This window comes from Solanum stenotomum, chromosome 6 (genome assembly GCF_019186545.1).
Source record: "Solanum stenotomum isolate F172 chromosome 6, ASM1918654v1, whole genome shotgun sequence".
Classification (NCBI taxonomy): Eukaryota; Viridiplantae; Streptophyta; class Magnoliopsida; order Solanales; family Solanaceae; genus Solanum; species Solanum stenotomum.
In genome coordinates, this window is record NC_064287.1 from 5098155 (window position 1) to 5169344 (window position 71190).

General features: G+C 32.2%; 6 protein-coding genes across 7 annotated transcripts in view; 4 read left to right on the forward strand and 2 right to left on the reverse strand.

The window, feature by feature from the left end:
- The window catches only part of LOC125867314 (dolichyl-diphosphooligosaccharide--protein glycosyltransferase subunit 2-like), an 11808-nt gene extending 1853 nt beyond the window's left edge, over positions 1-9955 (forward strand). The window contains exons 3-20 of the mRNA XM_049547768.1: positions 32-224; positions 316-405; positions 670-732; positions 833-902; positions 1294-1358; positions 4233-4287; positions 4419-4546; positions 4629-4744; positions 4919-4988; positions 5807-5908; positions 6035-6124; positions 6221-6369; positions 7321-7432; positions 7510-7593; positions 7775-7855; positions 8009-8233; positions 8671-8793; positions 9772-9955. Of these exons, the coding sequence (XP_049403725.1) occupies positions 32-224; positions 316-405; positions 670-732; positions 833-902; positions 1294-1358; positions 4233-4287; positions 4419-4546; positions 4629-4744; positions 4919-4988; positions 5807-5908; positions 6035-6124; positions 6221-6369; positions 7321-7432; positions 7510-7593; positions 7775-7855; positions 8009-8233; positions 8671-8793; positions 9772-9888 (1933 nt within the window). The 3' untranslated portion in view covers positions 9889-9955. The remainder of the gene's footprint in view (positions 1-31; positions 225-315; positions 406-669; positions 733-832; positions 903-1293; positions 1359-4232; positions 4288-4418; positions 4547-4628; positions 4745-4918; positions 4989-5806; positions 5909-6034; positions 6125-6220; positions 6370-7320; positions 7433-7509; positions 7594-7774; positions 7856-8008; positions 8234-8670; positions 8794-9771) is intronic.
- Positions 9956-19388: 9433 nt separating this feature from the next.
- Positions 19389-20360, forward strand: LOC125867697 (auxin-responsive protein SAUR50-like). The gene has a single exon (XM_049548264.1). The coding sequence runs from the start codon at positions 19537-19539 to the stop codon at positions 20038-20040; it is 504 nt and encodes a 167-aa protein (XP_049404221.1). The 5' UTR covers positions 19389-19536; the 3' UTR covers positions 20041-20360.
- A 19486-nt stretch (positions 20361-39846) lies between these two features.
- On the forward strand, positions 39847-42583 carry LOC125869335 (uncharacterized). The gene is made up of 3 exons (XM_049549908.1): positions 39847-40188; positions 40924-41176; positions 41997-42583. The coding sequence occupies exons 1-3, from the start codon at positions 40081-40083 to the stop codon at positions 42362-42364; spliced, it is 729 nt and encodes a 242-aa protein (XP_049405865.1). The 5' UTR covers positions 39847-40080; the 3' UTR covers positions 42365-42583.
- A 499-nt stretch (positions 42584-43082) lies between these two features.
- Positions 43083-51839, reverse strand: LOC125867687 (ethanolamine-phosphate cytidylyltransferase-like). Of its 2 annotated transcripts, none has more exons than XM_049548252.1 (10): positions 51761-51839; positions 50327-50761; positions 48806-49041; positions 48023-48195; positions 46691-46762; positions 46127-46194; positions 45663-45783; positions 44749-44814; positions 44539-44661; positions 43083-43458 (listed from the first exon to the last, which is right to left on the reverse strand). In XM_049548252.1, exons 2-10 carry the CDS (start codon positions 50677-50679, stop codon positions 43387-43389), a joined length of 1284 nt encoding a protein of 427 aa, XP_049404209.1. In that variant the 5' UTR covers positions 50680-50761; positions 51761-51839; the 3' UTR covers positions 43083-43386. The 2 variants fall into 2 exon arrangements, with proteins under 2 accessions (XP_049404209.1, XP_049404207.1); XM_049548250.1 differs by having other exon boundaries at positions 51614-51773.
- Positions 51840-57378: 5539 nt separating this feature from the next.
- LOC125868416 (putative F-box protein At5g50220) lies at positions 57379-58542 on the reverse strand. Its single transcript, XM_049549073.1, has one exon. It carries the CDS (start codon positions 58471-58473, stop codon positions 57379-57381), a length of 1095 nt encoding a protein of 364 aa, XP_049405030.1. The 5' UTR covers positions 58474-58542.
- A 7807-nt stretch (positions 58543-66349) lies between these two features.
- LOC125869198 (pentatricopeptide repeat-containing protein At3g49740) lies at positions 66350-69522 on the forward strand. Its single transcript, XM_049549761.1, has one exon. The coding sequence runs from the start codon at positions 66350-66352 to the stop codon at positions 68510-68512; it is 2163 nt and encodes a 720-aa protein (XP_049405718.1). The 3' UTR covers positions 68513-69522.
- Positions 69523-71190: the final 1668 nt, after the last annotated feature.

Here is a 71190-nt window from a genome sequence, read left to right on the forward strand (position 1 = left end):
TGTCATTATGTTTCTTATGTCACCTCTCCAGTTTGGAAGAAACATATGAGGCTTTAAGGACATTTGAGGTTCTTGGAATTAAAAAACAGCCTGACCAAAGGGCTGCTACATGTGCGACGGTGGTGGACACTCTGTCATCTCCTACTTCAGCATTGAAAGATCTGTTCCAGGCATTAAGAGTCAATGGGTTATTGAACTGCGAGCTTAACAAGAAGACATTCGCAGTATGTTTGAGCTGGATGAACTGTTTCGATATACTGATTGAAAACCAATTTAAATGCATTATATTAACTTTTCTCTCTTTTTTTCCGCAAGGGCATAGCCCCAAGACTTAAGGATGCTGTGAAAAGTGCCAGCTCACTTCTTGACTACTACTATTCAGTTGGAAGTTTAGTTCTTATCAAGGTAATGCATGGGAAAATGCCTTTGTTTTCTTTTCTACTGTAATTATTAGAACTGATATCCTGATTCATTAATGGTTCTATCACCTCAAATCCTTTGAAAGAAAAAAGAAAAGCAGAAGCGTCTAATATAGCCATTCTTTCTGCTTGAAATTGATAACATCTGTGGATCTCGTGATCTGCTTATGTATACTGTGTACTTCACAAGGACATTGTATTTAGTCAGGAGTGATTTCTCTGTTCCTCACATATCATGTTCACTTTGTAGGGCCTAAATTCTGACGTGAATGTACATCTTGAAAGTGCTGATTCAGTTGTCCGCGCCATAAAGGTTTCATCTTATGTTTCACATTTGCACTACTACTGGAGTTTTGACTCTTTTTCGTCTTTATGAGGTTTTTTGACATGACATTTGGTATTCTTGCTGACAGGCTCTTAGCCAAAGTGATGGAAGGTGGCGTTATAGCTCCAACAATCCCGAGTCTAGCACTTATGCTGCAGGTAATTATTCTCTATTTCTATTTCAGAGAAAGCCAAGTCTCTGTAGGACAACTTCCCTAAGGTTCTTAAGTACATAGGCAATATTTCTGGAAATATTTTTTGATAAAGCAATATTTCTGGAAATATTTGGTTAATGCTTGTGGTAAATAGAATGCCTGATTTGGTTAGTCTTGTTTTAAGATCTACAAAGTTTATATTTTCTGGAAACAAAAAAAATAGCTATTGGTTATTCAAAAGCCACTCGAGAAAGCATCCCGGAAAGAAAAGCTATCTTTTCTAAAACCACACAAAATTGTTTTCAGGGTTTGGAGAGCTTTTTGAAGAGAAACCTAACTTGAAATAATCATTACAGTGTTTTCTTTGCATTTTCCTGATAAAACACTTTTTACAGGAATTGCACTTGAGAGCCTGGCTGGTGTCATTTCATTAGCTTCTTCTGAGATTGATCAATCTTTGGTGAGTAAAATTTGTCCTCTTTATCATCCTTGAGGAGTTTAATTCATACTTCCTCATCATAACTCATAAGATGGTCTTGTTTTGCTACCTACAAGCTTGCTATAAATGTGGTCTAGCTTGCATTTTATGAAGAGCCCATGAGATTAATGTAATCACCTCTTTGTGGTGTTTCCTTCAAAATGTGGCTCTATGGTATTCTTTTTATTGAGATTTTCTATGTCACAAGTACATTGGCCATCTTTTTGACACTTCTAATGTCGGTCTCGTTCTTATGAAATGTCATCCTATTTCTTTCGTTCCAAATATGTCAAAAATGATTTAGTGGTGTTGTCCTCCAAGTGGCCCCCATTTTCTTTTTGGGCCAATCTTTAGGACTTCCCAAAAAACAAAGAGAACCAGTCTGTAGTTGTGATACAAAATTGCAATGTAATAAAAGGTGATCTATGTCCTTACTGGACTCGTTAGACTAGTAGGACTAACCTAAAATTATGTATCTCTTTCTTCGAAGAGTATCTGTCTATAATATTACATCACGCATTGCCCATGTTTCTTTCCAATATACATGCAAGTAGACACCAACATAACAAGAAATATTAAGGGAGTAGAGTATCGTTTCCGTGAAGAATTGGCACCAAAGGTTGCTATATACCAAGATTGATGCAATTGTATTGTGTAGACTACACTTGGTGATGAGATTATTAGTGTAACTACCAATTAATTGACGTCTCATTAATGATGATTATAATGCTTCCATAAATGAGTGGATCAAGGCTTTAGGACTTTGAATTTTCTAAACATTTCATTTAATTGATTGCACCTCTCTACACTTTTATTTCAATGGATTTGGTTATTGACCTGGGGCAAGTATCTTCCTACTTGCATATAATCCATCTCTCTTGACCTATTATTATATTCTTACGCGAGTAAAAGGGCTATTCGGTTCATGAAGCATCCCTCATTCACACAGGGTCTAGAGAAGGGCCGCAACCTAAGGGTGGTGGGATGTAGGCAGCCTAACCTGATGTGATTCCACGATTTTCTTACGGAAATAACATTAATTAAAATGCGCTAGTAGTGTCATGTTCAATAACGGACTACATAATGTTCTTTGGTACTTGGTATATCCTATTGTCAACATAAATCGAGCCAACTTATCTAGTTGTCTTTATCCTACCCTACTTGGATTTTAAGTAAAATTATTCAAGTCTCTTTTCTGTTCGCTGTAGGATTCCATAGACAATTCTAATTGATGGCCAATCTAATAGATACATAAGCAGAAGTTGGATAAATAACTTTGTAACCCACTTTCATTTTGATATATAGCAAGAAAAGTGTGTTGTAAAATTAAAATACATGTTGACTTCCATCATATTCCTTGAATAATGAAGTTCACCAAACTTGAAAGTAAGAGGGTCCAATATCATAATCATATTGAGGAAAAACTCTTTTACAGAGGTTTTCTTCATGAATCCTCTCTCTTCAAATTCTTGCCTAAAATTAATCCTTGAAATAGGGAAGAATTCTTTAAATATGCGGATGGTGGAGATTCTGTAGGTAATGGGACTCAGGTTGATCGTAAGCGCTACATGACCACATGCGACAGTGTCTAGGAACTAGGCGTCTCAAGTATCTCTGGGACCTAGGTGCTATACTTATCTGAACTTAGTCCCTTCTTTCAGCTCTTTCATGCGTCCATCTTGTTTGCTCCCATACTGATTTCTTTGGTTTCTGTATGGTCCTTCTCCAGCTGAGTATCTTTCAAAAAACAATAGAACTTTGTTATTTAATCACACCAGCAAGTCACATTTGAAGCATCAAGCAAGTGTAGATTCCAAATTATCACAAACAATACGAAACAACATCAAGAACAATTGCAACTTACTTCAAATTGGACATGAGATACGCGCTTTTATCCATAGTTTAAGCCAGCATGCTGCGAGAAAAGCTACATTCAGTGCATTGTGTTCCAAATGTAATTTGACTTCACCTTTTTCCTTCCTAATAATCCAAGTAACACATTTCACCACAAATTTTACCCACGTATTCCTAACAGCTCCAAGTAAATCCATCCTTTTTTTTTATAATGACGCCAACGAGGTGTGATATCAATGACATCATTTTGAGTTGTCAAGATAAAATTGGTATTGAAGGTCAGGTGGACAGCAGCTATTACTGAAGTGGGCTACATTGGGATGTATTTTATGTGACCATTTGGTCACTTGCAAAAAAAAAGGTATTTCATATACAGTTATATGGTTGACACTAAATGTGAGTTTAAGTTTTACACATTCAATATTTAACTATAGAAACAACAACATACATACCCAGTGAAATCCCACAAAATGGAGTCTGGGGAGGGTAGCGTGTAATTTAACTATAGAGAATGATTAACAAAACCATCTTTGATTGCCTTCCTTTTCCTGTGGGTTAACTATCCATGGGTGTAAAGAGGTGCCAAATGGGATTAAGAAACTTTAATAATGCATCTCATGTGGTAGTGACCTCTGTAGCTTTTTTTCTTATTTCAATATTTTTGTTTTCTTTTTAGTTAAAAAGGTACGAGGATACATAGTTATTTCTTTGAGTTAACATGCATTCAGGAGTTAAAGCAGACATCAAAATCATTCTCTTGACATTGAGTGTCACTTATCAAAATTAAAGATCCAACATTTCGTCTTACTTGATTTGAAGTTTTTTTATGTCGGTGTCTCAGCTTGACCGTTATGTCAGGTTACATGCTTAAGTTATTGCATGCTTTACTTGGTTGTACATAATGCCATTAATCTTCTGATTTTTGTTTATTACCGCTCACATAATTCTGTGTAATATCTTTTGTATTTTGTATTCAACCCCATATTTACTGTGCATTGGCAGATTAGCATGGTGAAAAATGATATATCGAAGCTTCTTGATGGTCTAGAGAAATACGGTATATACCTCTTTTTTTCCTCTCTTTCTGTGAGCTGGTGGAGGTGACAATTTATAACAGAAATTTCAGAAGTTCCCTTTGTTCTAATAAAAGAATGTCTATGATAATATTGTTGTCATATCATATTACAGATGATGGAGCCTATTACTTTGATGAAAAACTTGCTGATGCTCATGGACATCAGGGTCCCCTCTCAGCTTCATCAGCTGTAGTGCGTGGGATTACAGCTTTTGCCGCTGTGTCTGCCGAAAATTTAAATGTATGTTGTGTAGCACATGCCATTTTCTTTCTCTAATTTGATGACAGTCATTCTTGATAATACTTTCCTTTATGATGTGCAGCTTCCAGGTGACAAAATTCTAGGTTTGGCAAGGTTTCTCCTTGATGCTGGAGTTCCTGGAAATGCGAAGGACTTGTATTATCAAATTGAAGCATTGGCTTCCTTGGAAAACAATAGGTTCATAGCAATATACTTTGTTTTCACCCTTTCTGATTTTTTATACATTTGCTTTGTTTCTGTAAAATGTTGTGTTTTTGGCTTTTTGCTGGTAGAGTTTAGATGTAGCATCGTTGCTGCAAGCAGGCCAGCACCATTTCTATACTTACATATCAAGCATTTTTTGAAATGCAGGGTCTCCATTCCATTGATATTATCACTCCCGACCAGCGTTCTTTCGTTGACTAGAAAGGACCAGCTTAAGGTGTGACGTTTTTGATATAATTCTCTTGAATTCTGAATACATCACTCTATGTTTCTTTCATAATTGCTTTCCTTGTATTCCTCAATTTTCGGATTTAGACTATAAAGTCTTTGAGACTATATTTTCCAGTTTTGGGTGCTTCTTTAGTGATAACTTGAGAGTTGAGACATAGAGATCTACAAAAATAAGATTCGGAGAGGATATGCTCTAGACGAAAATTAGTGGCTTCAATAAAAAGCATCAAAATCTGATGCTGTTTTAAGCTAAAAAGTCACTTAACATAAAAGAAAGGCACATAGTGAAAACATAAAATAACTAAAAGAAAAGCCAATATAAGGGTGGAGGAATTGGAATGCTGCAACCAGTATGTCAAGTAAAAACTATGTATCACGTCGCAGACCATATTGATTTCTTTATAAAAGATATTACTAAATTTCTTGAGATGGCAAAATGCATTTCAAGTTTCTAATTCAAACATATTAACTAATTGTTTTTCTGTGTAGTGCCACCTTTTTCAAGCAGAGCGCTCATCAATCTTTTAAATATCTTAATCTTATTATGAAAAAAAACAGTTGGTTGAATTTGCTAAGACACCTCCCTCTGTGCGATCGCCCAATCTCTGTATAAGCTAGACAAAGCCACAACCTGCTTTGTGTCTAGTTGCAATGTTTTAGTTCATGTGTGCCTTTTTTAAACAGTTATTCCTCTGAGGAAAAATGTGATGCATTCTTTCTTGTATCATGTGTCCTGTTATCTTAGTGCTCTAATAAGTTTCGCCAGCATATCTGAAATTGATGGACTGTTATTGATACAATTAGGTAAGCGTAAACACTGTTTTGGGGGCTACTGCACCTTCTCTGACAGTCAAACTCAAGCAGATTTTCAGCTCTGGTTCAAAGGATGCCTCTGTTATTGATCAGGTGCTAAGGGGCTTTTGTTTGTGATCTCGTGCATAAGATATAGCTGTTAATAATTTCTTTGAAAGTAGTTTTAGCATCTCTGCTTGCTATTAACTTTGAGAATATTTGTCTGCCGCCATGATAAAGGATCTCAATTTTGACCATAAAAATGCCGTGCATTACTTGGATGCTTTGCCCAAAGACATTGATGTTGGCAATTACATTTTCACTTTCGAGGTATGGCATCTTCTTTTCCTTCCTTGTTAAAATTTTCTTCCTGTGTCGATCTTAATTTGACCAATTTATGTTCCTTTCCTCTTGATGATCTTGTAGATTGTTCTTCATGATTCAGAGCACAAAATGATCTATGCCACTGGAGGAAGAACAAAAGCACTCATATACGTTACAGGAGTTATTAAAGTTGATAATGCAGAGATTTCTGTTCTTGACAGTGATCTTGGGAATATTGAAACTCGTAAAAAGTAAGTTCTTTTCCTTTCTTATCCTTCTCATCTCCTTCGTGATATCCATTTTGAGTTCCCTCTTTTAATCATTGGCTGCTCTTTTTACCATTTCTGGCACATATTAGTTATTTATTGTCAATGTAATTAGTGGAACTTATTTCTGTTTCAGGTAGGTGATACTGTCAATTCAATATATAAGGAACATAGATACATATTTTTATCTCTCTTTTCCTCTTGTTCTTAAAAGCTATTTTGTTATAGTATTTATTTTGTATTTTTTTAATTACAACTGGCTTTTTATTCACTTCTACTTCCTGCATATAGTTGCTTTCAATAGTTTAATTTACTTCGGACAACTGGTAGAGGTTCAAGGCTCATGAAAGTAGAGTCTCTACGGGAGCTGTGAAACCAATTTACTGAACTGTTATTTAAGGACTCCTTCTAAAAGTTTTAATAGTCAGAGTTTCTTTATCATTGATAAACTTGACATTGTCTGCCTAATGATTGATTGCAGAACTTTTTAAGTTTTTCAGTTCAAAAAAGTTATATAGCTAGTTTGCAAGAATGCTCATAAAGTTGTAATACTTGCTGATTTGACTTGAGATTTTACTTGTTCGTAGTTTAACCTTTCCATACTTTGTTATGACTTCCTTGCTGAGATTTTTTTTTTGGAAATTGGCGCTGGAGTACATGTAATGGTATGCCAGTAAATTTGGTGAAGTTTGATGCTAGATTGGCACTACCTATCTTCTCTTTCCATTGAACTTGTTTTAGCTTGAAAACCTGGAGAGTGCATCTCATCTTTATTATCCAACTTTACAAGGCACAAGTAAAGCACTGAAATTAGTGTTCTAACTTCTTTGACTAGCCATATGGAATCGTCTTCTATTATTTACACAAAAATTGTATGCATTAATTTTTTATAAGCCATCATTAGTTTTTCTTTTTTCTTGGGGGTGTTTCATACAGGCTTGATTTGGCTGGAAAGAACTCCATCTCTTTATCAGCAAACCATCTTCAAAAGCTCCGGTTGTCATTTCAATTAACTTCTCCTCTTGGGCATGCTTTGAAGCCACACCAGGTTGGGATCCTGATTTATGTGTTCAATAAGTTGCACTCTTTATTATCCAGTTGGTGGACTTATGAGATGTTCTGCAGGCTTTCCTCAAGTTGAGTCATGAGAGCAAGGTGGAGCATATCTTTGTGGTCGGGAATTCTGGAAAACAATTCGAAATAATACTAGTAAGTTCTGAAATTTTTTTCTGCACTCTGTTGCTACTGCTTAACATAATGTGGACGTGTTTTGCGAGTTCAGCTCAAACTCCAATTCCAAGAAGAAACGTGTGCAACTGCCTCTAACTCCAATGATGATCTTTAAAAAGGAGCTAACCGCTGAATTCTTAATTGGCATTCTGTCTTGTAGGATTTCCTTGGACTTGTTGAACAGTTTTTCTATCTATCGGGTAGATATGATATTCAACTTACTGTTGGAGATGCTGTAATGGTATGTATGGATTCCAACTTCATTAAAGCTGCATATAGCGCCATATTTTTGGTCAATTTTTGGGGAAAAACATGAACGAAAGAAATTTGGATATTGGATATTGGATCTAAAACATTTTGTTGTATCTTGAGCTGACCATTTTGTTTCCTCCAGGAGAACTCGTTCTTGCAACCTTTGGGATCTGTTGCATTAGATTTGCCAGAGGCTCCAGAGAAGGCAGCACGTCCACCTCCTCAGGCTGTTGACCCTTCCTCTAGATTTGGGCCCAAGGCAGAAATAGCTCACATTTTCAGGGCTCCAGAGAAAAGACCTCCGAGCAACCTTTCTTATGCATTTCTGGCCCTTGTTCTTTTGCCATTCTTTGGATTTTTGGTTGGGGTAGGTTTTTTCTCTGAACCATGCTTGATTTTCTTTTTTTAAATAAGTTAAATGTAATGAATAGCAGTGTCCCCTCTCAACACTTGAAAAAGACGAAATATATAAAAATAAGAGATAATAGCTGTGGGATCAAATTCCAATAGAACCAAAGAAAAGTGATTTCCTCCCATCTATCTAAGCCTTGGTAGGTGGAGTTACCCGGTACTTGTACTGATGGGGGTAATATGTACCTGGTTGATTAGTTTTGGTGTACACGATCTTCCCTTGACACAATTGTTAAAGAGAAGAAAACATAAAGAGATAATAGCTGTATGATTGGTTGGTTCTATTTCAGTTTGTTGTTATGCGTTGGCTTGGATGTGGAGCTTAACATCTTCTCCCTTGCCTGAAATGCCTTTGTTGTGGTTAAATTATCGTGCTTTCATGTCTTTTTGAAGCTTTTGAGACTACGTGTGAACCTGAAGAACTTCCCAACAGCATCAGCACCTGCAGCATTTGCCATTCTTTTCCATCTTGCCATTGCTGCTGTTCTATCACTTTATTCTCTGTTCTGGTTGAAGGTTTGTCCTTTGATTTCTTTTTTGCTTCCTGTATATCATTATTATGCTCTTTTCTTCAGAAGCGGCTTCACTTTTGGTCGCAAAGACCCATTTTTAGTGGGTTAATGGCTTATGAGATTGAAAACCTCTGTTATGTATAGTTTTTTATTTTATTTTTTACTCTCTTTCTAGTTTTTATAAAACATTGGGTGGGGGTTTGTTTTTTTGGTGGGAAGGGGGAGGGGGGGCGGGGGGCATAGGCTCTCTGTCCCTTTCTTTCTCTCCCATTGCTTGAACAAATTACTGCTAGCTGAGGAATATTGGTCAATCAGTTCTGCAGAGGATACCCTTACAAGTTACAAATCTTCATAATTAGTTATAGGAATTCTGCAAGGTCTTAGAAAATGTCCTTTTTAATAGCTAATAGGATTAACTGAATCTCGGGATTTCTCTTAAACTTTAGTCTACTGCAAATGTTTTAATACATGATTCATGGCATTTATCAAAGGAGAAATACAAAATACATGTGGTTCTTTTGCTCCCACTGACATTGGTAACAGCCATTCCTTTGTCACAACTGTCACGTTAGTTGTTGAAAAATTGTAGCTATAGCAGAAGCGTCAAACTCTTCACTGTAGCTATCATTTGCAACACTATTACCAGGCAGTTTGTTTGACCCTTTTTTAAATGGTGATTTAGTCCTGATTCTGCTTATTATCTAATGCTTCTTGATAAAACATTAACTGGTAGATCATTACTTGTAAGCACCGGCAGAGATAGAAAAATAGAATAAGGATCCATTGCCTACACTTCAGCTTAACTTTTTTCAATTGACAATGAAATCCTAAATGACCTGCCATGGGAAAAAAAACGGAAGGGTGTTCAGCTGCCCTATAAATCTGTGGAAGGCTCTAATTCCGCAAGTAGATTTACTTGTTAGACAAAATACTTTTGCTTGCTGACTACATTTTTTTTTTTTTTTTGTTTTTCTGCGTGCAGTTGAATCTGTTCACTACACTGAAAGCGCTTGGATTCTTAGGGATCTTCTTACTATTTGTTGGACACAGAACCCTTTCACATCTGGCGTCCACATCTGCCAAGTTGAAATCTGCCTGATATAGATAGATTGATTTAGCTTAACACCTATAAATGTGAGGAAGCAGGGTTCTTCAAGAGAAAAGAGGGTCAGATATATCCATATCTTTTTTGTAGGACATTATTTATGACACAAGTGTATCGGATATTTAGTCCACAGTAATTGTGAAAAATTCGATTTTGATGCTGCCTGCTTGCTTTTGCAAGAAGTGGCATCTTGAGGTGCCTATTGTTCTCTTTGGTATAGTGAAGAGTGCTTTGCCTTGCCTTCGGGAAATTCTCATTTGCTAAAACACGTGTCAAGAGAATGAAATGATAGTGAATGTTGGGCTGCTAAAATTCAACGTGTCCACTAGATGATGTGAATGCTAAAATGAATGTGTGATCATTACATGACTAAATTATAGATTAGAAATGACTACATTTACTAGAAGCGGATAGCACACATTGAGGATAAAATGTGAGAACGTCAGATACTAGTTGAGGATAGATTTTAGACTTGTATGAAATTTTTACTATTATGTAATGTATTTTTCACTTTTAATTTTATTAATCATGATGATAATGATATAATATAAGTCTAAATGGCAAAAAGAGGATTCGTAAAGCAACCTCAACTTATATGAGACTGAGGTGTAGTTGTACCCTAAAAACAGCTTCAACACGAAGCTTTGACAAGTATAATAATTGTAACACAATGCATTGACATTTGATATAACTTCATGAACAATATGTGAAGTATCAACGTGATAGTTCAAACTTTATTAACAAGTGAATTTCAGTAGAATGTGTTTGGAGCTTCGAATGCATTTCAAATTTTTAAGCACAATTCGTAGACTTTTCAACTGCAGTAGTTCAAACTTCTGTATTCCCAAACAACCTTCCAATATTAAAAAACTATCATGTCCTTTTAATTTCTCCACCCAATCTACCAAAACCAGTGTATATTAACTATGATACATTAATAAATAATGAGAATACACCATAAGCAAAACTTGCAAACAAGCTGTTAAACCGAAGCTACTACTAGCACAAATTAAAAGAGGGGAAATTGTGCATGCAAGTTTATGACATGTAATATGAATTCATATTATTACGTTCAATCTAATTATTATTTTTATATATAATGGATTACTCATAAAACATGTTGAATTATCATGTAGCCATTAAGTCATCTGCGGCCCCTTAAAGTTGTCTGCATAATTTACTTAGACATTTTAATTAGGACTAGTACCTATTGAATACCTCTACCCTCTCCAATTTGAACCATTTAGACACTTTTGCAGATGTGACACAAAAAGTGTAATTCACATCTTGGTAAGCGCGTGAAATCAATATTTTAACACTTTTCCTTTTCCTTTTTGATATTTTCTTTTTATTTCTCATTATTTTTTTAAAAAAATAACAATCTTTTTCTTCTTCCTCTCTTTTAAAACCACACACCTATTGCAACCACTTCTTCAATACAATCCATCACCATTTTTTTCCCCACAAATTTCCTTCTTTCTTTTTTTAAATCATCTTACTGTCACTTCCATAGAAAAAAGATGGAGATCACTAGTTCTTTATCAAATAAAATGGAGATTATTATCTATGTCTTCTTTGCTGGAAAAAATGGAGATCAGCCATATCTTCTTTTCCGGGAAAAATGGAAATTATTATTTAAATATTTTCTCTCTCCCTCTTCACCTCTTCACCTCTCCCCCACAAACCCTTCTCCCTCACAAATCGAACAGAAAAAATAAAAATTGAAATTAAAAAAAAAACAAATCTTTTAAGGAAACAATATCAATTTAAATGGAAATAAGAAAGAAGGCATAAAGAGAAATAAAAATAATAAATTCATACATAATATATGTTAAAACCTCTAATTTTCTAAATGGAGGTTAACAATTGTGGACAAGGTAGTTATGTTAGGGAAATAGAAGAAATGGAGAGGTTTGAGGTGGGTGGAGTGGGGGTGGGGTGTGGTTAGGGGTGTATAATTTTTATTTTTTTAGTTTAAAGTATTTTCTTTTAGGATTTTATTATATTCAAAATTCATTTATTTTAAATTAAAATGCCACGTGTCTTCATTTGATTTGTCATTTTGCCACCTCATATGTATGTGTATTACACGCACTTTCTCTTTAGACTAAGTGTCAGAAAAATGTTCAATAGATATTTAATTTTTAAGATTGGAGTGTCTAATAGGAAACAAGGTCTGTTAAGGTGTCTAAGTGAATTATACAGACAACTTTAAGGGCTCACAAATGACTTAAGCCTAGAATAAATGATATTGTGAGTGACCAAAATTAATGAGCAAAGTTGAGATATAACTAATTGGCCAAACTCATCTTTTATCTTGGTAATTTAGTGTCTAGACCTAGTTAGCTCTACACTTATATTAATTTGCATTAAAGGTAGTGAATATCTTTAAAGAGTGATAGCCCACCCTCAAAGTCTAGTACTGGACCATTCTATAAATGGTAAACCTTTTTCATATGATGGAAAAATTAACAACGTCTACCATTTTCAAAAGTTTGCCTCTCATTTATTACTATTGTTTTGCTTTAAAGGAAATATATTGCATTCATATAAAATGTGATGTGATGAGTCAACCGCGGATTTCTACATTACTGTAGTAAGATTTTGAAGAAGAGAAGTATGTTACACACATGGGCGGATTTATATACATGTCATGTCATGTGACACTAATTCGTCGAATTTTTTTACGGAATATACCTATTAAAATAACAAATTTAAAGGTAATATAATTAAAAGGAAATTGCTTGCAACAGAAAGCTCCTAGCTCAAGTGACAAAGGCACCGCAAGCACTGTGTAACGTCTCGAGTTCAATTCCGGGGTGTTTTTATTCACGTTTTTTTTTTCCCTTTTTATTTGCGTTTTTTTTGTGGTTTTTTTCACTTTTTTTTTACCTCTTAAATTTTTGTTTTAAATTCAAACTGTAGATCCCTTCATTAAAAACCTACCGATCCACTCTAATTTAACTACTCTTTTTTATTTTTAGAATTAAAATAAAACTCAAAATCTTTGAGTCCTTTATCAATTAGAATTATAGTTAAATAAAAATAGTATTGACCCGTTAAATCCTTGTATTTGTATATTTGTGACTTGTGAGTTTCTTTAATTTTCTTTCCGTTCTTGTTCATCAATCATCGTTATTCGGCATCTCGAATCTCCATATCATGTTAGTATTTTTTTGCTATTCTATTTTTTTATTATGTGTTTGAATTTTTATTTTTATTTGTTCATAATAATATTTTATTTTTTTCTATTTGCTTGTTACAATTAATTTAAGATTCATTAAATTGATTACAATTGTCCGCAATCCTCTATTACTCTATTATTTGAGTGGTTTAATTTAAAATTTTAAATTATTTTCTAATTTAAAGAGTTGACAATTTTTTTAATTTAATCAAAAATTATATTTTCAAGAAAAATATTTTTTCATAAAGTTCACTATTAATGGGGCCTCAAATTTTTGGAGGCCTAAACAAAATCTTCATTGATTTTATTCTTGAGTCATTCTTGTTCATTTAAGGGTGACATCGCTGAGAAAAAATTATGCGTACGCCATTGGTTACACAATTACACTTTTAGACAAATCTCAAACATATATAAGTATAAAACTTTTTAAGACATAGTATAAATTCAAATGGTATGTTGCTTTTTAGGCTTGATAACAGTATAAATTGTATATTTAAGTTTTATACTTAAAAAATATTCCTAAGGTTTATTGGGTTAAGACAAACAATACTTGTCATGGACTTGCGTCATGACATGTGATTCTTAGAATATGATTATCATTTATCAATATAAGAGTGCGACTATCACAATATACTTCTCTACGAATGGCAAATGAGTTGTTTGAGTAGATTAAGATGGGCAATGAGCTGAAGTAATAAATAGTTCATTGTCCAACCCTATACAAAATTGAGATGGGCTAAACTATGAGTCATAATCCACAATTAGACGAGTCATATAGATTTAGGCTAATTTTGTCACCCCTTTTTACTTATACATCTTATACATATCAACATGCTGAACATTGTTAATCATGTTATGGAAACATGTTTATAGGTTAAAATTGTTATTCTGAACCTATATTATCACAAACCTAAATTAATTCTCAAAGATATAATATGGTTGATTAGTATCCCTTTTTGGTGCTTGTGGTCCAATATATTTGCCCTAACTTGAAACCAATACTTTTAATAAACAAAAAAAAAAAGAAAAAAGTATCCACATTAACTTCTTCATACAAAGGTTTGGAAAAAAAAAACCACCACCAGCAGTAAATGCAACGTAAAATTTATTAGTATTTATTATTGTTAATCAAATCTTTAACGTAATTTGAAATATATAAATTTTCTATTAAAATATATAGTTAAAATAAAAAGAGCTCAACCCTTAAAATTCAAACGCATATCAGATATGGTGCAATAGATGAAGTTGATTGTGTCTTAATTAAAGATATCAAGTTTGAGTCTTGAGTATAAGAAATTCTTTGTAGAGAAGACTTTTCTTCCGAATAGAGCCCTACGCAACGTGAGGATTGAGCTGCCAAAAGAGATTATCCTCCTTTGGGCTGGAAGATAAGATTTATGCAGTCCATAGAAAAAGAAAAAGAAGAAAATACTTATATTCAAATTAATTGAGCTTCAATATTAATACTAAAAATCGAATAAAAATTAAAAAATAAATAAGGGAAAAAAGGATAAATATACCTCCGAACTATCGTAAATGGTATGCAGATACCCTCCGTCATACTTTTGAGACATTGGTGCCCCTGCCATTCAAAAACTAGAGCATATATGCCCTTCACTCTAACGGAAGACTAAATAGGGACATGTGGCGCAATCTTATCCGTCGATCCGATATTTAATAAATGTCGGATCGGTAGATAAGATTATGACATGTGTATGTCCGTTAATATAAAGGGTATATATGCTCTAGTGTTTGAACGACAGGGACATCATTGTCCCAAAAATATGACGAAGAATATCTGCATACCATTTACGATAATTCGAAGTATATTTATCCTTTTCCCAATAAATAATTCAAAACACATAAATTGAATAATATTTTAGCTATATTGGAGCTATCAGCCCTCTTGATATTGTGACCCATCACTTTCTTGTCTTTTCATAAAAATGGTGTTTTGACATAGACTACTTTAGTGGAAATCTATTCGTACTGTAAATACAACTTTAGGTGTACGATAAAGGACAAATGTAAATATCAAACTGCATATGCTCATGCACAACCTCAATTATTTCTTCCGTTTTAATGTGTATATGTCTGAATTCAATTTTATAATAAAATTTAAATAAACATATATAAAAGTATAGTACTAAAATAAAAATATGTGAAATATATTAAATATATCTTTAATTTTTAAATATATAATGTGAAAAGTTAGAATTTTTAAAAAAAATATTAGTAATATAAAAAATAATAATTAAAACAAGCGAATAACAAATTAATTATACACATATTTACAAGAGGAGGAAAAAAACTATTAATCCACTAATGAGAGAAACAGCTCTTGATTTGTTGTCATTTCTTTTTTTAATTAGATAAATAATCTGCTGTTAATCTCATTTTTAATCATGTGGCATGTGGACAAATTATTGTTATCTTCTATTTTTATAAATTTAAATTTATTTGGTCAACTCTGTATATACTACACTACTTTTAATGGAAGCATCTCCACGTTCATGGACCGTACATTACTGCAAATCATTTCCTAATTTGATTTTTAAAAATGTTTGTTCAAAAATATTTATTATTTTATCAGATTATACATTTTTTATTTTATTTTTAAAAATAAATAATACTCTATATTAATTACATTGAAAAAAGCTAAATATAAATTAATAAAAAAGTAAAAAAAATTTATAACTTTTTATGAGTATATAAAAAAGAACTTTGACAATTAATATGAAACAGAGTATTATTAGGGGTGTCCAAGAATTGAACCGAAAAAAATCTTATTGGGTTAACAAGATTTTAATGATTTTATAAAAATTATTGGGTTATCGAATCGACCAATAAATCGAACTGAATTTTTTTTATTGGGTTAACGAAATTTTAATGATTTTATATAAAAAATAAATTGGGTTACCGATTCGGTATCGGTGTTTAGTGTTGGGTCATTGGTAAACCGATAACTCATTAAGACGATAGTAATTTACTACTTTACTTTTCACTACAGTCTACACACTTTACACTACTTCTACTTCACATAAGAAATTCCATTTTATGTTTAGGTTGTAATATCTTATTGTAGCTTTCATACTACATCTACTCTTATTGATGCAATTTCTCATTATATTTCTTGTTTCACTATATCAAAGCATTTACAGCTAATTTGCTTGTTTCACGCCAAATTTTTAAAGAAGTGAGAAGTCATATATTTATTTTTTGAGAATTTTCTTAGTGAGTAAATCGAAAATCGAACCGTTAATAACCAAAAACAATAAACTGAAAATCAATAAAAAATATCTTATTGATTTAACGTATATAAAAATAAAAAATCAATAAATCAAATTGATAATGAATAATCGAATCCAACTATCCGATGCACACCTAACTATTACTCTTACTTAATCAACTTGACTTACTTCCACCAATTGAGTTAAATGCATTCACACTCTTCTTAAAAAACATTTTAAAAATGTTTTCTGTATCATAAATTACTATTCTAATATTAATAAAAGTAATATTAATTAAATACAAACTACTCCTCTACTCTACAAAGATAGAGTATATCTTGGGTACTTCGTAAATAAAATTGATTAATTAATTATAAACAATTTAAAGTACTAATTAAAAGATTAATTTTTAAAAAAACATGAGATCTGTTGTATGATTGTATACACGTGACGGGTTTTTCTAGGTAAAAAAGTTGGGAGGCGTGGAGGATGGGAACATGGAACCTGATTTTCAGTTTGGCTTTGACTAACCACTATTAACTGAATATCTCCCTCTTAAATACTTATTTCCGCAAGGAAGGATAGAATATACGTAAATTTTATCGATATGTACAGAGGTTGTTTTTGATAAATTCATAGCTTAAATTAAAAATATTTTAGAAAAAGACGTAATGAAAATATAAGAAACAATCGATAATGATAGAACACTACTAAAACAAAATAATACTACTATAAGTGAATTACACGAAATAACAAATATAAACAGAAAAGAAGAAACTACAAACGTAGTACTACGACTACTAGTAAGGACAAGAAGACAATGCACTAATATGGATGAACTTCTATCTACTAACCTTCTACCCTAGTTTGTATTCTTCATACTTTTCTATCTAAGGTCATATCTCGGTAAGCTATATTGAAGAGATGTGCATATCCGCATCCCATGTCTGGACTATCTCAATTTAAAATTAATTTTAAACTTTGATTGAAATTGCTATAATAATCTCAAACTTTGGGCAGAACCTATTACCCCATGTACTATTTGATAGTGTATTTTAAAGATATATATGTATCCACGTGGACATCATAAAAATTGCATCATTATAAATAGTAACTTGTCCAACTGGACACTTATATATCTTTAAAATACACTACTATTAAATAGTGTAGGGAGTAATATGTCATATCCAAAGTTTGAGATTATTACATCAATTTCGATCAAAGTTCGGATATATTTCAGATCTTTTTCCCTAATATTTATAACACATTGTATAAAATATATGTCAATACAAATACTTTATTTGAACAAACATTACTATATCTGATTAATCCATATATGATCTTCTAACTCCACCTTTATCATTAAGTAGTCAAAATTTTACTTTACTTTATGAGTCAATTTGATTAGTGTTTAAAGTAACCATTTATCAAGTTTTAATGTGCATTGAATCTGAAAATGTAGAGTAATTATAAAACTCAAAATGGCTCAATAATTTAGAGTCCAAAAACATCAAGCCAAAGTGTTTAAAGTCATCGAGTCAATGCGTGCTATATAATTAATTTACAACAAAGCAGTATTTGATAAATCTTCAAATAATTAATTCGTTGCCAATAGTAATAACTTGACGGGCTAACAATTCAGATTCAAAAATTAATAGAGCTCAATCTTTTATTATTAATTACCTTCGATCTATTTTTTTTAATCATGATTATAAAAATAATTAATTAAAATATATAGTACAATATACTATAACGATATATATGTCCGAGTCCCAAATATAGTATAGTGTCATTTAAAAGAAGAAGAAGATGAAATTAATTTTTTTTTTCTATTTTAACCGTTACTCGGATAAATATGAAGAAAATTAATATGGTGGAAAAAAATAGTAGTATTAAATTGCGATAATAAATTTATTCATGTAATTAAGATTGTTATAGCTCATGGATTTTTGTGGCCAATTTTCAAATGATTTTCTTTTTAAAATGTGTATAAATCAATTAAAAATGAAATTTAGTCGGAAGACCTTTTTACATTAATGATGAATGTAGAGTAAATCTATCTAACATATTATTTTAAAATTAATTAGTATCCTCTCTGATTTCCTAATAAAGGTACCGACTTATATTGAGTGAATCGTTGAGACTTTTTCATAATTTAAAATAAGTGAATTATTTATGGTTTTAAAAAAAATTAGGATTTTTTTTTCCATATTTACCATTCATTTAATGAGGTTATTAGTTTACATTACATAGAATGAGTTGGTATTAATAGAAAGAATAGCAACTAAAATAACCTTTAATTTTTGTCTTTGAATATTTTGAAATAAGTCAATCCAAATAGCATCTAAAAACATTTAACTTGAAATATTTTAACATTCTACAAAAAATTAACAAAATTCAAATTTCTAACACGGTAAAAAATTCTAATATTATCCAATTGTGTGTTCTAGTTTAACAAAAAAATTGAAAAAATTATATAAGAAGACAAATATGTATGTATTATTTTTTGTTTAGACGCACATATATCTGAAAATTTCAATCTGTTTTACATGCATTTCAATCCTGTATATCTGAGGTGCAAAATACATAAAGGATTTATATATACACAATTGAAAGTTTAACCAATTTTAACATGCATCTCACTCAAAATATCTAAACTTTTACCTTTACAAATCATACTAAACATCATGCCGATTTTTAACCTTCATAAAACCACACTTTCATATGTGAATATCTAACCTATTGCCCAAAGTAGTGTAAACTTGCCAACATATATATATATATATATATACACATACATTTTAGGCCCTTAATTTTTTCGAAACATAACTTTATATTTGACATCATAATATTACATAAATTAAAGATCAGTTCATTTGAAAGACAGATCATACCATAAAATAATTAAGTAATGCGAACTTTATTTAAGAGTAAGAGTAACTTTTACTAGTTGAACTGATAAATAATTAAAATAATTTATATTTTTTTCTTTTGCCAAAAAAAAAGGGATAATAATACTTAGATGAGGAATCACGAAATTATCTGTACATATTATTTTTTTCAGATATGAGATACCATACCCACTACCACTCCACGCCCGCTCTTCAAGTCTTTCTAACTGCCATTTTTCTCCTATAAAATCTCTTTAACAAATAACAATAAACCTCTCTCTTCACTTTCTCTCTCACATCACACATCCCGAGAAAAAGCTTAGAAGCAGCATCAACAATGGCCTCTATCAAAAAAGTTCACATGATTACCAAAATTGTTCGCCTTAAACAAGTCGTTAAGCGATGGAAGGACAACTCTCTTCGTCCTCGTTCCGTTCTCTCTTACTCCTCTTCCGATTCCGACGAACCAGCGCAACCTGATTTGAACTGCAACCGCCGCCGTACGCCGTCCGGTTCATTGGCGGTTTACGTAGGGGTTGATGAAAATGAGCGGCGCCGGTTTGTGATTCCGACTCGATTTCTGAATCTGCCTGTGTTCATTTCGTTACTTGATAAGGCGGAGGAGGAGTTCGGGTTTCAACCTACCGGAGGATTGGTTTTGCCCTGTGAGGTTGAGTTGTTCTTGGAGATTCTGAGTCTGCTTGAAATTGATGAACAGAGATTCGGTGTTTTAGGGTTAGATGAGATTTTGATGGTGATTTCTGATTCGGGTTTAGATCAGTCTTGTAAAGAAGCTGCTTCACATGGATTTACTCCTCTGCTTCAGAAGGCTAGGGTTTAACCCGACCCGACCCGACCCGGTATTCGAGGAGGAAGATTTAGGTTTTAGGGTTTTATTTTTTACCTTTGGCCTAACCAACCTTGTGGAGATTTGTAGGATTTTTTTTTGTTTGTTATTTTTCAACCATTTGTGAACCCAGAAATTTGGTTTTATGAAGGTTTGCTGGGTTACAAATAGATGTTGGTGAATTTTTCTTTCCTTTTTTACCCCTTACACTATTAGGGGTGACAAGCTGATGATGATTATTGTTTTTGTTCTTATTATTACTATGATGATGATGGAAAATAGCTTGAAAATTTATGAAATATTCTAGTAATTGACTTTGCAAATTCGAAAATTGTTAATACTTGTTATTTGTTGGCTTTATTTTGTTTCAATTATTGTACTATTTTATGTTCTTGTTTGTTATGTTATTTTTTTATTATCATACTATTTTGTAATCTTATTTGCGTTCTTTCGAAAATAGTGTCTTATGGTGAGATTGAGATTTCACTCGCGGGTTGATAATCAATTGTTATGAAAATAACATATTACTGAGTTATTTTAATCACAAATGAAATGATGCTCAAAGTAGTTACATAATTATGTTAAATCAGTTAATGAAATTTTCCTAGGATAAAATAATCACTTTTATGAATTATTTATTTATGTAGTATAGTACTTATTTATTATAACTAATCATTTTTGCTCTTGGTTTTTCTTTTATCTTTAATTATATTATGCATTAAAGAATTAAAAAGGGAAAAGAGTACCAAATAAAAAAGTTTATCAAACTTTCATTATGATTTTAAATGATGCTCCTTTCAAAAAAGTAAATTAATGAAAAAGTTAATAGAAAGAATATAAAGGTAGAGTTTGATCTGTACTACAGTACTTCATACTTGATACCTCTTGTTTGCTTGATAAAAATATAAAGTGCTCATAAATTGCTCATTAGAAGGAAAAAATTATAACGATTATGGATTATAGTAGAATTTCCAAAAAGCTAATATTTTCTTTCCTAAAAATGCTCCTAATATATCAAAAAAATTCATAATTACCAAAAAATATTCACATTTCATTCAATTGTTTTAAGTTTAATTCTAGTTTTGAACAATCCAATTAGTTATTATCCCCTCCGTCCATATTGACTTGTTTATATTTGACTTGACACATTTTATAAACAAGTAATTTTACTAGTATTTTTAAAAAAAATACAATAATTAATTTAAAACTACAAGAGTAAAATACTTAACAATAAGAATAAAAAAAAATTATCTTTCAATTTTTTAAACTAAACACGAAATATCTATTTTGAATATAATAGAAAAATAAAAATAGACAAGAAAAGAATAGTAGTAAATTACTCTAAGAAAAGGATCAATGTTTACTTAAAGTCACCTGTTCTATCTAACCGCCCCTATTTAAGACGATAAGTACATGCAAAGTTATATTTAGAATAACATTAGCATAATTAATATACCTCCGTCCATTTTTAATTGTTATGGTTTTCTTTCGTAGAGTTAAACGATAATAATTTTGATTAATATTTTACGATATATTTTTTCACCATATTGATATGCAAAAAAATTAGAATTTATAGTACTTTTCGTATAGTTATTGAATATCTGAATTTTTTGTTTAAAATATCAAATTAATGTAATTCAATTTAACTTTAAAAATTAGTCAAATTGATTTTCAAAAAAAGCTTAAAAGTGGAGTACTTATCAATATTACTTCCTTGTCCTTTTAAGAGTACTTTGCAATTTTCTTGGCAAAATAGAGTAAAAGTTATATATAGACAAAACTGACAGGTGATGCCAAACAGCACTTGAAAGTAAAAAGTAAAAATAAAAAAAGTAGATATTTATGTTTTCTTGTACCAAAAAGTCACCACATGCATTGCTTTTTTTCAGTTGAAATTTCTAATATAGGCTCAACTATTTTATTTTATCAGATTCCATGAGGTTTTGTCTGGTAATAAATATCCATTTCTTGGAAATACTTTTCTGTACTTTACTTTTGCTTTATTTCTGCCATGGATTTAGAATGTACCAATTTGTAAAACAACTTCACGCCTAATTATCTTCCCTTCTTTTGTTCAAGACAACTTTATGATACAAATCAGAACAGTACAAACCAAATTTGTAAAATGGTGCTGTTGATGAGATTCTTTTTAATTTGGGAGCATAAAATCGGTGAGATGGATTATGTTTTAATACCATATAAATATATGACATTTGTGCCTAATGCAACACCAAAAGAAAGAGGAGGATTGTTCAAGCCTTATAAGAAAATCACTCATCTCATCAACCACTGATATGAAGCTTATTCATTTTTAATATCGACTTTAATAATTGAAAAGAATCTTAATAGAAAACACTTCCTTCTTAAATAAAACTTCATGTGACATGAACTCAAATTAATTGGAGCCTCTATACAGATACCAAACATCTGACCAAAAAAAAAAATAAAAAAAAATACTCAGCATAGTAAGCAAGCTTCTTTATAAAGAAGAGAAATATGAAGTGATCAGTATTCAATTTTATGTTTGAGGTTCCATTTTACTTTGATAATATTGGCATAAGCTCTATGTATAATTTATGATTCTCAGATTCTATTTATGAGATTATTTCGTATGTTTGTTGTTGTTATTAGTTGTTACTAAAAGAAGGTTGTTAGCTGTTCAATTTTTGTTGTTCCATTTAATTTAATTAATTAATGATATCATGATTTTGCTTTAATCTATTTTGTTTGTTTAAAATAGCTGTAAATCCACAAAGCATGATGAGGCATGCTTGTTGGAGGAATCTTACATGTAATTATGCTAGTAGGGAAGTAGTGCTCCTCAAATATATACTAGTATATATTTAGTTTTTTAAAAAAATTATGTTGTTAATAGAAACAAATTTATAATTTAAAGTTTATTGATTTTTATAATAATTTTAAATTATTTTATAACGATAATTAAATTCACAATTTAGTATTTCTGTGAAATTGAATACAATGTTATATGTAAATAATTTGATTCAAAAATACTCATATGCGTTAATATCTTAGCTCAAAAATACTTCTATTATTACTTTTGAGTTAACAAAATTCTCTTTTCCTAATAAATATATATTTTTTATTTTTTTAAAACACAATCTTCTTCTAATAAGATATAAATTTATCTATCATGATATAATCAGAGCATTATAATTTTATTTTAAATCAAACAACTCCAAATAGGCGATAGCACAATATTAAATATGATAGCAACAAAAATACATAAAAAGAAGTTACGAGTAATATTTAATCGAAATTCGTGGATTTGAAAATATAAAATTTGGATTCATTAATTTATGAAATGATAACAAAAAATAATTACACAATAATCTGTATATGATCATAATTTTCTACTCTTAACATTTCTTTTAAACTTTAGTCTTGTTATAGAAAATTCTTTTCTCAAACATCTACTGAAAACAATTCTTTACCACTATATAAATAGAAATAAAATCACTCCATACACTATGTTGTGAAAATATATTAAACATGTTATTTTTATGTTATAATTATATGTCCTAACTTATATGACACGTTTTCTTAGTCAGTTTAAAAAATATGACATATTTTTTTATATTTAATAATATTTTAATTTTAAAATATTTATTTTATTATTATTGGGATGGTTTATAATTACACAAATACTTATGACGTATTTTAGGTATCAAATTTTTAAATGATTTTTTTTTCTAATGACATCGGGAAATTAAGGCTAGGGGTGTACATACGTGGATCCGGCTCCTTTCCATTTCCCTTCTTTCCATTTTCTCCAAGTTCTTACTTAGATATGAGACACATGACATTGGTAAAAAATAATGGCAGAGATTTAATTGATTAAAATAAAATTCTAATTATTATTTAGATAATTAATATTTCATAAGAAAAATAACAATACCATAATCATAAGTCATAACAATACCATAATCATAAGTCATAACAATATAATATTTTGTCCATAAATATATTATAAAAAAAAATTCTCTTTTCTAGTTCTTTTTCCCATGAGTATTTATATTCTGTTTTGTCTTTTTTAAAAATTGAGTAAGTCTTAGATAACAATTTTGAACTTTCTCTTTAAAATTAGTTTATCATATATTAATAGCAAAAATACTCGCAGGGGGGAATTTAGAAAAAGCGAATTATTTTATAATATATTTATGGAAAAAAACAGAAGACAATACTAGTAAGAAAAAAGATTAGGAAAAGAGATTTTTTTAACAATATATTTATAGACAAGATAATATATTGTTATGATTGTGGTATTGTTATTTTTCTTATGAAATATATATTAATTATTTATATCATAATTAAAATCTTGACCATTAATTTTTACCTATGCCGTGTGTCTCACATCAAAGCAAAAACTTGGGAAAATTGAGAGAAGAGAAATAGAGAAGAGCCAGATCCTACATAGGTCGGTTTAGTTTGATTTTCACTAAAGAAAATACCTAAATCAAACATGTCAATTTATTAAATCTAAAAATCAAATCAAACCATATAAAGTCGAATTTTTTCTTTTATTTTGGCTTTAGTCTGTTCTTTTGATTTTTTTTTGGTTTATTTACAACTATATGGTGATTAAAAAAGAGATCAAATATATTTTCACTTACCTTTGTGATAAGCTAAACTTTGAAAACGTTAAATGAATAGAAATCTTTAAAAAAAATGATAAAATTCACATGAGTACAAAATATTTTTATTGAAATATCAACATTCATGTAAAATTTATAGGATTAAAGACTACAATCAAACTGAATACAAAACAAAATATTTACAAAGTTGATTGTTAACTTTGAATCTAAAAACCTATAACAGTATAATTGTAACTTTCGATCTGAATACAAAATAATATATGGACAAATTACTTAACTACACTCATTTACTTACCTTAACATCCATTTATTCCTACTTATTTCAAAAATTTCAAAAATCCCTTATTTACCTATGTATCCCGCATGTATATCGTGCACAACGTTATGTATCCCGCTATGTGGAATGTATCAAACGCTATGTATCCCGCTATGTGGAATGTATCAAACCTAATGTATCCCGTGCACAATGCTATGTATCCCGCTATGTGGAATGTATCAAACCTAATGTATCCCGTGCACAATGCTATGTATTCCGCAAACATCATTTTTAAGGGATTTTTGGTAAATAGAAAACTAGAAGGGATAGGATGTTATTTAGTACTTATAACATGTGGTTCCTATAATTTATACATAATATATTTACACAAGTTTACAAGCTCAAATTTGAAATAATATAGCTTAACATTGAAAACTATAAACTAACTAAAAATATATTAACAAAGTAGATTATACTTAATGTTTTTTTATCTATATTATATATATACATATATATTTATTCGATTAGACTTTTTTCTTTTAATACCAAATCAAATTAAGAATGATTGATTTTTTTTCAACGTCAAACCAAACCAGTGAACGACAGCTCATTTTTTTTCCAATTTAATTTAATTCATCAATTTTATTTGACTTGCACACCCAATCTATATAGCGCACACAAATTACGTATTCTAGCTTTTCTATTCTCTTTAGCCTTAAAAAGTCTTTAATAGCTTAGTACAATTTGCCAGACTTCCTGTCCTTCGATTTTATTGTTTTTTTGCTCAGTTCGATTGGCGATCTTAATTTTTATTTTATTATTAAAAATTTGAATTATCATGTAATATTTTCTCTGGTCACCCATCGGCCAGCAAAACCCCTAACGTTTAAAGAAATATACGAAATATAAAACTTATATTTATAATAATAATAATAATTCACATTTTTATTCTACTTTCAACACATAACAACAAGATTAGGGATATTATAGATTTTCTCTTTCTTCTTAACTTATTTCTTTATTTTTTTCAAGTGTCCTAAACACTCTCTCTCTCTCTCTCTCTCTCTCTCCTTTTTTTTTTTTTTTTTGTAACTTTAGAAACATCTTCGCCTAACCAACTTATTTCTTTAATTTTTGAAGAACCATTTTGAAGCTTCATTTTAAATATGAGTTTTTCTTCAATTATTAAATTTTAGGTGGGCATAATTCATTAGTAGAAGCACATAAACGAGACTATATACAAAATTTGAGTAGCATTTAAGGTTTTTAGATTGATTTGCATTTAAAGTTTAGAGCCAAAAAATATAATTATGACATTATATGTCACGTGCACATCATATGTTTGTCCCTCACACACACACACACATATATATATATCGCATATGTACATCATGTATATAATGTTGTTTTACAAGACATACATGAGATCTATGCAACATATACGTATGACATATAATGATATACATGTGACATACATATTATATACATAAAACGATAACACCCTTTACGCCACGAAAAATATTTTTTTCTTAGTTTTCACACCTCCTCTATCATAACACCACCATAACCAATAGAACCACCCGTCATTCCAGCATAACAATACAAACACTATTTTAATACAAAAAACAAAAATCAAATGTTGTAGTGGTTGGCTTAAATTGCCACAAAAATAAAATGTATTGTTAAATTGGGTAATTATTTATAAGTGTCCATAAATAAAAAAAATTAGTACTCCTAAATTGGCATGTAATGTAAAATTCTCAATATCCTCTCTCTTACACGTTAGAATATCACTTATATTCTTCTCTCTTTTTTTTAATTTGATATTTTTACATTTACATTAGATAATAATTGAACAAAGCCAACAACAACAACAAAAATAATAGAATCTTTATAATTTACAAGTAGTGAAATTCACTAAGCGATTCTTTGTGAATAGGGGAGTGTGTAGCAATAGTGTAATATAGTGTATACACATTATTCAATGTATATAAGATGTATAAATAATGTATAATCTTTACAAATAATATATATTCACATTATAGTGTGTATATCAATATTCCTCATCCTTGTTCTAATTATTATCTTCTTCACTTGTTCTTGAGCTTGGTTATTGTTTGCTGATTTTTGTTTTTAATTTGGTAAAAATCTTAGCAAAATTGGTTGTAGGAATGAAAACTTTTGAGAAAAAAACATTGATAGCAATTTTCTGTGAGTGGAAGAGTCTGTGGTGGAAATGTAATATCTAAACGGGCCGTTCCCCACTCCTGATACATAAATATAATATATTAAGAAAATATTTACCATATATAGCAATAACATTTTCTTTTCACTTGATCACTTTTAATACATTTATAATACAATTTTAATACATATTACAGATTTATCATATTGTTGCTATATATTGTTATAAATGTAATAAATAAAAAGTATTGCTAAAATAAGTAATTATTTATTAAAAGGTACCTATTTAAGTAATTTTCATTTTTTCACTGGGCTTGGACTATGTCTCCCAAACAATCTCAGTACATATGGCACAAGACAATTCCACATATCGAGATCGAAATGAGATCATGTGTTTTCACGTCTTACCGTTGTATCGTTATTATTACCATTCCCTCCCATGATATAATAAATTTTAGTATCTTCAAAGAATTATAGTGACAAAAACAAAGAATCCTTCTTCTTCTTGTCCTCCCTTCCCTCATCTTTCCTTCTCTCCTTCTTCTTCATTTTTGTTGCTTGAGTTTTATTGAATTGGTAGTGAAGCTAGTAGATGGTGAAAATTATCGAGAATGATTCTCTGTGAGGAGTGTGTGGTAAAGGTAAAATATACACACTTTCATATTATTAGTGTCTATACATAATGTATATAAGGTGTACAACATGTATAATGCGTATAAATAGTATATATCCGCATTATAATATGTATGTCAATGTTTTTTTTAATTAACAATGTCTGTGAGCAGTGTAAATATTTTATAGAATAATTATATACTATAAATACACATTTTTCAAATACATGCAAATATTATATATAAGGTGAATGTGTGTATTACATTATACATAGTGATGGCAAATGGACGGGTTGGATCAAATTTGAACGGGTTGAAAATGGGTCAACATAAAATGGGTTATAATTCAATTCGCCCATATTTGATATGGGTAAAAATGGATTGGGTAACAAATGGATTGGGTAAAATACTAGTTTACCCATATTTTCATGAGTAAATATTACTCTACTTAAGAATTCAACATGGAGGTTAAGTATTTTAGTCTTTCTTTTTAGATGAAAAATGTTGAAAATGCTTCATTTAGTTTTATTGTATCATAAAAGTAAAAAAAAATAAAAAATCCTATAACTTTTCAATATAAAATAAATTTATGTAATAAAAAGGGGAAAACATTTTTAATTTCAAAGTAAATGAATATTTGCATTTTAGGACTAAAACATGCTTAATGCACTTTAAGCAATGTCAATACTAATACATGATTTGCTTATTTTACACTATTATTTATTATCCAACATAAATTAAACAAATAAAAAGATATATAATTATAATTAACAAAAAAAATGTATATTTAAAATATATTTTTTTGGAGGGCTAAAAACTTCACCTTGTCAATTATACAGAAAAATAATTAATTCTATAGAAGAACATAAAAAGGAAGAGAAGTTACAATATTTTTAGTGATATCATAAATTTTGAGTGAATAAAAGTTAGAAACTTAACCCATTTGGCTAATCCATATTTTTACCCATATTTTTATGGATTGAATATGAGTATCAACCTATATTTTACCCATGTAAAAAATCACTCACTCAACCCATTAAAATATGGACGAATTGGGCGGGTTTACCAAAATATGAGCTCATTATGACGACACTAATTATTAGGGCTGGGCATAAATACTGAAAAACCGAACCGAACCGAATTATTTCGGTATTTCAGTTTTTGGTTTTCGGTTTGATATATGTTTTTGTATTTTTTGGTATTTCGGTTCGATTTTCGGTATGTAATTTTTGTGTTATTCGGTATTTTGGTTTTATCAAAATATATTATATTAATTGTTAATATTAAATAATATATTATAATTTAAAATTAAAAACAAAATAGTTCAATTAGTCCTTCCAACTTTTCTTACTTTTTCACTGACCGTGACATTCCGTCGTTCCCACTTACCAAAGGTCAAAAGTGATCGTTCCTAGTTCTCACGTCTACAGCAGCAGCGATCGTTCCCACTTTCGAGTTCTGACGATCGGCATCGACCAGCAACAGCACGCAGCAGTCGCTAGTCGACCAGCAGGCAGCCGCAACACAACAGCGACCGACATCGATCAGCAGGCAGCAGCACTATAACACCCCATATCCGAAAATAGAGATTTCAGATTTCTGGTGTTACAGGTGGCACTCACGGACACCATCCACGGACCGTAGATGGACTCACGGTCCGTCCTGCAGGTCCGTGGTTCGTGACAGAAAACTTCCCCAGAACTCAGTCAGAAAAATTGGCTAAGTCTCGACTCACGGACAGACCCACGGTCCGTAGATTAGATCACGGTCCGTGGATCAAGACCTTCTTTACCCAGCCTCTGACACGAACTACGATCGACCAACACGGACCGTCATTCGATCCACGGTTCGTAGGTCTGACCGTAGATAAGGGTCAGCAACCAGTTAGCTGAAAATTCTGATGGGTCAACTTCAGATGGTCATAACTTTTAGTACAAAATGAATTAGGTGCCCCATGACCTATTATATGATAGATAATTGAATTATCTTTCCAACGCCACCGAGTTTGCTAAAATCCGACATCCGAGTAAAAAGTTATGCTTATTTTAGTGAAGCCCTGTCGGGCAGGATCAACGGACCGTCGATTGAATGGCGGCCCGTCAGTCCAATCCGTCGATCACTTCGACAACAGTTAAGTCAAGGGTCTTTTGGTCTTTTCTTATTTCGTTTAACCCCTAAGATATGTCGTTTAGACCCTAAATCATGAGATTTTAGTCAGTTTAAGCATAGAAACATAACTAGAACTTACCTTAGTCAAAATCATTAATCAAATCTTAGAAAATTAGAACGCTAAAAGGAGAAGAGAAGTCAAGAACCCTAGTTCAAGAACGCAGCAAGGTTCCATCAGTTCCAGCCCCGAAATCGAAAGATTTCTCCGTGGAATTCGTCACCAGGTGTGTGGGATTTCACTAGTGGGTTCCTTTCGCCCATTAGGTCCCTAGAATTCAGTCAGATTCTTGATTCCCTTATTATGAATAGACCTAGGGTTTCTAGAATTACAGCAGATCATCATGAATTAGTTATTTAAATGTTCCAAATCAGATTATCATGTTATTGCTCAGTTTATCGCATGAATTTCAGAACCCTAGCTATGTATTTCTTTAGTTCTTGAATTACACATGCTAGGTCAGATATTTCAGTATTCAGTTTTACATGCCTCAGTTTATGAATGCATCATTATCAGATTAATTGTTGCATTCTCAGTTTGCATGTTCAGTTTCGAGCTATCCAGTATTTACAGAAATTCAGTCATAACCAGTTAACTACTTAATTCATTGGGAGTAGCATAATACCGAGTTGGACTAGGGTTCAGCGTACCCATATAGTCCCAGAACTACGAGCCACATAGGTGTAAGTCCCCTCTGTGGGCAACATCAGTTTAGTGATCACGCCAGCATGCCTCTATACCTCTGGCAGGGTATATTGGGTCCTCTCGATGAGGCGTATACATCGGACTCCACATTTAGCTCATGTGGTTTTATGTCGGTTATTAGTAGCTCCCACAGTTCAGTCAGACTCTTTTGCATTGACCATATTTCAGTACAGTCAGCATTCAGTCTCAGCATGTTTTAAATTTGGTCATTGCATCAGTTAGCTCATTATTCAGTATTTTCAGTATTTATATCATGTCCAGATTATTTCATTGCTTTATTGCTTTGTTCAGTTATATGTTATTTCAGCTTTACTCTACCCTGCATTCTCAGTACCTTTCAAGTACTGACGCATACGTGCGCTACATCTTCTCGTGATGTAGGTTCAGGTTCTCAGCATCTAGATCACGCTTAGATCGATTCTCGATCTTCAGTTTAGTAGCATCAGTGATGAGTCCCCATTCTTCGAGGACTATTGACATGTTTATCCTTACTGCTTTTAGTCTTTAGTTTCAGTTTTGCTAGATCTCGTTGGGGCATGTCCCAACATTTCTAGTCAGTTTAGAGGCTTATTTCAGACATAGTTAGATTCAACATAGTATTGAGTTAATAACTTCTTTGTATTAAACTCATCAGTTTTCATATATCTCAGTTATAGTATATGGGCTTTCCCCATCTTTTCATCTTATTTATGATTTAGCTTCCGCACAGTTTCTATTATTCAGATTATATTTAGTATGCTCATGATCATGCCAGCAGGGTTAGCTTGGGATCACTTGTGGTCCTAGGTCTCATGTCCGCGTCTAGGGCGTAGCTCGGGGCGTGACAAACACGCAGCAGCCGCTAGTTGACCTGCCATCAGCCGACCTTTCCAGTTTCCACACAGCCTGGCGTCGACCACCGACCTCTTTCCACATCCGGTGACCACCATCAAGTATAAATAAAATAAACAAACAAAAAAATTACAAAATTTTAAAAAACCCATAACAAAAACCGAACTAATAAAATCCGAACCGAAATAACATAAACCTAACCGAAATAATAAAAATTGAACCGAACCGAATTATTTCGATTCGGTGTTCAGTACACGTTGTACAAGAATCGAAAACTAAAAAAACCAAAATCGAACCGAAATATGGAATGCCCACCCCTACTAATTATACATGATGTGCACACTTTATTTTAGTTTATCTTTCATGAAACTTAGCTTTCTTCTTTGCTTCCAATTACATCAAATGCGGTCGCATATTCTTTGTGCTAATTAACGATTAGTGCATGGGGGATTTTTTATTATCATAGCTCCAAATCTTTCTCTTTTCAAAATTATATCTTACGTAATATATTTGATCTCGATTATATGGATTATACTGCGATGCGTGATTTGATTAAATTTTTGATTTTTTAAATTCAAAAGAGAAACTGTCATTTCAATCAACTCAATTAAGATTTTTTGAGCCTGACATGCCACTTGAAAAGAGTAACATGAAGCTCATAATTTGGGTATAATCAATACTCCCAAATAAAAAGGGAATTAAGCCTGACCCTGGAATGTGGAGCATTTAAGACATTTTTTTTTTCTTTCTAAAGTTTTCAAGTAAAGATTCCTCTATCAACACATTTAACTTCATTTGTTAGAGCTAGAAAGAGGCACCTCTAGTGTACCAATTAGCATACCCACGATGAATGTTGGGTAGCCAAGTGCATAACAGATAACTATTGAAAGCAACTAATTAGTAAGCCCACCACGAAAGGAGTGTTTTCCTATTTTGATTTTTTTCAGAGCTTTCAGTAGCACATTCCAGCGAATTCTCTGTTCCTACAGGAGATGAAGGGACATAATTTTTTTTAAAAAAAAATTAAGAGAAGATCACAGTGAGATGAATCATTTATCATTACAATAAGTATCAAGTGAAAGTGCATTGATATATACAACTGAGGCATTCTAATAAACCGATGGACTCAAACCATCTTCCCACATTGATCACCTACTCCCCTTCATATATTATCAAGTGGTCATTTATTTGGTATTGACCAATGACGAAAATTACCATTTTAACGCTTCTTAATGGAACCCTATAAAGGAAAAAAATAAGAGAAAATAGGGAGAGATCAAAATCAATTTCTAGATTCGTGAATTTATTGATATCAAATTTATAAGAGGAATCAAATTATTATTGACGCGTTTACTGTTGTTGGTAATTATTTGAGGTCAAACATATATTAGTCAAAAATTTGTGTGATTACTTTGCTACCTTCATTGCAAATAAATGCTAATGCTTATTATTTATGTTCTTTTTCTACATGAAATCTGCCTCGAGTTCATTATGGACTTCATCTTTCTTCCCCTTGCATTTCGAGAGGGCCATGAAGGCCCAAATTCTTCTTCTTCTTCTTCTCGAGTCAGTCTTTATTGCCAAGATAGAGAAACTGATGGACATTTTGAGGACAAGTCACAAGTGTCCGAAAGTCCAAAAATGGATTGTATACATTGATATATAGGTTTCGGAAGTCTCCAAAAGGGGTTGTATACAACAGAATATAGGATATACGGAAAATATACAGTGATATACAAAATTCGTACACACCGTATACAACAGTGGAAATGGGGCCAAACGCCTCTAAACACTCCAACACAGATATTGAGATAAATGGGCCAAAAGCCCATATATTTTGGCAGCCCTATTGCTAGTTTTAGGACAGGAAAATTGGGCCAAAGTCCAAAATCAAGAATTAGACCCAAGTACTGATCCATATAGACAGAAACTAGACTTGGGCCCAATACTTCTCTCTCTTTATTATTTATTAATTTATTTAGTTATTACTTGCTTATTTGATAACAAATCTTAAAGTTTAACTTAATTCAAATCCCCCAAGGACGACTTATTCTCATATTAGTTAATTATAAACCCTTTATTTGAAAAACTTTGAAACTTTCTTTACTTGGTCATATTTTAGACAAAAATATTTTCCTTTTACTGCAAAAATATTTTAACTGTAAAAAATTCATTTATTTCCTTAAGTGATTAAGCATGCCTACTTTTTTTTAAGTCCTATCCAAATAGTTTAAATTGTCGAATAATCGCATGTCAGTGGACACTTCAAATGCTTTAAAATTCTTTATAAAGTGTAAATGTGAACCCCGAACCCCCCTTTGGTATTTCAATTGATTTTTTTGTTTTAAATCTTTTGAAATTCTAAGTTGTCTTAATTTCTCTCAAAAATTAAGTGACGATTCTATTCCCAAATAAAAATAAATAAAACACTCCCCAAACTTAGAAGATATTATTGAATGTTTTAATCGAAAGAAGATGTGTTTTGTTCTTATATTTATATATATATGATTTAGCTCAAGCTGAATGTTTCTTTGAGTAATTGAGCGATTCTGGAACAATTTTTCTTAGATTATTAATTGGTGATATTTGATTTTGAGTGTACTTATATATTCAATGTCGTATTTTACCCATGATTAACTTATGTTACAAAATAATTTCACATAGATTCATGTGTTTTGAGCAAAATTAATGTGAGTAAGCTAATATATGTGATAGACATATTTCAGGTCAAAATGCAGCAGGAATAGAACAAAAATAATAAAAGAAACAAAATCCAAGCACTATGAACAAAAGATACATGATTTGACGTTGAAAGAAAGGAGTTTGCCGTGCAAAGAAGGCACTCATCGATGAACACCCACGTTAGGATTGTGCTTGAGCTTCAGTGCAATGAAAATTCAGCTTTATTGCGTGATGGAGGGCGCATTGACGAGCTAAAAGACTGCAATGAAGGGCACCCCACGGAGCCTAAGCCATACGTTGGAGTAAAGTCACAAACTAATATTTCACTGAGGGATCATTTTACAAGTCAAGATCACATCCAACTAGAAATAGTTGTTATTTTCCACCAATATTAATAAAACCTTGGACGAATTGTTTGGGGGGTTGGGGGTCACTTTTTGCTAGCCACAAGTTGAAGAGAAGCCTATTGTTCATGAGTAGCTAAACACTTTTATCCTGTGTAACGGCTAAAAACATGATTATTTAATAGACAATTGATTCGACAAATTTGATCATCATATTAGTTGTTTTTACGTTCTTAAACTCATTATTTTAATGCTTAACTACTCTTAGAATATATGTATGCTCTCATTGTAAACTCATAAACAAAATCATGATATAGAACACTGAAATAAGAAGTAAGATTCTTACTTTTCTTTTTATTAAAACAGAGAACTGATTTGCGTCTATGATCAATATGAATAAACCTAGATTGCCTTACTTGGTTACAAAATGTGAAGTTATATTCGTTTAGATTAATTTATCACATTTTTGCTCAATGATGTAGGTGTGAATCCAATGATAGATGATTAAAGGCTCGGAAGAATATAATAATATCATTAAATTTGATGGGTTAGCATAGTATGTTTGTGTACACGGGGTTCAAAACAAATACCGTGCCCCCATCGAAACATTTCGCCAAATCCTACTGGAGCTGTTGTAGTCTTTGCTCGTGCACCAAGTTTTTGTTCTTTGGGTTTGCGGAGACCAAGGGAATTGGTCACTATGTTATTTGCGTGCTCACATCCACGTTCGCAGAGAGATGAAACGACAACTCTTTGCATTCATGAATGTGTTTAGGTGTTCGCGGAGAAGAGTCGTCGTTGACCCAACCCAGCTGACTACTGTGATCACGGCCAAGGGCTCGAGTTCTTGGAGTTAATTTAACAGGGATATATTTTGTGATGATCTCAAAATTTCAGATCATTTTCCCAAATTGTGAAGTTGATATTTTTAGCTATGGAGCTGATTTTAGTTGTTACTTGTTAGAAATTGTTGGGGAACATGTTCCTTAAGCCGAGTAAGACCAATTAATAGAGTCAATTTTAAAAATTTCTGGCACAGGCTCCACAATATCATTTTGATTCATTTTTGGGTTTTTCTTCAATTATTGCAATTTTGGTGTCAAAACGTCTCTATTGATGTTGTTATTATTCATTTGTTAGCATAACAATGACTAGAGGCGGTTCGAAAGGGAAAATATCTGATTTAGTAGATTCAAAGCATGCACGATCAACTTTGAGGTAAACTACACCTTACCGATCACTAGATTGAGCTTGTGTTTGTATATTCATGTTGATTAACTAATTTTGAGAGGGATTTCTAGATTGTATCGTGTTTAGTGGCCTTAGAAATTCTCCAACGTAGCTTCATATGACTTAGCTCCTTCTAAAGTGATGTAGCAGACTTGGGTATAATATTATGAATCCTTAGCTAGGAGACAACTCTACTCTGGTAACCGTTCCTGATGTTTCTTTGGCGATTTGGGGCCTTGTTGGTGATATTGGATCAGTTCTTGGATTTCGAGCTAAGCAAGGTCCCTGATGACTCTGAAGATAGCTTTGCTATACGGTTCGTGTCTGCGTGAAGAAGATCGCATGATTTGGAGGTATTTAGTGTTAGAAAAGGCAAGACACTAATAAGAATGCCCGACATGATAACAACGAAATAATATCCAAGTCTAAATTTTCCCTTTCAATTTGAACTAAGAGAAGACAAACTAAATCAAACAATACGAAAAATGAACAACAAATATATCAACCAAACTAAAACATTAAGACAAGAATAAACCAATCACAAAAGACACAGAGATTTACGTGGAAAACTAAAAAACCACAAGACCAAAAGCTCCACTATAAACACCAAGAGTTACAATATTGTTCTCCAAATTTGGCCACAAAATAAGTGTCAAACAACGAGCAACAACAAAACAAGATTGCACAAAAACTAGAGAATTAAATGAGAAATTTCACCCAAAAACGAACTATTATTCACACCCCAAAATCAGAAGCTACAAATAACCAAATTCGATCTCCGCCGTTGAATTGCAAGAACCAGATGCTGAGAACTCCCACGATCCAACGATTAACGAAGCGAAAAACTCTATTTGAAGCGGATTGCCTGAGTAGAAAATTTTCTGATGCAAAAACGGGATTTTTCTCTCTTTCTCTCAATCTCTAAAACGGCTCTCTCTTGATTTTTCTCTCTTGTATTTCTGAAAATAAGACCTAAATAAGCCTTATATATGTCACATAATATTAGGCTTATGGGCTAAAGTGAGCTGGTCCAAACAAGATTTTTATTTATCCACATATGAAAGGAAAAAAAGTTCCTAAACCCAACATTTAGAGCCTTTTAGCCATGGTTCGAGGCTTGACGTCCCTCCTTTAGCCATAGTTCGAGGTTACACATTTCTACTAGCTGTTGTTTGAGGCCCTGGCACATGTTCACTCATCATGATTTGAGTTCGGACCCGCTTCTTTTAGTCTGGTTTAAGTCTTGGCATGATGTACTATTGGGTTCTTCGGGATGCTTTTGTCACTATTTGAGTCTAGGGTTGACTGGTTCTGTTTTGTAATACTTTTAGTCTTAGTTAGTGTTATACTTAGCTCTTTTATGTACTTATCGGGCTTATATGGAGTCTGTTTGGGTTATTTACTTTTCGATTGCGCATGAGTGTATCTTCTAGTCTTATGGAGGTTCAATTAGGTTATAGATAACTTTTAAGTAGTTCTTTCTAGACCTGTGAGCTTTGTAGTTAAACTTTTTGTTATCGCTTTATTCATTTGACCTCTTGTCACTATTTACTTTCTCGTTTTTCATGTTGTTTTTACTTTCCAAGCTCAATCGACCTATGATACCTATTGAGTACTTGTTGTTTTGGTACTCATGCTGCACTCTGCATCTGTTTTCTTGATGCATATCCCAACACCAACCATCAACAATGATTGAGGTTTAATTGCGAAAATCTTTGGAGAATATTGAGGGTGAACTGTTAACGTCCTAGTTCGGCCTATATCCATATATAAATAGTTTTTACTAGTCTTTTGGATTCAAGACAAGTTTGTACTTTTGAGACTTGTTCTTTCGTCCACCAGGTTGTGATATTGGATCATGTACTCTTTTTCTGTATGTATATGTTGATGTTATTTCTTTTTTCCGTTGTGTTTCTTATTTTATTGCAGTTAAATTTTCATTGGTTGTTGATTCTGTCTAATATGTTTGCTACTTGTCGTTCCAGAATATGAGTTACCTACTAGTAACTTATGACTCAAGTTTTCGAGTTGGTACCATTTTTTAACTTTATTAAGTAGTATTATATTATTAGAAATTGTTTGATATAATGTAATATATAATTAATTATCTTATTTGATACAATTAATGTAATTCAATCATTAGTTATACACACTAATTAATGCATAGTGTGTATAAATGCATTAATTAGTGTGTAACAATACTACATAGGCTGTCGTAGCCCAGCGGTTTTAGAATCCTTAGATGGGTTCCAGATTCCTTGAATGAGCCAGTGTTTGCGTGTTCAAATCTCACCTACATGAGTTGTGGTGCACTGGTGGGAGTGTTTCACCCTTAACTAGAGGTCTCGGGTTCGAGCCATGGGTATGGAGAAAATCCTATTGGGAGCGCCATCCCCGAATGGGCCCTGTAGAGCACGATCTGAATTTAGTCGAAACTCCAACGTGGGCTTTGGACACCGAATGAGAAACCAAAAAATAAAGAAAAAATTACTGAAATACACGTCTTATGTTTCCCTTATTTGTAATATTCCCTTCTATTTCTAAAAACCTCTAAAATCCCTTTTTTCTCTCCTAATTCTAAATTATTTTATAATGCATCCGAGCTAGTTTTTAATGTATTCGAGCTACATATTATGTATCCGATTTATTTTCCTTTTTCAGGGATTAATGTAATTACAAACTAAATAGGAATAGATTGTAATTTCATATTAAAACTATGTGATTTCTAAAATTTATTTTTTAAAAAAAGTGAAAAGGGTTAAAAATGCCCTTAAAGTATTCCAAATGGTTCAAAAATGCCCTCAACGTTTTTTAAAGGTTTAAAATTGCCCTTTTTTAACTGTCGGCTGACATGGAAAATGTGACATGGATTTTCTTTACCCATTTCAAAATACAAGACCCACTTAGTCTGAAAATCCATTTCGAAAAACTTGACCCGATCGTTTTTGGGTCTTTTGTTTCCATTAGCTCTAGTTCTCTTCTTTCTTCTCCTTCAATTCATATGTTCTCCATTCTCTAGTTAATTGCAGGAAGAAAAAGGTGGAAGAACTACATCAAGATTTGTCAAGTTGATGTTTTTGCACATGGCTGCACTACAAACTTGATTACGACGTGAATTTTGATAAATATCGGACGGAGATTATGCAGATTTTCTTAGTTCTGTTGTAAGCAAGTTCTTGAATTCAATTTGCTTGGAAAGAAACTATCTTGAAACTTAGGATTTTAAACCATCTTGGACAACTAATTCTTAGGATTAAAATTCATATAGTAACCCTAAGGAATAGTGCTTTCAAAAAGCTAGCAATAAACCGAAAAGTTATGCATAAGTAAATCTTTCAAGGGCATTATTTCGCAGCCGCAATACGGGAAATATCAAGAAAAAGAAAACTGAATCACCGAGCAGCCATAAAAGGAGAATCGAACAGATACCAAAAAAAGCAAGAAAAATAATCTTGGGCGAACAAAGAACAAGCGTTGGCTGCCATGTTTTAGAAGACCTACATGTGTTGTTCTTTAGAAATATAAGGAGAATCGAACAGATACCAAAAAAGCAAGAAGAATAATCTATGCCAAGAAGTTATAAATACTCGTGAAGAAGGCAAATACATAAAGTTTTACCTCTATTAAAGATGGATGAATACAACAGAAACGAGTATGATCCGAAAGTAGTTTCATTAGGACCTTACCATCATGTAAAGCAGAGCTACGGCTAGCAGAGGATCCTCGGCGGCTGCTACAAAAAAAGGCTGAGAATTGTGCTAAAATGGAGTTCAAGGATATGTTAGGTTAATGTGTAAACGGGTTTGTGGGTGGGTTTGAGTTTTGTAGCATAGATAGGTTGGGTCGTTGGGCTGGATTTTATATAAATAGGTGGACCAATAAGATGAAGCCATTTGTCTAATTTAATGACTCAACATTTGCCATGTCAACAGACTGTTAAAAAAAGGCAATTTTAAACCTTAAAAAAACGTTGAGGGAATTTTTAAACCAAAAAGTGAAAAGATGACATTTTAAAATCATTTTGAATACGTTAAGGGCATTTATAACCTTTTTCCAAAAAAAAAAAAAATGCATAGCAAATTATAATAGGACTATTTGGTTTCTTGTGTGGGACCCTGACCCGAGTAAAGTGAGGCCCACAGTTTGTTTCTCTCTCTATGTGCACCAAAGTTCCGGAAAAATCTAGACTTGGGAGAAGAGTCTACAAGCTTCCATTATTCTTCCTATAACTGAAATTCTCAACGTCGTTCTTCTTTCACTTTCATAAACCGAGCTCTCCAACTACCTAACAACACTCTGGTTGCTGCTTTGATCGATCGTTTGAGAAGGAGGTAGGTAGCATAAATTTGTGCAAAGTGATCTCTGATAGCTTTTTAGGGTTTTTTTTGGACGCTGTTGTTAAAAGAAGAATATGGAGCCATACAATACATTGAAGATGAAGAGGAAGGATTTGGAAGATGTTTATGATGAATTCTCTGAATTTTCACTTTCTTCTCCCGCCAGAAAAATTCGTCGACTGGTAAACCTCTTCGCCCTTTGAGAAATTCTTCTGTTTTTAACTGCAAGTATATGAAATTCTGTTGAAGGTAGTGATTAGTATGATGGTTTTGTAATTTTTTTCAACTAATGGAGGTTGAGCTTGATTTTTTGAGTATTGGAATTGTATGAACTTAAACTAGAGAAGAATGCACTTAGTGTTGATTGAAGTGGATTTTTGGATTTGAGTTGTATGAACCTTGGTGTACCAGTTGCAGTTGCCTACATGTGATCAGGAGATTCTCGTGGAAACAGTTGTAGTCAAGTCTTTCTTCGTACTCAGGAGCTTAGAACACTGGGCTGCCTTTTTAATTATATTGCTTTGAGTTTCTACCATAACTCCTGTTATTTACTGGGTTCGAGATCAATTCTGTTCTTATTTAGTGAATTTTTAAACACACACATGGTATGCCAAAGCTACACGTAAATAACCCTCTACATTAGCCTCAGGATATAAAGGTTACGGAGTTACTGGCGAAAAAATAAATCACTGTTGTTTCAACTTAAGGGCAGGATGAATATAGAGGATTCCTATAGCTAACTCCGACTAGTTTGGGATTGAGGTGTAGTTGATTTGTTACGACTTAATTTGGCAGAATTGAGGATAAATCAAAGAATGTTCTAAAATTGCTATCGCCCCCTATCAGTTTGTTTTTGATGAAATTGCCTGTGCAATGAGTATGTTAGTGATGTTTTTTTCTATTTACTTTATGTTTAGGATGCAGATTTGCCTCCCATAATAGAAGAGGTTGAAGAACCAGAGATTCCTATAGCTTTTGAGCAAGCAGCTACTTATCCAAGCTTCGGAAGCAATGCAGTAAATAGGGGTCTAGTAATTGAGGAACTGCCAAGTGTGCCTGAGAATGAAGAGAGGGCAATTGTTCTATTCAAGCCCATGAACACACAGCCTATGCATTCCCCTTCTAATTTCTCCGTTAAAGTGGATCCCCAGTTTCTTAATGGTTTCAAGAGTAAGTCTCTGGTCCCTATACTTTTAGTTGTTAATTTAGTTTATATGAGATTATTTGGTAGTTTTATTGAAAACATTGAATGCATAGCTTATTTATTAGGCTCCTTAGGTTATATTAATATGGTTTAGATCACCTTGAGATCAACAGGATGAACATAGTATCTAATTGTTGGTGGTGTGTTTCTTGTTTTAAGAACTTGTTAAGTTCCACAGCTCGAAAAGTAATAGTGAAGCTCTGTCTAAATTTGGGAGAGGTCATGAGAAGGAATTGGCCTTGAATCTATCAGTTCTGCTGATGTGTAAATCTCTTCCCAAGGGTAAATTGGCAATACATCAGTTCAAGATGAGCTGATTGGAGTTGCAGTTAATATGTAAGCCAGCTTGAATGCTAAGGCAAACTTTAGGTACTTTATAGAATAACCTTTGTCAATGCAAGTGTAGCTCAAGTAGCTCAGTCTTTCTTTTTGATGAATTTAGTGGTTAAAAAAGTTAGAAATCCCTGTTCTCTTTGTAGAACTTGATTTCTCAGTGATCTGATCATGGTGCTGAGCTAAGGAACATTCAGAATCCTGTATGTATTGAGTATTTTTTGAGGAAGGTGTTAATGGAAACATCCTTTTAGAGAAAATGGATGTGATCCTGATAATGGTTAAAATTAGAATTTGATTGAGAACTTTTTGACAGAGTCTAATTTGATCCATGGGCAGAGCCATAGAAGCTGGTTGCCATTGTATATTCCTTGGTTTGATTAGACGGTGGTGTTTTACCTAAGTGAAAAATATACTTTAAAGCTCAGTGATCAGTTTTTGTATGTTGTGCAGGTCAAATCTTCTGGGATAACACTGCAAATGCATTTAGACTAGTTGACAATGAAGCAACGGAACAGGACGACTGTAGTTCTGCAAAAGAATGTCTAGCGGTTGTTCCCTGGGTTCCATCTCAATTTCCTTCTGCAGCAGAAGCTGAAGTCCTTAGTCAACCTGATGTTTCAGATATGATGGATGCTGAAGATATGGAGGGAGTAGCTATGGATATTGAAGATAACAGTGTGGATGTTGAACCACGAACTGCAGTCGAGACTGGTGCAGTTGGTGTAAATGATGGTTTGCATCATTGGCAACAACAGCATTGTATGACGACGACTCAACTGCCTCAGAACACATCAACACCTATTCCCTGGTACCGGTAATTGGCATAAAGATTCGGATGTTATAATTACGATTAGATATTATTAGAACTCTCCATGGGTCTCCTCTTGCAAGGAAGCATTGGTTAGGTAAAAGAGGGTGAAGTAAATAGTAGATAAAAGTACTAGAATGTGAATTGAAAAGGTCAGGAGACCGTTATGTTAAATTCAGCTAGCAGGGCCTCTAATATGTCGAGCGAAGAGCTGCTTATGGTTTTATAATGTCTCCGCTCGAGATGAAAATGCAAATCATTCTCCATATCTTGGATTGATTTTTCTTTAGTTATGCCTATTTTGCTTACACTGATAGAGATTGTGGAATGGAAAATAGTCACTTTGGGAACGAAATTTGTTCAACTCATAATAGTTAAAGAGGAAAAAAGACAACGAGCTGTTGATATTAATGTGTCGTTTGTTGACAAGTAGTTCTTCATAAAATTATTTTGGAAGTTTGTAATCACAAAAAAGAAATATGGAAATATGTGATTTGCTATTGTACGATATTTTATTCATGAATTGGAGAAACTTCATACATTCCACACCTGTAATTTTTATGTTCATGAGAAAATAATAATAATACAACTTAGACATTTGATTGGCCCTAAAACTTGAAGTCACCCTCATCAAAAGACCCTACTTATTATTTCCATAAAATGAAAGAAGCAATATTCAGTTTACTTGTTTCTAAGAAACAATATCCCCAACTGTAATTACAGTGCAATAATTGAAATTGGAACTGATTAACTATAGAATAAGAATGGAGCAACAGTTCCTTAACTTACATGAATCAATATGGATTTGAGATTAAGAAATCAGCTACAACCCAAGAAATAAATAATTAAATAAATAAAAATCTACATCTTCTGACTATGAATTTTCTTCTTATATCTTGCAAACCACCTCGAACGTATATATTTTAAATACAAACAAATACAAATACAGGACAGGACGAGCTACCTTGAAAAAAGAGCAGCTTCGCCAAAGTTACAAGTCACAAGAGATGCCTGGAGACAGTAACATAAAACTTAATCGCCTGAAATATACTGCTTCTCTGCATAGTACTTCTTCTCACTTGCTTCCTTTTTTGTGTTCCTTTTCTGCACAACTCAACAAGGCGTGTTACCATGATAGAGCAAAACTAATTGCAAACAAACAACAGTGATATCTTCACACTAAAAATGGTGAGAAAACGAGGATGCTAGCGCAAAGGATGTAATAAAATATTGACATGCAATGTGCTTCTTCAGAACAGAACAAGGCAAGTTGAGGTTGGCAGCGTGCAGGCGGGGGTGGAAAGGTTCTTTGTAGTAACGGAGAAAAGACACTTCTAGCAAAATCTAATATCAATGTGCAGCAAATAGAAAGTGGAGGATACAATGTCCATGAATCATATTTCAAATATAAATTACAACAAATATTTTAATCTGATGAGAGGAGATTGATAATATGGTCTTTGTAGCTTTCCAGTTCACTATATTATATTTATGTATAGAGAGAGAGAGATGTGAGCATTTCATGGGAATGCAAGTCGGTCTATGAGGTAAACGGAGTCATATATGGGCTTTCAAACCTAAATATAAGCTATGGACACAAGAGAATACACAACTATTGTTTAATGGACTTAATTTATATGTAACTGTCCCATTTTTGCACAACTAAAGACTCCTACAGTTATGGAATCTTAATGTAATATATTGCACAACTAAAGACTCCTACAGTTATGGAATCTTAAGGTAATATATTGCACAACTAAAACTCCTGTAGTTAGGATTCTCTATGGTGGTTAGTCAAGTGTGGCATATGGAGGATTTTAAGTGCTTCTCAACGGAATGTTACATCATAGGAAATTTATAACCTACTTTGTGACGCTACTATTACACTAATGATTTTCCTGACCACCAATGCTTTTGACTTTCCTAGTCAATCGACACTTCATGAACTAGGTCACACCGGAAATAGAGAACACAATGCTAAATTTTGATCCACCTAAATGTCTATATCATCATATATAGAAATTTGATACTGTTGGGCATGGTAGTCAATCCAAATACTGCTCCTTTACAAGTCTATCTCTTTCTGTCTTTTTCTCTCTCCAACTGGCATGTGAGTAAATTCCGCAAACAGCTAAACACTGTATAATCTACGGACTAAGCAACAAATGTGAAAGTGTCACTTACCACATACATCTCGTGGTTGGCAATGATTCTTTGAGCAACTGAAGTGGTTGTAATGTCTTTAGGGCTCTCAATTACTCGGAAGATTCCCATGTTTTTAGGTACTGCATAGGGATCATGTTCTTCCTGCAGCAGCCAAGATTTTTCTCAGGAACATGCTTCTAATATTATTTTTTGGCGTTAAACAGAAAATGTCATTGTGCAAATACTTACTCCTGTAGAAGAGTTCCTTTCAGAAACTGTCCCATGTACAACCACAGAAATATTGAAAGTTGTTACCTAGTCCATGTCAAATAGAAAAAAGGGCAAATTAGTCACCAATAAGAAATGCAGAGTACATACTTTCTCCTTTGAAGGTCTAAGAGTAGGATGAGAGAAAAATAAACAATTGATTTCTAAGAAAAAGGAATAGCTTGTTATAACAAAACGCTCTTGTAAAGGAACTGTAAAATGCCACCTATATTGTTGCATTTTAAAGTGTTTTGGTGAATGTTTCAAGTACTATTAATGATCCACAAACTGTAGCGCATTAGGCTCTCAGTTATAGCAGCACATTTTCATGGTGATGAACTGTAAATCTTGCGCTGATCATTTCTCCATACTATAAGATAAATATGATTACACAAGATAGTGAAGAATTTGCTAGTATACAGTTAAAGGGAGAGTATGAAGTCCCAAGTCATTGGGTCCACCAATTTAAGGGCCATTGATCGTCCTCAGCTATATGAGAATGTAGAATGTTGGGATTTTGAGAAATAGCCAAAGTATCAATTGTTTACATAATCTTTAAACTATCACCTAATGAAACCTTAGCCTTTTCCATTTCTGTCAATTTGTGACTATGTGTCTGCTTTGCTTTCAGAAGGAACCCCTTTTCCAGGGAGAACTATATATTTGTATGGCAGGGCAAAGGGTAAAGGACACACAGGTGAGTGATACTTCTTTTTCATCAATGCGAAATCAACAAATGCAGAAGAAATTTCTTTTAAAAAAAAGAAAAAAGGGAAAAGAAAAGCAGCTGTTTTGCTTATCTTTTGGATATACAATAAATACAATTAAGTAGACAAATCTGAAGAAACTAGAAATAAGAGAGAAAGAAAACATCTAAAAGGTTGAAGCAAGCTTACCATATCGTGGGTCACTTCCCAAGGGGCACCAATAATGACCTCATCAACATAGCGGCAGGCAAGTACACTAAGACTGCGCTCATGCAGATTCATCAGTGGATACTGATGTCCACGATGTTCGCTGCAAGAAATAAAATTAGTTAATTCTCTATCTTCGTACTCATAAAAAGTGTGTTAAATGAGATAAGCACAGGTTCTGAAGGAGTACTGTGAAATTCTTTTAGAAAGTCATAACTAAACCATGGTATCTCAACATGCAAGTAAAAATACAGAGAGCATATCTTGACATGAAAATAAGACTTTTTGAGATAAATAAGGGTTCATTTAAAGATGTGACCTCAGAGCCTTTCAATCAGCAGTGCAGTTTGTCCATTGACAAATAAAATCAGGGTTGTCACTTAAAGTATGTTATTGGAAAGCAACAGATAACCAAGAATAGGCAAGTAATACTAACATAAATGTACCTGATAGTCTCATCAGTGTAAACTCCAACTAAGAGAAAATCTCCAAGCTGTCTGGCACTTCGAAGAATCTGAGATGGGAGAAAAATAGTCCGTTACTCGTAAAACTGTATACTGATGCTGAATGAGAAAACACTATTTTAATGAACTACAGAGCACAATAAAAAAATGAAAGACACTATAGGCAGGTTAAGACTAGAATTGGAGATTAAGTATATCATGTATAAAAGGCAAAAGAAAAAGATTCAATAGTTTGGATATTAAGTCTATCATTAAACATCATCTACTATTATGATGAGCTTTGAGGTTCAAAAGTATTTATTGCAATTAATATAAAATGCTACTTGATTCTCAACATCATTAAGGATAATGACTTAGAATGCATCGTAACCCATGAACCTTAGCATTACATGCAAGTAGAAGGAAGCAAACTTCACAGAAAGTTCATAAACCATCCAGATTAACAATATCACAGACATTAAATATAGGTGAAAGTCACACATATGATTGCACTATGTATACATAATAAAGCCTGACTAATTCCGAAATTCCAAATTAGAGATTTACCTCCACATGGCCAGCATGAAAAAGATCGAAAGCACCATCAATATACACAACTCGAGCATTTGGCCCAGGCCCCTAAGAATAAAAAAGGAGGAGAATATTTACTTCCAAGGCTCTAGGAGGAAAAAAAATCTCAAACAGAAATGATTGCAATGAGAATAGAGAAGTGAGACTTAGGTTTTCTGTACTATGAGCTAATGGGAAGTAACTTTATCCCCATTTTTGTTGTTTCAACTTCAACAGCGTGAATTCATTTACTAAGCATGGTTCAAGCATAGGATTTATGAATGAGGTACATGGTTCAGTTATTAATGCATGTTCACCACAATAGAACAAAATTTTCGTTTGCCCAAATAATAGACGATCTATTATCTCAAGTAATCTCCCTAGTAAGTACTAGCCAAGTTAACTCTATGTATTCTGATTCATCAACTCCATGAGGAAGACCTTCATTTACATAAAATTTTGCTAATATAAGCAGGGGCATACTAGGTGGACGACAGGAGGACTATGGCTTCATGTGAATACATGCTCCTCTCCCTAGACCACGCATAGCAATGTTATAGTTTTACAAGATCAGTTTAAAATATATGTGCACACCCAAGCTGAAAGTTTCCCATGGTGCAATAATTATTGGTTTCACCTCTAATGTAATCGGCGGTTCAAATTCCATGTTTGTCTTATTATATTTCCTTTCTTTTTCTAGATTTGAGCCGGGGAGTACTTCTTTCTTCATTTGGTTTATTTTTTCTAACTCTTTAAGTTTGACAGATTGAAATCCCTATTCTGCTTTTATTACTTAAATTTTATATAATTAAACCAAATGTCTATGTTTGAAGTAGTAGTATTGGACAACGTAGCATGTAGTCAACTGGCTCAACTAATACCAACATTTTCGGGTTTCGACACGGACTAAAATATATATATGTGATATCACTACATTTGTAAGAAAAAGAATAATTTTTTGAACCTATAATTACAATAGACAATGAGTCAATGGAAAGAATCTAAAGGTTAAATCCGTCAAATGTAAATTCTAGATCTGCCCTCTTCTTAATAGTGCACCCATCCTTTTGAAATCCTAGATCCGTCTCTGAGTATAAGCCCGCGTTTCAGGTATGATCTAGGGTGAGACTTACTAAAGTTTTATCCTTGAGCACTGTTGAAGTGTAGATTCAGAAATAACGGCTCCAAAAAAAATAATTCTAATTCTACAGTTGTGTTGTCTTCAATTCATACTCATAATGTTCACATTGAAAATTCAATATAGAAAAAGGAACAATATACATCTGGCATGAGGCCTCACAAAAAAGTAGAGAGTATAGCTTGTGATACCTTTCCATTCGAAAATTGCACAATCCGTCTAGATGTGGGCAGAAAACTAGATATGTGATCAATCTTCGACATTTTTTCCTCAGCATGTACATGGTTCACATTATCATCTTTGCTGGGGAGAGATGAATTGGAGCAATCTTGAGAAATACTTTTAGCAGATGAAAGAATCCTTCCTACAAAACATGATTGTAAAATCTATGAGAAAACAAAAACATACTCATCGCTTTTAGTATGTGGTTCCAGGAAACATTTCCTTTTCTTTACTTTTTCCAGGATGTTTACTGAACAATCTCTTTAATTTATTTTCATTTCTGGTCTAGGGAAGATAATTTGATTATAGAAAGATTTCTCCTTTATGAAAAAACACTATTAAGTCTTCTGATATTATCAGCTACATACAAAACTTTGGCACATGACAAACAGTCTAATATATAACAGGATCATGGATAGCTAACCAAACCATCAAAAGAGGCCAGGGGCAGAAGATGAAGAAGAAGAAGAAGAGGAGGAAGAAAATGGAAGATTAATAGCCTCTGTACATTATTAATTACATATGTATGCACAAAGTAAAAGCTAGGGGGGGAATGGCAAGGATTTGCAATTAAATGAACTGAGGTGGGGGGCGGGTTCATTTTATACAGAAAACAATCTTATTAAAAATCTGTTCAACCACAAACATAAGGCATATTTCTGGAAAATTTTATCTATACTAGCATAATAGATTGCATGATGTGCTTACACATCAAATCTTAAAACTGAACCAGAATAGAAGAGATATAGTACCTACAATATCTGTGCTGGAGACACCTTCAGTGCGTTTAATCTGCTTGTAACGACCAGCTTTCTTTGCTAGGGCATAAGCATCAGTTCCATCGGGTAATAGACAGGGATCATCACCGTGTATAATGTAATCAATCTTATGCTCCATAAACAGACGGTTCATAAAATCTTCAGTAATTGCATAAGGAGCATTGGCAATTACTTCATCCACCCACTTCAACCCACTAATAAGGGCGAGTCTGCAAAGAATCTTAAATTAGATAACATGTGAGGGTCGGGAAAAATTGAAACAGTTAAATTGATGAAACAAAATGGTAGCAGATAACAAGACGCACTAAATTCTCTGTCAAGTAATTAAAGTGAGTGCTAATTTATATTTGAAGTTCCAAGAACTAAAAGACATTCACATCTACACAGAGAACATGTAAGAGCTAATAAGCATAAATTAAAAGGAGAAATTTCTTTTTTTGAGAAAGATTTGCACCTAAAAGGAGAAATTTCTTTCAAGAAGTTTCTTCTCCATAATCCACTTTATGCCAAAAACTTTCTTAGGCTCATCAAGATGCAAGGTCAAACTTAGATGGACAGTGCTGATAACAGGTTATTGATCAACGTATGTCCTGAAATGGACAAGAGACCTTTAACCTAATCATATAGTTTTCCACAGTTACACTTTCAGCCTAGAGATGGTACTAGGATAAACTGCATGTGCGATGGACTCTCAATGAGGATTTGATACTTTTCTTTTATGAAGAAAGATTCATTGATAATATCGAAGAGGATTTTCTACTCATAGGCAAAAAACTGTCTCAGTTGCTGCCTTTGCCAAAGAACCAGTAGACAATGCAAATTAGCCACTGGATGAATGCAGGAAACAACGATAAGCGTTGTGAGTTATGATATTATTTCACGATGCCTAGCTATCATTTTCACTCAAGTAAGTGGAATCTTGAAAAATATTATTTATAATCAAGATGCTTTACATGGATAGTTAACAAGGACTTGAATTAGTGCATCTGGTTAATACTTTATAATCTTGATAAGAAATTGTTATCAACATGTCGATAGGATGTCATCCTACATAAAATATGGATTGCCCCAAAAGAAGACCATCTTTACTAAGATCCCTCTTAAGAACTGTATTAGCTCGTGCAATTCATAATTCTCAGTCTTGGTAACAGTCCATACAACCAAAGTTATTGCATTTTATCTAAACAATTTTAGCAACCACACACAACCTCTGTTTCAGACTGGATTTGTTCTTCACCTATCCTACTCAGGCAGGGTGGTGAAGGAAGAAGAAGATTACAGTGTATCTTCTTTTAGTCCACTGTGTTACTAGATTTTAAAGTTTCATGTAACACATATAGGTGTAGCTAACATTCCTAAGGTAGACACGAAAAGTACAGCTTTCTATGGCACCACTCAAACAAATAAGGCATCAAGCAGAATGTAATGCATTAAACTACATTTTTTCTGTACAAAATATTTTGATCAATGAAAGATGGAGCAATTAACTCGTACCTTTCTTCCATGCATAAAACCGGTGGACCCTTATTAGCTACAATTTCTTCATCACTAACAACTCCAACTATTAACTCGTCTCCTAATTCTTTTGCTTGTCTTATTGCATTTGCATGTCCATAATGCATCAGATCAAAACACCCATCCATATAAACACGAATACGCTTCTTCCCACGCTTCTTTTTATGAAAGATACTTAGATTGGGTAAAAAGTGGGGTAGAGTAGGAGCACTAATCCCTGTTAAATAGCTAGTTGAAACCCCGAGCAAGGCTGCAGTTAGCATGACTCCACCCAAAAGCCTGGGGTAGTAACACAGCCTTTCCCCAATCCAGCTATTGCTTTCAAAATCCATTGGCCTCCTCCCTCTAACTTGTCAGGGTCCTTGTGGACCTCTCTCTAAAAGAGGAAAAGAGGCCCTGCAACAAGAGCAACAACTGTATAACCAAACAAACAAATGTAAGTGGTAGAAATAAAGCCCGATAACAGTAATCTCCACTTCAATCTGAAATCAGAAAAATAGCATCTAACAACAGTAGGATATGTTGGTTAAATGATTAAATAAGATGGAAAGGCCAATTAATGAGAAGGACCAAATCTCATATGTTGGGGGATAAGTACCAAAAAGCTGAAAACTTTATTGCTATAACGATCCAAATCGAATATAAACAAGAACATCCAATAAACAGACACATCAAGTTACAAGAATTGGGTTTGCTCTATATAATCCCCATTTCAATCTGAATTCAGAAAAAGCCAACATCTTAACTACAGTCAGGTAAGAGTGGCAAATCAATATACAATTCTAGAAAGGGCCAAATCACACAAGTGGATCAGTACGCAAAAAAAAAATGGCAACTTTATTACTACAACAACCCAAAATTAAACAAAAATCAAGAACATAAATAAGCATATACAGCAACCAGAGGTGGATCTATCCCTTTTTGGATTGTACCATATATACACACAGTGTAATTTCACTGTCATTAAATCTTAGCTGTTCCTATTCAGCAAACCAAAAAAAGCATTCTTGGCAGAAAAAAAAAAAGCTTCAATATGCAGAAACACCAACCAATCAAAACATGAAACAGAACAAATATTCCGACAAATCAGGAAATAAGATCTGGGTGTTGCATGAATAATCAAGAATTTAAAACAACAAACACAAATCACACAGACGAACCATGCAAATCATATAGATAAATCTAGCTCAATAATTTCCAAGAAAACAATAAAAAAAATCAATCTTTTTAATTAAAAAAAATGGTGGGGTGGAAATAAAGAAGAACCTGAAGGTGTAGAGGAATGGAGAAGTTGAAGAAAAGTGTGAGAATTCAGTTTTGTTATGGTGAAATTGAGGTTAACGCGGCAGTAGAACAGAAATCTAAAATTCTGCAGAAGAAAAAGGGGGGAATTTGTCAGATTAGAATCTTTACCTTTATTTATTCTTGAACCTCATTCACAAATATCACCATTTTTATTTTTTTATTTTATGTTACTTTTTTATTTCCCACACATTTTTGATTCCGTATTGACCAATTAATTCAGATTCAAATCGAAAAATCTCATTTTAAAAATAGCACATTTTGAATAGGTAAGTTGTGTGGTAACATAAAGATTATCATAACAACTTATTTAGTGATGTAAAATTTAAGCATGATAAAGTATCTATATATTTTACCACTATTTCGTAGAAATAAAGAAGATATTTTCGAAAACCATCTACTCAAATACAGTAAATTAACGCTTACAAGAAAGAAATAATAACAACAATTAGTACTATTCATCTGTGAGGTAAAGCTCTACATCCCCTTCAAATTTAAATATGAAATTGCTAATTAAAAATAAAAACTTACTTAAAATACCAAAATAATCTTTTCATGATAATAGAAAATAATTTGGTCAATCTTAATTTTATTCGTATCGGAGTTTGACTATTTTAAATTCGCGCAGCATAAAACCTTATTTAAAGAAAATCAAGTATTTTTTTTTATACTGAAGCTCAAACGTGAAATCTCTTATTAAGAAACAAAACGACATCCTTTGATGGCTGATCAACCTTTATCAATGAATTGGTTTGGTGTTGTGCTTTGACAATGAAAAAGAAATTGCTTTGAACTGTCAGATTCATGTTGTCATTTTCTTTGGAGTAGTATTGCCAGATGTTAAAATTAAATGTATGACTTATGAATTAAGGAAATAAATTAGTCCTAGTTGACAATTCATACATAAAATGTGAGGCAACAAAAGTCATTTTCATAATAAATTGAATAATTTGTATGAAGTTAGATGAAAAACATTAGCCAAATTTATTAAGAACTCAATAACTTTCTTTTCTAGAAATTTAAAAATCATTATTTCAAAATCTTAACCCCATCTCTACTTATAAATATCTTCATCCATATTGTTATTTTATATTAAAAAAATATATTCAATTGAAATTACTATTCACTCTATTTCAATTCACGTAAAAGGATTAGAAATACAAAAATTAAAATACTTTTTCATTACAAATTTAGGTGAAGAATTCTTTACATTTTGAATCAAATTTACATTTTAACAATACTACAATTCAATATAACTAATTAATTCAAATATTTTTAAACCTAAAATAGTAGTAATAATTTCACGTAAATCACGACAAAAGAATTTTGTATTTATTTTCTGGAAGGGGGTCAATGTCAACAAGATACGAAGTGAGAGAACTAATTCTAATCCTCCACCATTAATGTCGTACCGCATCATATGAGGCTGCTTCTTTCTAAATTAAATGCTTTAGGTTTGAGTTTTGATGTGAAAAAATATTTGATAGATAATGTTTTACTGCAATATAAATTTAAATTAATTGATCGGACTTCAATATAGATACTAAAAATGAAATGAAAAATCAAATCGATCGAACTTTAATATAGATACAAAAAATAAAATGAAAAATTAAATCGATTGGACTTTAATATAGATACAAAAAATGAAATGAAAAATCAAAAGATAATCTTAGTCCACTTTTCTCCTTTAATTTTCTTATCTTCTAGTGATTCTTCACATCAACTAGATTGCATGTGAGAGAATCATCATTCTTCACATTATATTGTTTTTTTATTCCTCCAATTTCTTCTTCTCAAAGAAATTGAGATTTTTAACTTATATCACTTGGTCCAATTTATAATTAAAAAAATGAGTGATTTGTTGAAATTTTTGTGATTTGGGCGAATTAAAGTGAAAACTAAAAGCTTTATTGTTGTTGAAAACTCATAAATAAATTTTGTGATTTGTTAAATTTTATGATAAATTGATGATTGGGGTTTGTTGGAGATATCATTTTAAAGTTATGATTAAAATTTGAAGTTATTCAATTGATGAAGATTTTGATTTATTTGGTGATGCTTTTAAACCTTATTGCGAATGAAATTAATGGAAAATGACATACAATCTGTTGTATAATATTGTATATCAGTTTAAAAGTAAATATAACTATTTTTATACATTATTGTAAACTTTTTTGACAAGATTCATATATTATATAGTAAATGTATAGACTATAGTATTGTATATCGCATAAATAAACATTGTTATAAAAATAAATCAAATTAAGAGAGAGGTGCCATGAGACATGAGTAGTGCACCAGCTGGGACAACTTGTTTGGATTCTCCTTCCATCATGTTATTTATGCCATTTGTAATTTGATACATCTTTTAAGTATGATACACACAAACTGATGAATAACATGTTGCCCACTTGACAATTAACACATTTATATGTATGCGCAAATGTTGTCATCATATTCACTCTTTGCGACCAGGACAAAATTGATTTATATTATTTTCCATTGTTGCATCAATTACTATTATTGGTTTTATTATTAATGAGAAGCCTATAATCTAATAGTATCTTTTTTGAAAAGGTTATTACATTGAAGGAAAGCAAAGTTGAGAGGTTGGATCTAGTGGGTATGAGAAGAGATAGAGGTAGGTCGAAAAATAATATTCGGGAAAGTGATTAGACATGATATGATGCACCTTTATCATACCGAAGACATGACCTTAAATAAAAGGGTATGAATGTTACGAATTAGAATGGAAGGTTAGCAGATAATGAAGTGTTGTCTGTCATAATAGTATTTATTTTGATAGAAGGGTGTGGATGTTACGAATTGGCTTCGATGGTCATCTTCACTGAATTATATTTTTGCTCCCTTATAAAAATATATAAATATCTTAATGACATCAGTTCTCAGTTCTGCACAAGTATAAAAACCAACTATATGCAACTAATCGTAAAGAAAGTGTACAAAGCCAAAAAAAATTAATGGAAGATATTCTTTTATAAATAAATAATTGTTTATAAAATCAAGCTCAAAGCAATATAAGTATAAAGAGAAGAAGACAAGAGAAGTAGATATAGGAGAAGATTTTTCTTCTTATTCAATTGTGTATATCAAATGGTGAGTGATATCTCTATTTATAGTGTTGAGATATCACTCTTAAAGGTCACCAAACTAGTAGATACATAGTTATCCCTTAAGGTTCTTATCACCTTGGAAGCACCCATACATGAATCCAATTAATTCTTGAATAAACCTAATGGATAATCCACACAATGCAATGGATTTATAACAATAATTATTTTAGAAACTATACAATGCATTGTTATTTTAATATATCAAATTAAATAGTAGACAAAAAATAATGTCAGCATAACTAATTTCAATATCACTAATGCATCTTATTCAATACTTTTAATTTGTAAACCCTACCAAACAACGACCCTTTAGTGCTCTTCATTGTCACCAACAACAATAGAGGACTAGAGTTGTGGGTGAAGAAAACAAATAATACACAAGCTCCTTTTAGGATTAAGTGAAGCGTAAAAGTGTCAGATTTAATATATTTAATAAAAGAGTTTGAGTGAACACCCTCACTGGACCCTAAATTCACCTGTGGCTAGGTTGACTTCATGTATTTCAAACCTTGGAATTTCATATTTGACAAGTCTATTATATATCTGGATTGATCGGGCATTGTAGACATATCAAAATTATTGGATCTAATCCATATACACTTTGAGTTAAATAATTAATTTGGACTGTACGACTATATATATAAGTCGATTTAATAAAATTAAAATTTATTTTATCTTAAGGTCCAAACTAGTATCACGTGCCAAGTAACATGGTCAAAGATGGACCCAAGTTGAAAAAAAGGGTGCACGTGCATATGCATACATTAACTTTGAAATAGTTATGTACCTTGTATACCATTTTTTTTTTTGTCAAAAGGATAATTATATATTAATAATAATTAGCACACAGAAGGCCCATTGAAGGCATTGGGTAGAGTATTCCCATAATTACAAATGTTAGCTTCCCTTACATACATATGGTTCCTAAGATGTCGTTTCAAACTGCGCTATTTGCATACATACATAGGAGGAACTATAAAAAAAAGTGGGTTTCCCAAACGTTTCACATTCGAGGCCTTCCTTGCTTAGCAACCCTATTTTGCTTCCTGAAGACGTGGGTTGGTGGAGCTGCACCCAGCGCCTTTCCATCAAAACAACCTGTATTCATAGATTAATTAGATTGTTATAGAGAGCATTGTCTTCATGAAACATATTAACTACTACTTTTTGGGTTGGTTACGAGGGGAACAAGATTATTATTGGAGTGAGGCCTTGTCTAAGGGAAAATAGGGGTTGTATTTGCCTCTTTGTTGACAAAGCCAACGACCCAGTCTCCTTTATGGTTTCTGATGATACCTCTTAGACCCCATCCCCAGGGTTGTTCTTAACAACACCATCAGTGTTCAACATGAAACTTCCCTGAGGAAGGGGGTTCCACTTCACTTGAATGGTTTGTTTCCTAGCTTTTGGAAGGGGCTGGGCTTGTTATTTTCTATGTAAAGATATTCAGTTGCTTGACTGATTACATTCACATGGCTAATACATTAATCCTTCTTTTTATTGAAAAGATTGTGGTTTCTTTGGAGCCAAATGGCCCAGAGACAAAAAGGATGGGCGTTCTCCCATTGTAAATGATGGTTGCAGTTCGTTCCTTTTATGTGCTTCCATTTTTCCCTCCACCCCTCATGAGAATAGATACTGTTGGGGAGATTATGGGTGGAGGTGTTAGTGGAAGTGATGGTTCCAAAAGGTTGTTGCATTAGTACAACTAAAGAAGATATGATCGTTATCCTCAATATGGTGGCCACAGAAGTGGCAGCTAGCTAGGGTCCAATATTATTCAAGTAGTGGGAAGTAGGTAGCATGTTGTGGTGCAAGAGCCAGATGAAGGTTTTGATCTTGTTTGGACAGGGCAAAGTCCAGATCCATTTGTACTCTTTGGGATTACCCTCATGAGGGGTGGAGATTGGTGGGAATTGCATTCTCCCTGATTAGGGAGTAAGCGTTGCTCATACTGAATCTCCCATTGTTAGTAAGGCCCCAAACAAACTTGTCTTCATTAGGGTTCACAGGAATGATATGGATGGCACTGATGAAGGATTTTATATCATCAGGAAATGTTCTCAAACTTCCAGCTACCATTGAGGTTAACATCGCAGACTCTACTTGACTCATATCACAAGTTCTCGAGACGGGAGGGGGTGAGGTTATGTACCTTCTATATTATTAACTTATGAGATTTATTTTATGATTATCAACTGTTTAAAATGATTTACTTTCTTTGTTAAATTAATACATTGGTTTGACCTTATCATTCCTTGCTAATGCACAATAAAAAACTAGGAAGCCTATTAAGAGCTAAATAGTAAATACTACATCATTTACTAACATCAAATCAACGTAGAAAGAAATTAAACTAGCTAGATATGAGAATAAGAATTTAACAACATTGAAAATAAAAATGCCAAGAACTACTTACATTGTACACATACATACTTTCTTTCTTATTAATATATAATATATTGATAACTAAAGTGTTATCACTACACATTTCACCATTCCATTCAAAATTTCCTTTGTTCGCATCATACTCCAGTTTAGTAGTTTTCAACGCCTGACACAATATGAACAAACTTTCTCTTTTATTCCTACAAGTCATCCACTGCTACCTAAACAAAAGAGACTATCAAAATACAAACTATGATGATTATATCTCAATAAATTGAACTCTCCCACATTTTTAAAGTTTCCTGTTTTGGTATTATACAATAAGAGTCTCCCATTGTTTGGAATAAATATTATCTCCCCATAAATATTGTCTTCTTCAAAAGGCACAAACCCCACAATCTTAAACCAATGCCCCATATGACACAAGTTGATACTAAACTCTTTTACCCAAAACTCCTCCTCCTTCTTGTCTTGTTTAAGCACAAAAATATTCACATTTGAAAAAATTGCTGAAAATTGTGCTAGCCCAAAAAACCCCTTTACTTCCACTAGTTGTTGTGCTTGATATATCATAAGACTTTTTTGAGTAATTGAACTTTCTTTTGGACAAGAAATTTTCCTAAATTCCTCATTTTCCAAGCCTAGACACACAATTCTTTTTTTATCGTCTTGCATATCATTGACCAGCCAATAAATAGAGCCATTCACACTCAAAGATGCAATTTTTCTTGTGTATAAATTCTTATGATTTTCAAGAATACTCCAAGAATTTGGGACAAAGTTGTCATCTTTAAGAGTTATAATCTCATATCCAACTTTGTCATCTTTTTTCCCAAAAACATGAACAATCTTGAATTCATTAGAACATGGGATGTACCCTAAATCAAAACTAATCATGGGGGTTGTAACATGAGGCAATTCTTGATTTTGTTGAGTGGTTAGATTGTATAACCAAATGTTGTCTTTAATGTTGTAACAAATGAAACATTGGCTGAAAGAGAAATAGGTGTTGTCTTGAAACAAAATGTCTAATGTGAATTTTTTGTCAAGATTTGGTGTTGGATTTTGTTTAAGGTGGTTATTTGTGGATATTGTAAGAGTTTTGGTAAAATAGTTGTTGCATTTGATGGATTCATCAATTACAACTAGATGAGGATTTTTGATGGATTTTTTGTAATGGAGTTTCTTGAAGTGAGGTGTGGAAATTGTGTTGAGCCAATGTTTTGAAACACATTTTAATTGACATACATTTTTGGCTGGGAGTCTTGAGAGGATCTCTGCTAATAAATCACAAGGAAGCATGATTTTTCTTGTACAACATTTCACAAAAGTGAGGAAATACAAGAATTTATAAGAAGATGAAGAATTATTTCAAGTGTTTTAATATAGTGTTGGAATAAAATAAAATAAATGTATTTTAAGCACTAATTTTTAAATTTAAAAATAAAAATAAACCAAAAGCCACCGGTTCTAATTAAATTTAGTGGGTTATTGAGGTCTTAGGTTCAAAACTCAGCGAAGAGAAAAAAACATTAGGTGATTATCTAATTTTGGTGGACAAAGTTATCTAGTGCCTATTACTTGTGGCATGTGACAAATATCCCACAAAAATTAGTCAAGGTGCGCGGAAACAGACCTAGCAGTCATCAATTAGGGAATATCTGGATTGATAGTATAATGACTCACACACACACAACATTAATTTTATTTTTTTACTAAAATAATATTGAGGACATTCTATTTTAATTTCACATCGTTTAAAAGCATTTGTTGATTTTTATCAAGAATAAAACAAGATACTATGGTGGTACACACGATAGAAGAAAAACATGTTTAACTCATTAATTAGGAGTAAGCTTGTCGTTTTGGGTATTACAATATAGTTTGGTAATACAAAATAGGAAAAATTACAGGAATCCACCTTTTGGTTTACTTATTACCATTATCCCCTATAAATTTTACAAATTTCCAAAATTCCTTATTTTCGCGCATCAGATTAGTGTATTAGAGCTTATATTATTGTATCTCGCGCATCAGATTAATGTATAAGCGCTTATATTTAGTATCTCATGCATGTATCAGCGCTTATATTATTATATCTCGCGGATCAGATTAATGTATCAACAATTATATTATTGTATCCGTTTGAGGGATTTCTGTAATTATAAACTTTCAAAGTTATTGTAATTTTGCCTTAAAAGTATGTGATTTCTGTAATTTGCCCCACAAAATATGAAAGAAATGGAGGTTATATAATAATTAATCACAATGGAAGATGCTTTCAAGTCGAAACATTAAAAAGATGTAAAATTATTATTAAAAAATTTATGCTGAAATCTCATGTGATTGTAAATTTTGGTATAACAAACTTTGGAAGGATATATAACTTTCACGTGATACTACTTTTTTATTCTTTTCATTTTAGCCACTTAAAAATAATGAATTTTACATAGATACTAAGGAAAATAATTTCTTACTAATTTTTTTTTGTATTTGGTATATATAAACAAAAAATTATCCTAAAAGTATTTATAGACAAATTCTATTGGAGGTCGAGGGATGGAAGGGGAGTACAAAATCGAATCGAAAACCAAATCAAACCGTAAATCGAGTCAACCCAAAAAAAAAAACCCGACTAGTGGTTTGGTTTGAAAAAAAAAACCCGACTATATTTGGGTTGGTTTGGTTTTAACTAAAAAAAACCAACCCGAGACCAAACCAACCCGACATTATATATATAATTTTAAAATTTTATTTTATACATAAAAATATTTACTTTGATAGAATTTTTAAATATTTCTTATATTTTTTCATAGTTTTTATCTTTTAATATATTATTTCAAGTTTGAAACTTAGAATTATGAATGGGCCAATAAAGATTATAGTCCACAGATGTTGATAATTATAATAAAGCTTAAATCAAAATCAAATTAATACTCATGCAAAAAAAAAAATCAATTCAACACTAAGAATGAGAACAATATTGAATGTTTGTTCTTTAGTTTTACATTGATTTAGACAATTAAAATACATAATCTAATTTTAATTTCCTTTAATATTTAGTCATGTAACTAATACTTATTAAACTTAATTTTAGCATGATTTAGTACTTTTACATTATGATCATTTTCATTATGACTTGTTAATTTGCAATATTTGTTTTACGCGATTTCATTATTATTATTTTTGTTGGATATTTTAGTATCATTAATCATATCATATTGTGTTATATTTTTAAGAAACATCTTAAATAGTTGTATTTTGATAGGACTAAAGAAATATTTGAAATACAAGTAAATTATATGTTTGTATGAATACTTTACCGGAAAAACCCGAAACAACCTGAAAAACCGAAAAAACCCGAGGTTAAAATGTTATTTATAAAACTTCTCCCTGCTGTTGCAAGGAAAATTATTATTTTTAAACTTATATTATTTTAAAAAAATTATTTCAAATTTATTTGATTAACCAACCCAGAAAAATAAAACTATATTAATCATTAATACACACCCTAAAAAGACAATTGTTAGCCCCAAAACGTCTACAATTCTCACAAACGGCGGATTAGGCCAACTAGTCAATGTATTAGTAAATGTTTTTTTTTGGGTTAGTGTTTTCCCTTTAATGTTTGGACTTCGTATTAGAGTTTCGATTAAATTTGGACAGTATATTATAGAGCTCATTCGGAGAGGGCGGCTCTTAGCAAAGTTTTCTCCATACTCTAAAGCTCAAACTCGATATTTTTGATTAGGAATAAAATAATTTTATCACTGCACCACAATTTATGTTGGTGAATGTATTAAATGTTGTCCACTCTTTTGTTAGCTCAAGTTAAGAGGTGGCACATCTGCCGTAAAAGTAGTGTTCTATTAATTACCGAATGTTAGTTAGCCACATTACTATGAAACTTTATGATAAAGAGGATTATGCCAAATTTATTTAAATTAAATTTATTTATGTCTCTATGCCATTTAAATATTGAATGGCTTTAAAGTTAGGAACTCCATCCTTTTTAATTTATGTCAAGTAGTTTGATATTTTTTTTAACATTCTTTTTTTAATGTGATGTGTGACGATTTTTGAAATTTATGGTTTAAAATAAGTCATAGATATTTGTGTGATTATAAATTATTTCATTGAGGATAAAATACACATTTTAAAGTTAAATGGTTATTATATATAAAAGTATATCATTCTTTTTAGGATTGACTAAAAAAGAAAAGTGAGTCATATAAATGAAACAAAGAAGTACAAAATAAGTTGATTAAATAAATAGTTGTCACGACCCGAAATCGATAAAGTGACGATACCTACCTCAATCTCACTCAGGGTCGACTTAATAAGATTGGAGGCTTAAAGCGAAACTTTAGAGAAGGGCCCTAATATTTTACTTTTTCCATCATATATACTTTTATTTGAAATCTATTTTTCTAGCTTTTTAGATGCGAAGTCATTAGTTATTGTTTTATAATCGATTTGTTTTAATAATTCCTTTTCAATTGATAATATAGTGAATACATTCAGTCTCTCTTGAGACATTATTGATCTTAAATAAGATTTAATCAATTTTAGTTTTGAAAAACTTCTTTCGGCTGAGGCAACAATTACATGAACTGTTAACATCTTTCTATAAGCAATATGTGTATTTGGAGAAAAGAAAGTCTTTTTATTTGATTGAGTATTTTTATTAGATCATTATCTTCTACTTGTATATTATTTCTCTTAACACTTTTAATTTTAAAAAAAAATCTAAACCATCAATATCAGAATAACTATTATGTGTTAAAGAAAGTTCAAGGTTAAGACAATGCTTTTTAAAAAAAATTCTCATCACCTACTAATCTCAATTTACCACTAAATAGGAAACCAAAAATATTTTTATATGCTTCAATTGATTCAATATATTTTGAAGTGAAAAAATAGCTTGATCTACTATATATATATATATATATATATATATATATATTATTCAATTCTAATTTCAAGGTGCTTTGTGATTTCGTTATCAATATTTTTTTATCAAATTGTTTCTTACGAAATTCAGGTTGTAACAATTTTCTTAGTAGAAATCATACCACTCATAGTATATATAATTTTTTTTTTAAAAATAACATTTATAAGTAATTTTTTTTTAAAAAATGAGGCCCAAGAAAATATGAAGCCCAAGTAATGATTTTAGCGGCCTAGGAATTAAGACGACCCTGATCTCACAATAGGTAAATCAATCCAAAATAACTTAATCATGACGCAAAACATAAAAACACGGAAGACACCAATCAAGTCAATAACTACTCTTTTTATAAAACTGTAAAAAAAAAATGCAGAAAATCCATACAAAATCTTTAGAAACCTGGAATCACTAGTACACGTCTCCATGAATTCAAATACTACCTCCGTCCATTTTATATGTCATCCCTTTTTATAAATAGTTGATCTATAATATTCGTCATTTCATAAAATCAATGCATAAATACAATATTCTTTACTTTTTACCCATGTGAGTTATTAGCTTTGAAAATATACATTTGACCAACTTAGAAAAGCTAAGTATATGATTCATGTTCATTGGTTAAATTAATTAATCAAAATAAATTAATTCATATTCATTGATTGAAAACTTGAGTTTCAAAAAAATTAAATAAGGGTAGAAGGATAAAGTTACATCATTTCTTAATGCAATTGCAAAGTAAAAATGTGACATATAAAATGGGACGAAAAAAGTACAACTTAACAAGTCTCAAATTTGGACTTGACTTCTTATTCACACCTTTAAAACCCAACATTCGATTTAAATGTTTCACATCAATCCAAAAATTAACTATAACAACATCTTCAACATGATATAACTATAATTGGCTAACTTTGAATCCATAAGCACAGTAAAACCATTAACTAGCTAGGATTAGGGGTGTACAAAATCGAATCAAATCGTCAATCGAAAAAAAACCCGACTAGTGGTTTGGTTGACTTGGTTTGGTATTGAAAAAAAACCCCGATTATATTTGGGTTGGTTTGGTTTTAACTAAAAAAAATCAACTCGAGATCAAACCAACCCGACATTATATATATAATTTTATTTTATACGTAAAAACATTTTCTTTGATATAATTTTTAAATATTACTTTTTCATAGTTTTTATCTTTTAATATATTATTTCAAGTTTGAAACTTAGAATTTTGAATGCTCCAATAAAGATTATAGTCCATACATGTTGGTAATTATAATAAAGCTCAAATCAAAATCTAATTAATACTAATGCTAAAAGAAAATCAATTCAACACTAAGAATGACAATAATATTGAATATTTGTTCTTTAGTTTTACATTGGTTTAGACAATTAAAATACATAATCTATTTTTTAAAAAAAATATTTAGTGATGTAACTAATACTTATTAAACTTATTTTAGCATGATTTAATACTTTTAAATTATGATCATTTTCATTATGACTTATTATTGACAATATTTGTTTATGCGATCTCATTATTTTTTTGTTGGATATTTTAGTATCATTAATCATCTCATATTTTGTATTATTTTCTTAAAAAACACCTTAGATAGTTGTATTTTGGTAGGACTAAAGAAATATTTGAAGTACAAGTTAATTATATGTTTGTATGAATACTTTATAGGAAAAATCCAAAAAAAAACTAAGGTTGAAAAACCCGAATTTTATTAGTTTGGTTTATAAATTTAAAAATTCAACACAAATAATTTAATTTGATATTTGATAAACTCGAACCAATCCGGCCATGTACACCCTTAACTAGGATGTTCATGATAAGCCATAAGTCATGTAATACTATTAAATCAAGGAATTAATCCTAAACAAATCAAACAATAACATAAATTCATAACATGACACCGATGTCAGCATAAATGCTCTTTATTAATTTATTTTTTTGATGAATTGACCAAGGTATAACAAAAAAAAAGGCAACAAATTCCATCGGTTATGATTTATGAACAATAATTTTCCTATTTATTTTTGTGAGAAATTGAGAGAGTCTGTTGGATTAGTTAGAATGTGATGCAATTAATCTGACTTATATAGTGATCTAGGCTTTCGAAAAATATATTGCAACCATTTTTGCACAAAAATCAATGGGGACGTACGTCGATTATTTTAAAAAGAAAATTTTAGTATAACTTAGTAGGCGTTTGGAAATGCGATATGAATCGCCATATGAAATCGTGATATGAAATCTGGGTTTGGACATGCGATTTCATGCTGATTTCATTTCATGAAATCTTAAATTTTCCAAAAATCACCATTTGGGAATTTCAAATCATGATTTGGGATTTTTCAAATAGAAAAATTGACCTATAAGTTTATATTTTGTAAAACCAATCCACATATATATTTACTAACCACTTATTTCATATGTAAATAAAATTTATAATTCATATCATTACTTTTAAAACCATTTATATCTCATATACTGATTATTCACACTATCATAACATTTATTATTATTTCAAATCAATTTCTACTTTATCTTTTATATTCACCAAATTCATTATTTTTTATCAAATATATTTATCAATCAAATTGATCAACAAATAACTTAAATTAGCATGTTCACGTAATTAACCAAAAATTCTGGAGAAGTTTTGATTAAAAAATAAAAGACAGAGAGAGGGTACTTCTGCTATTTCCAAAAAAATAATATTATATGACTGTGGGGCTAAAATTTTTGGCCGAAAATGGGTTAAATAGTCATTTAAAAAAAAAAAAACAATTATATGTGGCCAAATTTTCTTCTTAAGATAATAATCAACTTAGCCTAGTCCCATGTCTAGGGTGTACAAGTCAAATCGTAAAGTCAAACCGAATCGACTAATCAAATCAAATAAAAAAAAACGATTTGTGGTTTAATTTGATTGGTTTGGCGGTTGAAAAAAAACCCGACCACTCTTGGTTTGATTTGGTTATAAAAGAAAAAAAGTCAAACCGAACCCAAACCAAACCGATATAATATATATATATAAATATATAAAATATTTTTATTTATAGATAAAAAATAGTATAAATTATAAGAACCACATATTATAAGTAGTAAATAACATCTTATCCCTTCTAGTTTTCTATTTACCAAAAATCCCTTAAAAATTATGTTTGCGGGATACATAGCGATATGCACGGGATACATTAGGTTTGATACATTCCACATAGCGGGATACATAGCGTTGTGCACGGGATACATTAGGTTTGATACATTCCACATAGCGGGATACATAGCGTTGTGCACGGGATACATAGGTAAATAAGGGATTTTTGAAATTTTTGAAATAAGTAGGGATAAATGGATATTAAGGTAAGTAAAGGAGTGTAGTTAAGTCATTTGTCCTAAAAAGTATTATTTATAACCTGCTTTGTTAATATATTTTTAGTTAGTTTATAGTGTTCAATGTTTATATAATTTATTTCAAATTTGGGCTTGGAAAATTTATAATATATATATATATATATATATAAATTTATTTTATTTATATATAAAAAATATTATTTATAATTTACTTTGTTAATATATTTTTAGTTAGTTTATAGTTTTCAATGTTTATATATTTTATTTCAAATTTGGGCTTGTAAAATTTGTAAATGTTTTATTTTGTATTTAGATCCGAAGTTACAATTATATTATTATAGTTTTTCAAATTCAAAGTTAACAATTTACTTTGTAAATATTTTGTTTTGTATTCAGTTTGCATGTAGCTTTTAATCTTATTGATTTAACATAATGAACGTTGATATTTCACAAAAAATATTTTGTACTCATGTGAATTTTACCCTTTTTTCGAAAATTTCTATTCATTTAACATTTTTGAAGTTTAGCTTAGCACACATGTAAGTGAAAATATATTTGATCTCTTTTTCAAACACCGTATAGTTGCAAAAAATCGAAAAACCAAAACCGAAAAAACCGACTTTATGTGGTTTGATTTGATTTTTAGATTTAATAAACCGACATAATTGATTTAATTTTTTTTTTATGAAAAACCAAACCAAACCGACCTATGTACACCTCTTTCATGCCCAATTCTAACTGAAGTAAATTTAGATGGGATCGAATTGATCGGGTCTTAATTCGATTATTATCTTAATTAATTATAATCTATTCAAAATTGATTTTATTCTTATGCACGACCCTAGTGAATAAGAATTATTAGATGTAGAATGAAGTTAACCTCAAAGCAACTCATCAAACTCAATTGCCTTCTTTCAAACTTCACTCATTCCCACCAATTCTCCGATGTTCTCTCTCTCTTCAACCAAATTCACTCTTCCCTTCATCTCCGACCAGATCATTACACCCTTTCAACCACTCTCACCGCATGTGCCAACATTGTAAACACTAGCTTCGGCAATCAGCTCCACGGTTTCGCCATTAAAACAGACCTTAAACAATACCCACATGTATCAAATTCTCTCCTTTCATTCTACGCCAAATCTAAAGATTTGGGTTCTGTTAAAAGGGTCTTTAAAGAAATTGAAACCCCAGATGTTTATTCTTGGACTACTCTGTTGTCTGCTTCTACTAAGTTGGGAGAAGTTGGGTATGCTTGTAAGGTGTTTGATGAAATGCCACAGAGGAATTTGGCTGTTTGGAATGCAATGATTACTGGGTGTGCTGAAAGTGGGTATCACGGGATTGCTTTGAATTTGTTTCAAAGAATGCATTTTTTGGGTGTTAGATATGATAATTATGCTTTTGCTAGTGTTTTAAGTTTGTGTGATATGGAGTTATTGGATTTCGGAAGACAAGTGCATTCGATGGTCATCAAGACGGGTTTTTTGGTAAGAGCTTCAGTGATTAATGCTTTGGTTACCATGTATTTTAACTGTAATAATGATTTTGATGCTTTTGGAGTATTTGAAGAAGCTGAGGATGAAGTGCTTGATCCTGTAACTTATAATGCAATGATAGCTGGTTTAGTGAGTATGGAAAGAGCTGAGGAGGCATTAGTAATGTTCAAGGATATGCGTAAGTTTTCTTTGAGACCTACTGAGTTCACTTTTGTGAGTATAATGAGTTCATGTTCATGTATTAGAATTGCTTCTCAACTGCATGCTCAAGTTGCTAGAATAGGTTTAGAAAACTATACGTCTATCGCTAATGCAACAATAACCATGTATGCTAGTTGCGGGAACTTGAATGCAGCCTTTTTAGTTTTTGAAAGACTGAAGGTGAAGGATAGCGTGTCGTGGAATGCCATGATTACAAGCTATGCCCAAAATTGTTTGGACAGTGCAGCAATTTCTGCATACATTCAGATGCAGAAGGAAGGGTTAGAGCCAGACGAGTTTACGATAGGAAGCATACTCGCAAGCTCAGAGTCTCTAGTAATTGTTGAAATAATTTTGGGTGTTGTTTTGAAGAAGGCTCTTATCTTGAAGACTGAAGTATCTAATGCGCTGCTCTCTGCCTTTTGTAAGCATGGTGAAATGAAGCAAGCTTATCAAGTTTTTCATGACATGTTCCCTAGAAACATGATCTCTTGGAATACATTGATTTCTGGTTGTCATCTCAACGGACTACCCATGGGGTGCTTGCACCTCTTCTCTGAGATTGTGAGTGAACGTTTGATGCCTAATCCTTTTACTCTAAGCATCATTTTGAGTGTTTGTGCCAGCATTTCAGCTCTACAACAAGGGAAGGAGATTCATACTTACATTCTCAAATCTGGATTCATTTCAGAAATATCTTTAGGAAATGCCCTCATCACATTGTATGCAAAATGTGGACTGTTGCATTGGTCTCTAAAGGTGTTCCAGATAATGACACAAAAAGACATAGTTTCTTGGAATTCAATTATTACTGCATATGCACAGCATGGGAAAGGCAAGGAAGCTGTACATTGCTTTGAGATGATGCAAGAATTAGGTGGGGTCAAACCAGATAACACGACCTTTAATGCAGTTCTATCAGCTTGCAGCCATTCAGGCTTAATCGATAAAGGCATTGAAGTTTTTACCTCCATGGTTCATACCTACGGTATAGAACCTACAGCAGACCACTTCTCTTGCATTGTTGATCTTCTAGGCCGGGCTGGATATCTTGATGAGGCAGAAAAACTGGTAAAAGATAGGCATGTTGATGTAGATTCCACTGTTTGGTGGACATTATTCAGTTCATGTGCTGCTTATGGCAACGTTAGACTAGGCAGAATTGCTGCGGGATTTCTGCTTGAGACTGAGAAGAATAACCCCACGGTGTATGTGCTTTTATCCAATATTTATGCTAGTGCAGAGAACTGGGAGGACTCTGCTAATGTGAGGAAACTGATGAATAAATGTGGAGTGTTAAAGCAACCAGGAAGCAGTTGGATAGGGACCTAACACTCATTTCGTTAATGCTGGATATCTTGACATGATTGGTTTCGAAGTTCAACCTTACTTATCAAACGGAGATTGTTCATGGTGGAGGAAAGGTACTATGTCTTTAAGATTTAGACTAGCAATGTAAATGGAACATTGGAACTTTCTGATCCATTCCTGCAGGACTTAGGGTAACAGGTAGTCTTAGTCCTACATTTTCCACTTCAGCTCTGTCCAGGCATGCTATGTTCCTCGCAAGTGCCAATGACTCCCTAGTCCACTTCACCAGCGAGCTCTTTCCTCTGCATCCTTCCCCTTCCTTCTGCTCATGTTGTAAATTCTTTGATGATGACTCATTGGTGAATAGCTTATTGGCTGAAAATGTTTTCTTGGACGAATTTTAAGGAAATTTTTGCACTGTGGTTAGCACTCAATGAATCTACTTGAACTGGGCAATTGCATGATGCGATTGCCATACCAAAGGACAATTGATCCATCAAGAAGGTATGTGTTCAGAATAACGAATAACCATTTTTCAAGTACAGATATCTTTGACAACTGTTGTGTTTCCGATTGAGCTTGTATTGGTCCCTACTGGATCAGAGGGCACCGTCCTTTCAAGGGTCTTTGTGCTGCCTGTGTTGTTAGTTCTCTTATGGCACTTTGAACAAGTCAATAACCGTTGAGGTTGGACTTGTCTCTTTGAAGATTATAGGGACCAGAGCCGAGGCCTATTTGTCTCACCTGCTTCAGGGCTTAACATTTGCCAGAAAAACACCATTTATTTGCAACCACTGAAAGGGACTTGAAAAAGAGAATCCTTGTTGGTTGCCCTGTTGTATCATTAGTATAATTACGTCTGAATATTTTCTGAATTCTCTTGTAATTTATAGTCTATAGCAAATTTAGAACACTTTTGGAGGAATAATTGTAGGTAGTGCTTCTGTAGAACGGTGAAACTGAATTACGCAAGAGTTCATGTGTATCAACTTCAAGTTAAACAAATTTTCACTAGTGGCTTAATCAGCTCANCGGGAACTCGCCGGAAACTGCCTGAAAATCGCCGGAACCCTAATTCCGGTGATCGGATCTAGAGAAAACTGAATGGAATCTGGTCGGAAATACTGGGCGACCTCAACAGAAGAAAACAGCTAAAAAAATGATGACCGGAGCAGCAGTCACGCGCCGGCGCGTGAACAGATCTCGCCGGAAAGTTTCCACCTCCGACCGGCGCGTGGGGGCGCGTGGAGGGTTGTTTTTCGGTGGATCTGATTGGGGTCTGGTCGCCTGAGCTTCCCGAGCCTCGTGATGGTGTTGCCTTTCGCACAACACCTTCGGAATGAAAGATGACACAAATCAGTCCCAATTGTCGTCGCCGGAATTTGACACGATGACTTAAAATTTCTCACCAATGCTCTGATACCATGTGAAAAATATATGGGGAAGATATTATTGAATTGTGTGTTTAAATTGTTACATTGAGACCCTATTTATAGACAATACATTGAAATCCTTTTCTAACTAGGATTCCTATTCCTGTTCTTCTTCCTATTCTAAGTAGGAGTATATGTACATATTTCTATTCTAACATGGTCCAAGTTTTGTTTTTCTTACATTGGTATTGTTTAGCAGAGTAACCCCATTAATGCAGCTTATTTCTCCATTCTCTTGATGCTCAATATTGTGGTGAGTGCTGGGACATCTCTCTAATTGACTTAATTTACTTTTTGACTTTATATGACAAGCTTATTGATGTTTTTTTGTTATAATGGAAACACCGACTTGGCAAATAAAGATACTTGTTCATTCATGTGATATATAAAGTGGTACTTTGCATGTGGGGAACACATATTTGGTGTTTAATATGTAAATAGTCAAATGGTTCTGAAGAAGCTACATATTAGTACTCTTAATGCATCCAACTTCTACTGATTGACAATTTTCTATTCAGAACTAATAAAAGTATTATTAATAATAATCTACTTATATTTACTTGTATAATTTTTATTTAATCTACCTGTAAAGTAATATTCTTGCTAGATACTTACGTGAGATGTTAGTCCACCTCACTACTAAATGAGAGAATGTTGTTAAAGCTTAGTTGTTGACTAACTCACTCTAAGGTGTTTGTTAGAAGTTTGGATTCCTTATTTATCGCTTGCCTTAAGGTTGGGATGAGTTTAATATTCCTGCACCAGAAATCAAACTTCAGAATTTTTTGGTTTTTTACAAGGTTTAGTAAAATTGCACTTAGTATTCTTGGCTGATTGCTTTTGATGCTCTAGACTTGAGCAATGACCAAAAGTGTGATAGACTTAATTTACAGTTACATTTTAATGATACTCGAGTTGATCTGTCAGTGTTCCGATACTCTTTGACTTCAGCGTTTTTTTAAACGATGCCTCATTGCTCCTTGTTCAATGTGATGCATGTAGCCAGAGTATCTTAACACTAAATTGGTTCATATTACAATCAAATTGCCCCCAGGGCTTAGTTCAAGTGGCAAAGGTAGAGGGACTTGTGACGTAGGTCACATGTTTAAGCCCTGTGCCATACGAATGAAGCTTGGATTTAAATGGAGAAGGTTAGAGAGGTGGAGCCATTACCACTGAGTTTCGGAGGCTGCAGTTGGCCCATCAGAGTAAGATGATTCACCTAATCCTCCAGAATAAAAAAAAAAGTAGTGTGTGTGGGGGGGG

What these genes read in the sequence shown, in the direction of transcription:
- LOC125867697 (XM_049548264.1), top strand. Translation starts at nt 19,537, where the DNA reads ATGGCCTCTATCAAAAAAGTTCACATGATTACCAAAATTGTTCGCCTT.
- LOC125869335 (XM_049549908.1), top strand. Translation starts at nt 40,081, where the DNA reads ATGGAGCCATACAATACATTGAAGATGAAGAGGAAGGATTTGGAAGAT. An exon ending in CCAGAAAAATTCGTCGACTG is followed by an intron (nt 40,189 to 40,923) that starts GTAAACCTCTTC and finishes CTTTATGTTTAG; the next exon opens with GATGCAGATTTGCCTCCCAT. An exon ending in GTTTCTTAATGGTTTCAAGA is followed by an intron (nt 41,177 to 41,996) that starts GTAAGTCTCTGG and finishes TATGTTGTGCAG; the next exon opens with GTCAAATCTTCTGGGATAAC.
- LOC125867687 (XM_049548252.1), bottom strand. Translation starts at nt 50,679, where the DNA reads ATGGATTTTGAAAGCAATAGCTGGATTGGGGAAAGGCTGTGTTACTAC. An exon ending in TTCATGCTGGCCATGTGGAG is followed by an intron (nt 46,195 to 46,690) that starts GTAAATCTCTAA and finishes CTCCCATCTCAG; the next exon opens with ATTCTTCGAAGTGCCAGACA. An exon ending in AAAGGAACTCTTCTACAGGA is followed by an intron (nt 44,662 to 44,748) that starts GTAAGTATTTGC and finishes TGGCTGCTGCAG; the next exon opens with GAAGAACATGATCCCTATGC.
- LOC125868416 (XM_049549073.1), bottom strand. Translation starts at nt 58,473, where the DNA reads ATGCTTCCTTGTGATTTATTAGCAGAGATCCTCTCAAGACTCCCAGCC.
- LOC125869198 (XM_049549761.1), top strand. Translation starts at nt 66,350, where the DNA reads ATGAAGTTAACCTCAAAGCAACTCATCAAACTCAATTGCCTTCTTTCA.